This window comes from Gobio gobio (genome assembly GCF_949357685.1).
Source record: "Gobio gobio genome assembly, chromosome: 15".
In the NCBI taxonomy this organism is placed as follows: domain Eukaryota; kingdom Metazoa; phylum Chordata; class Actinopteri; order Cypriniformes; family Gobionidae; genus Gobio; species Gobio gobio.
In genome coordinates this window covers 43,386,573-43,458,661 of record NC_137108.1, presented here as the reverse complement: position 1 = coordinate 43,458,661, position 72,089 = coordinate 43,386,573, and the positions used below count along the sequence as shown (strand labels likewise).

Genomic DNA, 72,089 nt, shown 5'->3' with positions numbered 1-72,089 from the left:
ATGTAAAATATCTTATTCAGGAGAGTACTAAATCAAAAAAAGAACATGCCATTTTTATGATCCTTCTTATTTTGTTAAAATTATTAACATTTTCGCAGATTCTACAAAGGGTATGTAAAGTTTTGAGCATGTGTGTATATACACTACCAGTCAAAAGTTTGGAATCATTAAGATTTTTTTATGTTTTTAAAGAAGTCTCTTCTGCTCACCAAGGCTGCATTTATGTTATTAAAAATACAAAAAAGCTGTAATGTTGTGAAATATTATTGAAATGTAAAATAACTGTTTTCTATTTGAATAATTTTAAAAATGTAATTTATTCCTGTGATGCAAAGCTGAATTTTGAGCATCACTACTCCAGTCTTCAGTGTCACATGATCCTTCAGAAATCATTCTAATATGATGATTTGTTGCTCAAGAAACATTTATGATTATCAATAATTCAATCTGTTTTTGCTGTATTTTTGATCAAATAAATGCAGCCTTAGTGAGCAGAAGAGACTTAAAAACCATTAAACGTAATGATTCCAAACTTTTGACTGGTAGTGTGTGTGTATACATATATTATATATTTACAAACTTGTATGTTAGATGTGATTAATCACGAATAATCAATTTGGCAGCACTAAATATGTGTGTGTGTGTGTGTGTGTGTGTGTGTGTATATATTATATATTTATAAAGTTGCATGTTAGATGCGATTAATCACAAATAATCAATTTGGCAGCACTAAATATGTGTCTGTGTGTGTGTGTGTGTGTATATACACACACACACACACACACACACACACACATATGTTTTTATATATATATATATATATATATATATATATATATATATATATATATATATATAATAAATTTACAAACTTTTATGTTAGATGTGATTAATCACAATTAATCGTACAGCACTAAATAATATATTATAATACAATACAATATAACATAAGAATCATGAAATATTAATAATAATATATACCCAGATATTTTTATGTATTTATTTATGTGATGCTTGATCGTTCAAAAGTTTCCACCACAATGCAAGGTTATTGTGTGCGGTTGTCCAGGTGTTTGTATATGGTTGCTAGGGTGTTGCTGATGGTTAATGATTGTTGTTATGTGGTTGATTAATGGTGCAATCCAAATAAGCCCAACCTGTTTCTAGATATTTAACAAAATATGAATGAAAAGTGGCATATGCGATCAAATGATGTTTGACTCTTTGAATTTCAATGACTTTGAACTCATTTTAGTGGATGTATGGATATGTGCAAAATAGCTTTTTACCATATACTGCAAACCTGTTACAAAAGACAGGAAAATGCACCCTCCTTTAAAATGTGTTTCTTGTATTTTAAACATGGATATTCATAGTTAAATGCGTTTTAGTTTTAAATACATAAACATAAATGACTATTCTGTAAATATGGCTCTCTTTCATCATCCTCCAGACATAAATCATACATTTGCTCATTTAGAAAAATAAATCGCACACCTCTTCTCAACACCCTGCACGATTGGAGGTATCAGAGCGAGACAAGTTATGTGCCAAAGTTTAATATTATATATGAGCGATAGTGGTGGTGCTTACCCAAGCTAAACTAATTCACTGAATTCAACAACTAGTTAAATTCTTTTGTAAATAATTTATTGCAATGGCTGAAACTTTTTGTGCAACCAGGCACAAGCTCAGAACAAACAAAGGTCTGTGTGTGAGAAGGACTTAAGTTACATAATTACCTTCGTGTTATTCTGAGTCTAAAATGACATCTGCATTAGCTCCTGTAATCGCAGACTTATTAAATGACTCTTAATAACCCTTCTCACCTGGAGTAGCAGGACATGCTGGTACAAAAGAGCGAGTTTCCGACAGCAATGGTCACGAAATGCTGGTGAAGCCAACTGTTTACCCAGCAGTCGGGCATCACATAAGAGCCGTATGTGATGCCGCAACCTGTAAAAGAGTATGGCATTTTTAAAACATAGACACATGGATGTCAGAGTATTTCTAATGAACAAAAATACATTATTGAAGAAGATTAATGCATGCTTTTACTTGGATATGATTCTGTTTTCTGCTTTAGGAACAGAACTCTTGGTTCATTTACTTGTTGTTAACAGATTGAGATCTAAACAAAGGAACTATACATATAAAAATTCTGTGTTTGGAGACAAAATGTAAATGTTATTTTTGTTATTTAACAAAAAAAAAATCAAACAAAAGTGGCCTTTGCGATCAAATGATTAAATTTTTGCAAACTGATTTTTATGTGCATGTTGGTTTTTGGCTTGCTCAGGGACACTAAATATTCAACTATATTACTGATTAGCTCATTTCAATTATCATAAAGTCATAATTAAGAGATAAAATATGATTTTAAATGTCCTTATTATTAGATAAAAGGTCAAAAATATGATTTTAAAAGTCATAATAGCGAGATAAAAGTCGAAAATACGACATACTAAGTCATAATTATAAGATAAAATGTTGAAAATATGATTTTAAAAGTCATAATAGTGAGATGAAAAGTCGAAAATACGACATGCTAAGTCATAATTATTAGATAAAATGTTGAAAATATGATTTTAAAAGTCATAATAGTGAGATAAAAAGTTGAAAATACGACATGCTAAGTCATAATTATAAGATAAAATGTTGAAAATATTATTTAAAGAGTCCTCATTATTAGATAAAAAGTCAAAAATATGATTTTAAAAGTCATAATAGTGAGATAAAAAGTCGAACATACGACATGCTAAGTCATAATTATAAGATAAAATGTTGAAAATGTGATTTTAAAAGTCCTCATTATTAGATAAAAAGTCAAAAATATGACATGCTAAGTTGTGAGATGAACAGTTGAAATTATGACTTTAAAAATACAAAATTTGGGATTTAGAGTCAAAATTATGACTTAAAAATCTAAATTATGATTAAAAGTCCTAATTATGAGATAAAAAGCTGAAATTAGACTTTAAAAAAGTCAATATATTTTTACATGCGTTTTTACATTTTGAAATCAGTTTTTACAACCAAAATTAATCAATCAAAAACTTACTTTAGCTTTTCATCTAAAACGAAATCCATCTCCAATCATAACTGTAAAGCTGCTTTGAAGCAATCTGTGTTATGAAAATCGCTATAGAAATAAAGGTGACTTGACTTGTTGACTTGTATGGATATGTTTGAAATAGCATATAACCAAGTGCTACAATTATTTCTGAAGTACATAGTATGCATACTGTACAAAGTATGTGCATTTTTCCCATATTTACCTGGATAAATTGCCTAAACAATATTTAAAAACAACGTAAATGAACTTGTTATTTCACAAAAAAATGTGACAACAACGTAGCATCCTACTGTTTAAAATGTTTACCGTTGCACACTGCGTAATGTTTCACATACAGTTTTAAGAAAAATAGCAGGTAGTATATGGCATATACTGCACAAAAAGAATAGTCGCAGCATAAAAATACCATGTTTTATTGAATTTTTTCTTTTGTAATGCTTGGCTATTGTGCCAGATCTCTGCTGCTGAACATACACAGCTATTCTGCTTTTCTCATAGGCAATAAAAGAGGTCTTTCTGTGCCACAACTGGAAAACATGACCAGAGGTGGATTCCACAAATGAAAGAATAATATTATTATTAGACTATGGGAGTTTACAATAAAGACTCGCTGCTCTACACACAGGATATTGTGGCCGAAGTCAAATGAATGGAAATACTGCAGAAATATGTTGTTTTTTATATACTGTAAAATAGATTTCCACTTGAAAGAATAAGCCATCTTTAATCAAGAAAACGAGTCTTTAAATGTTTAAAAGGTGCATTTATAAATCACTCACTCTACGTAAGGTAAAGTGTTCCGAGCATATTAAAATAGCGCTTATATTTCGCTCTAGCTCTTCACGCTTCTTAAGTGCCTCGAACAATACGTGTAGTTCTTCAGCCTTCACTCTTTATCAATGCAGACTTTAAAGGTTTTCTCTGGTGCCAGAGCATTTGCTTTCTTTCCTTTGAAGTCATACAATAAAATGCCAGCAGTGTATTAGACGGCTCATTTCCTCCAAAGCTCATGCTTTCCATAACCTCACATCAACCCTCCAATTCATTTCTACAGCCGGCCCGTCGTGAAATTCTTCTATTTGACATCAGCTTCATATCAGAATTGCTTCTTTTTAGTGGCCCAGTGTAGGGACTTCTATATTCTGTCAAGGACAGCAGATGACAAGCAGCTATTCTGGCACATTTATCTCACAATGTCACGCATTTGCATCTATGCATTTGGCAGATGCTTTTCATCCAAAGCAACTTACTTTGCATTCAAGATATATATTTTATCAGTTCATGCATTCTCTGGAAAAAAACCCTCAATGACCTTGATGTTGCTTGCACTATGCTCTATTGCTTGAGGTACAGGAATGCAGTGTTGTTATTTTTAACTAAAACTATTAAAAATTAACTATGAAACTATTTTTCGGTAATTGAAATGAAACGTTGCCTTGACAACTAACTGAAATAATAAGCTTAAAGTTGAACTGACTAAGTGACTGAGTTCAAATGAATAAAGATTAATTAAAACGATTATATATATATTGGTCACACTTTAGATTAGAGTCCTCACTATTAACTAACCATTAACATTCGAATTACTGCTTATTAATAGTTAATTAAGGGCTGTAGAATATAGTCATGCAGAATAAGGCATTAATAAGTGCTTTATAAGTACTAATAAACAACCAATATCCAAGCAATATGTATGCTATTAAGCAACTAGTTAATAGTGAGAATTGAACCCTAGACTAAAGTGTTACCATATACACGATCAGGCATAACATATATTGTGTTGGTCCCCCTTTTGCTGCCAAAACAGCCCTGACCCATCGAGGCATGGACTCCACTAGACCCCTGAAGGTGTGCTGTGGTATCTGGCACCAAGATGTTAGCAGCAGATCCTTTAAGTCCTGTAAGTTGCGAGGTGGGGCCTCCATGGATCGGACTTGTTTGTTCAGCACATCCCACAGATGCTCGATTGGATTGAGATCTGGGGAATTTGGAGGCCAATTCAACATCTCAAAATCGTGCTCCTCAAACCATTTAGTGAAGAGATAAAGAGATGAAGTGATGAAGAGATAATCAGTGTTATTCACTTCACCTGTCATAATGTTATGCCTGATCAGTATATGTATGTATATGTACAGTATATAAAACAAAAACTAATACAACTGAAAAAGTGCATAAAAATTACTATATTAATAAATATTATAATATTTTATTATTAAAGGTCCCATGGCATGAAATTTTCATTTTATGAGGTTTTTCAACATTAATATGAGTTCCCCTAGCCTGAATATTGTCCCCAAGTGGATAGAAATGTTGATCGGTGTAAAACCGAGTTGTGGCTGTCTCTCTCTGCCTTTGAGAAAATGACAGGCCAGACTAGCCAATCCTGAAGTCTCCTGGTTTGACGTCCAAGCAGGCACGGTTTCCTCCCTTTCCTCCGCCCAGAGAATCTGGCACGCCCATGCAAACGCTCGTCGAGAGATCATTGCATCATTGCTTGTGAACGAGTGAACGCTGGCAGTTTCTCAGTGTTTGGATGTACAAATGAAAACAGAAGTCTTTTTTCAGTTCCTTCTGATCTGTGATCAGTGATTTCTGATGTGTAGCTAATTATTTATTATTCGTGCACACAATGCGGCTTCTCTCTCTCCAGACAGAACGGTGTTTTCATGTTTTATATCTTGTGAGTCAGTGTTTTTGTACGTCCTCGTCGCGTCTATCGGTTCTAAAATGTGCATACAGTCATGAGTTTCTGCTCAACATCAGCAGAGATAAACCTCACACACGCCGAAGCTCGGCCTTCAACATCCCCGACCCACAGTACTGCATCTGGCCCACAGCGGAGGCACCAAACGCGGCGTGAGATTAAGCAGAAGGGGGGTAAGCTTGAGCATATCCGGGCTAGCCAGCCTAGCCCCACAATAAACTGGATTACATCCGATTACTGCTGTTGTGTCTTGGTTTGCGCTGTGTACTCAACGCGCGTCACTGACGCTTTTATTTTATTTTAAAAATAATGCTATTATCAACACTTACTTTTAACTCGTTCATCTCGACAGCTGTAATGGTACTTTGCATGTGTTACAAAGTTGGTAGAATAATGATGAAGAGACGGACTCGGTGTGACTGTTTATTCAGAACTCTCAGATACAAACACAATAAACTCGCGCTGACTGACAGCGCTCTCATAACTCAGTAGTTACTATAAATAACTTTGTTTGCAATCGCTGAGCTCCGTCTCTGGTACATTAGTGATGTCCGGTTCGCGAACGATCTTTCTTTTGAACCAGTTCTTTTTAGTGAACCGAATCAGTTCACCAAATCGGACTGAATCGTTCTAAACGGTTCGCGTCTCCAGTCAGCGCTGATCCATAATTTACTAAAGTTACTAACTTTCTGACATGAGTGACAGTCCCTCCGACTATAAATAGACTAATAACCTAAAGTATATGCTGTAACTAAAACAGTTCAGACATGCTGAGAACTGATGTGAAGTGAACTCAGGTCCATCCGTCTCCCTGGCAGACTCGTGCCTGCTCGTGCCTCGATAAACCACGCCCCCTCCGCTCATATAAAATGCAAAGATGTCAGCCAATCACAACAGTGGGTGTTTTTACTGAAGTCTCACAGCAGACACGCCTCTTGAAGCAGGGCATTCAGCCACAGGGCAAACAGCAGTATAGAAAAAATGCCTTTTATTTCTAAATTATGACATTTTATGATGTAAAAGTCATACTAACAATATAAGTACAGCTCAGGAAACATTATAAAATAATAGAAAAATGCCATGCCATGGGACCTTTAAGGTAACACTTTATTTCGATGGTCCAATTTAGACATTCTACTATCTACATGTAACTTTGCAAGTGCATGTCAGCTTATTCTACTAACCCGAACAGTCTACTACAATCTACTACAATCTACTAATACTCTAATGAGAGTTAGTTGACATGTATTGACTAAGTTACTTATAGTTAGTAGAATATCTAAAGTGGACTATCAAAATAAAGTGTAACCATTTTTAACACTAAAATAACACAGCAGGAATGTCTGTTTTATTTATTAAGGTGTGTTGTTCCTTTATAAATAAATAACAATATTTGAATTTTCTCATGAATTTATTAAAAGCAGTACCATTGCACCACCTATTTTCAAACTGCAACTAAGTTGTGTTTACTAGTTACCCGGACGATATGATGAGTGCTTTCGATTAAGAGTTTTGTTTGTAGGCCACTTTTTTAAAATAAAATTTAAAAAGTCTTCTTTACCATTTATTTTAAGAATGTCCTAAAAAATGTCCAGCGTGAACCATAGGTAAGCTTGTTTGTCAAAAGTCTGGCTATGCAAGACTAAATGCAGCCTTATCTGCTCACCACGGATGTGTAAATAGAAGATAATTGGTAGGAAAGGCCACTGTGTAATGATAATAATGTGTTTCTCTACGGGCCAATAGAGTGAACTGTACCTGGGCCAGCACAAAACAAACAGGACAGGAGAACTGGAGCGTACCGAGACTGTACAGGCTGAGCGCTCCGTAGTCGAAGAAGTAGCAGATGTGACGAGCCTTGGCCGACATGGTGCTGAAGGTGTGGGCGCAGCTGGAGGTGAAGGGGTACAGGCAGATCAGGAGCATGTAGACCAGCAGCGGCCAGGAGTAGCTCTCCGTCAGGAAGTCCAGAGTGAAGCACAGCATGCTGAACCGCCACAGGAAGTACCTATAATAGCACAGCACAGGTCCTACAGGCGGCATTTATGATTTGTTTGAGGAAAGTAGAGCAGGTTATTAAAGGGGTCATGACATGAGAAATCAAATTTGCCTTGATCTTTTGACATATAAGAAGTCTTTGTATCATTAAAATGTCGTCCTCATTATAAACAAAACATTTGGGCCCTGTTTACACCTGGTATTAGGATGGTATTAGGATGCATTTTGGTCAATCGGATCGGAAGTACACAAGGGAGACACATAATCCATTTCTTTTGTCTGTGATTTCTGATTTCTTCAATGAGAGAGTCTATGGGCGGGTAAATGTATGGACTTTTTCAGACAGTTTGATCTAATGGACAAAATAAGCTCACACAATTCACATAAACACGACCGGAGAAAACATACAGAGAGCATCAGCTTTTTTTTCTGCTCTGATAGCTGTGAGGGCATGAAGGGTGAGAGAACATTGTGCTTGGTATGTTTTTCATCTTCAAACCAAACTTGGGTCTTCAGCCGACAAAGTTCTCGTCTGGCTAGCGCGTATCCCATAATGGTTATGTGTTAGGTCAGTAGGCGGTGAGTGGGTGGTCTTTTGTGGCTGTTCGAATGCAATCGATCACATGAGCGTTTACACTATGAAAGCAATCTGGGCGAATGTGTTTTCCACTACCTCTGGAAGTGGTTGAAAGTGGACAAGCTTAAACCATATTAAAAATAATTTAAAAAATCCATGTCATGACCCCTTTAGACCTTTTCCTTTACTATTGTCTTTAACGTACAGCTGGGCGGTATGCAATAGAGCGCATCACAGTTTATCAGTCATCCGTTCACGACTTTGAATATGGCTCATCCAATCAGAGTCTAGAGTCTGAACTGTCTATCTATACATATAGCCTACAGTAGTGGCCAAAAGTGATATCCGGACTCAGTGGTTATTTATTTTAATGACCCAACAAGTTGGATAGATGAGAAAATGAGGAAAATATCTTTCTTTTTTTAATAATTTTAAATATGAAGGAAAAGCAAAACACTAAACTTGGTCAAGGTATTTATTTATCAGACAAAAACTACAGTATTTTACTATGCAAAAAAAAAAACTTCATCATTTCTTTGCATGAAAGCCAGGCCAAAAATTGTGTTTTCACAATTTGGCTTGTTTCATTGTGTTATCACAATTGTGATTACAATTACGGATGCCACAATTATGTAATCGTTCAATAAAATGTAACCGCAATTACAAAAAAAAGTCCACATATTATTCGGTGTACTTAATGTGTTTTTTTTTTCTACAGGTTATCTTAAGTTTTTCCCCTATTGTTTTTATTTTTAGTATAACATTATAATACCATGCATATTTTTACTTTTTTTATTTAAAGAAACCAAACCAATGTATATTTGACTTTTGAGGCTTACTGCTATAGCATAACCATAATTAATAAATGCAATTACAATTTCAAGGGAATAATTGACAATTATGATTTTGGTCATAATCGTGCAGCCCTTCGTCATTTTATTTTTAATTAAATCAATTTAAAAATCTATTTAATTTTCGATTTTGAATAAGTAATCATAAATATAATAAAAATATGATATAACAATAGAGCCTTGTCTAATAACACTAATGTGATATATACAGTACCATACATAAAATTACTTGTAACCAGATTTAGGTCATATTGCCCACTCCTATATGTTGACATAACACAAATAATCCTTTTCAAGTAATGTGTTTAGTCCCTGTAATATCTGATATTGCATAAAAGTGTCTGCTTATGCTAGATCATAATTGCATTATAAAGCAGCTCAAAAAAAGCTTCAAAGCAGACAAGCTACTAGTTCTGGCACTAAAAGGAGATCACATGTTTAACTGGGCGCTTTACCAGGTGGGCAGGAAGTGGGTCCAGATATTGACCGTCTCATTGGTCATTTGAAAACTGCTGAGAATGCAGTCCAGGGCTGAGCTCCTGGGATGGCGGTACCCAGACATGATGCCATCCTCTCTAAACACCTGCAAAGATGCACACAGACGTCTAAAATACATGCAAACATCTAAAAAATCATGAAAAAGGTAATGCACATTCTTCTAAACATCATCTTTTGTGTTCCACAGAAGAGAGAAGGTCATACAAGTTTGGAATGACATTAGGGTGACAACTTTTTTTTTCTTGTCAGAAAAAGTGTGTAAAAATTGTACCTCTAGGGGTACAACAGCTTTTCACTGGGGCAGTACCCTTAAAAAGACATATTTGTACCTTTTTTACCCCATAAAAAAGGTTCATAGCAGTACCTTAAGGATATATTGCTACTCCTTTTAAGGGTATTGCTCCAGTGACAATCTGTTATAAACCTAAAGGAACTATTTTTACACACTTTTTCTGACAAGAAAAAAAAGTTGTCACCCTAATGTCATTCCAAACTTGTATGACCTTCTCTCTTAGTGTATGCTATTTTAAAGGTTCCTCATTTTGTTTTGGAGGTCTCCTACAACAGATTTATATACATCCTAAGTCCAAAAATGCTTTAATTTTCTCATAATATACATTGCAGCATCACCTCTTTTCTCAGTGTCTGAAACACTTTGATAAAGGATTCGGTCTCTCAAAACCCTTCCTCTCCGAGAGCTTACTCTGCTCTGATTGGTCAGATGGCCCAGTCTGTTGTGATTGGTCTACCGTTTACAGCGTTTGTGTGAAACGAAACGCCTATTACCATTTCTGAATTTTAGCTCCAGGGCTTCCTCAGCACTTGATACACAGTGATACGAACAGTAACAATGGTGTCGGTTTTACCGTATCAATTCAAGCCTGAGTCCTCATCCTTTGAAAGTGCCTGCAAAGTGAATTTACTTTTGCAGCTCAGAAAAATTCTTCCATGCCTCAGCTACAACTACAGTGTGGTGGGTCAAAGTAGTCATTGTTTTGGGGGGCAGCCAATGAAGTGCCTAGGATGTCATTATGCAAACTTGTTAATACGTAGGTTTGTGCAGGAAGTAAAGCTGGGCTCAGACTACAGGAGTTTCAGGCCGATTTATGCCTGATTTACCCCTCCCGACGCGCACACAGTGCATCGGTCAGTTTCGATGTTTGGCCCAGATTATCTGGTGTGAGGCGTTTACAGATCAAACCTTACATAATATTTAGGATTCTAAGTCGTGAGGATTACGACTATCAGTCAGTACTTCCACAATATAGCCTGACAAGCCAGACCCACATCAAGATGTTGGGTCTGGGAACTCACCATTGGCATTGCTCAATCCGAGGGGCTGGATAAATGGTGGTCTTTCAAATTCCCTCTGCACGCAATAGGATAGCACTACAACCAACCAGAGCAACGAAAAAGGTGAAGCGGAGCTAGTTGATAGATTAAACTTTCGCCGTATCCGGTCGGCAAACCTCCGAATACATCTTTCTTTCTTACGAATGACTTCAGTGCCGTTCTTTGTTCTTTTCTCAAAGAAAAGCTTAACCAGAGTCACGGCCAAAGCCGATGCGCAAGACCGCTGTTCGCCAGCTTCTTTGTTTACAAGTAGCATGCGGAACCGCCACAAGTCTGCCGTCATTATGTTAATGAGAGACAAGTCTACAAGGAGATGATAGCCAATGAGAGACGGAAGTGACCGAACTTTAAAAATGGTGAACACAAAACAACAAGCAGCTGTACGGTGTATTGGTGGAGGAACAGCTGGTCGAAATGTGGCAACAACATTTTTTTCTCGCAACAAAGAATATGTATTGATACAGCAAGTTGTATCAACACAGTATCCATTTGGTTTACATCCGCTTCAAATTAAATGAGCCTACAAATGCATAAATAAGCCCCTTTATTGAAAATAAAGATCCATGTATAATAAAAATGTTCACGAAACATTTTCACTTGGTTTCGTGAACATTTTTTATTAAACATGGATCTTTATTTTCAATAAAAGGGCTTATTTTGCATTTAGGAATTAGTAATTATTTAAGAGATTGTTAATTTAGTTGTATACATGTGTACATACATTTTGTTCTCATGTCACAAGTAATAATATCAAGGTTTACTGAGTTTTACACGATTCTTTTGTAGTGGTTTTTGGTGAAGTGTACTAAAATAAATATCGTCACCTGTGTACATTCTTCTACTTCTTCTCGCCGCTGTTTCCTGATGGTCTATAGAACAATTACTCCGAGTCGCCCTCTGTCATTTCAAAGAATAGTACAACGGTAAGCGCGTCAAGCATAAACGCCTCGTCTCTTTGGGGAGGAGCGCAAGTAGTCAGTGGAGGCTCACACTGCGGAGCCAGGCAAAAGTATAAACAAGGCTTAAGCCGTGTTCACACAATTTTGGTCACAATTTGTTCGCCTGAGACTAATTTTGAAAATCCTAAAAGATTTCTCTGATCCTAGGCTAAAATCTGTAGTCTTTTTTAATTTGACAACTGTTAAATTGTCTTCACTTTTCAAGACAACCCATGACCAAAATTAATGACAGCTGAGAGCCCACAGTGTGATCATGTTCTTACAGTCTGACAAGCAACAATCGTAAAGGACTATTATAAATCGTACAGTGTGCGCCCGGCTTTAAGACCAGAATTGGAAGACAGAATCGATTCTTTCTTTTGGGAGACAATAACTCAAATGTATCGTGCAGTAACTTTGCCGACCTTTTACATTTGCAAACAGCTATATTACACACTGCATGAAAGGTAATATAGAAAAAGCATAACTTCACTATTCGGAATGCAAATCATTCATCTGATGTAATCTTACTGAAACAGTGCTGTGCTGGACTCAATTACTTTAAGAAAGATTAAAGCAGAATTGAAAACAGTGGCTTGCACCACTTGGTCCCACTTATTTGGCTTGCGACTTTTAAGTATATGCAGGATTTCCCAGGGATTTCCCTTAAAGGGGAACAGAACTACAGTAATAAACTGTTTCAAACGCTCCCTTTGTACGTCAAACAGATAGTCCCGCTCTCACCTTTGGCACCTGGTGGATGTCAAAGAGCTGCGGAAGTCTGACGCTCAGCATGTCTGCGGGAAGGCGCAGGGCTCCCCTCCCTCTCTGACAGGCCTGCTTGAGTCTCTCCCTTCCTCCTCGGCACAGGACGCACCACAGCGAACACTCCAGACCCCGGGACGGGCCCCCTTCCCCAGCGTCCCACCTCACATACTGAGCCCAGCCCCAACCATGACCCTCACCAGCCCCCCGCCACACAGGAAACACTGCAGAGAGAGACACAAACCGATTATTTGACCCATATGCATTGAAAAGTAAGATGGATTACCACAGAAAACTCACTTAATAGGCTTTGAATTAATAGATATGTGTTCAAGACCCAGATTTTACCTTGTGCATTTAGAACCACTTGAAGCCCAATGTAGTGAAACATATTATTATTAACAATATGCAAAACATATGAGAGAATGAAAGAAACATAGGAAGAATCAAAAAAAGGAAACAAAAATCCAGATTTACAAAGGATAATATGCAATTTTAACATAAGTAAAGATTCACAGATTCATGTAACAATGGGTATGATCTAAATGGCATACTACTATTTTTTTAATCTACTAAAGATCAATTTTTTAATCTGTTCAAAAGTTTATAAATTAATACTATTATTAAGAAAGGATGCATTGAATTGATCAAAAGTGACAGTAAAAATGAAAAAATATGATTTCCATTAAAATATTACACAGAAATTCAGTTTCGCCATCACAGGAATAAATTACATTTTAAAATATGTTCATATAGAAAACATTTATTTTAAGTGTAATTAAAATCTTCCTGAGCCCAAATTTTATGAACAATAGTGTGTCAGTATGAACTTTCTGTATGCAAAGAATACCCAGAATGACCTAACACATTTGCAGTATGTAACTATAGTACACTGCTGGAATGCTGTATCCAAAGTCACTGGCCTCCATTGGCATTCAGTACATTAATACTCCCAAGACCCATAAAAGGCACTTAAAACGTCGTTACAAAGTCCATCTCACCACAGTGGCTCTACAATAATTTTACGATGCGACGACAATAGTTTTTGTGCGCAAAAAAAAAATCAAAATAACACCTTTATCCAGCTTGTTATTGTCTTCCGTGTGTGCCTCCACGACGCATACACGAGAATATGACGCAGATCCGGCATTCGGACACATGACCCAGAAGGGATTTGTTTACAAGCAGAGGAAGACGCGCATGTCTAAGCTGTTGAATTCTACATTGATCGTGCTTTAGGTCTCGGCGTAGTTCTCAAAATGGGGATAAAGTGTGCATTTCATGGATTCCCGAACGCTGGCGCTACGTCATATTCTCGCGCATGCGTCGTGGAGGCACACACGGAAGACAATAACAAGCTGGATAAAGGTGTTATTTTGATTTTTTTTTGCGATCAAAAACTATTGTCGTTGCATCGTAAAATTATTGTAGAGCCACTGTGGTGAGATGGACTTTGTAACGACGTTTTAAGTGCCTTTTATGGGTCTTGGGAGTATTAATGTACTGAATGCAAATGGAGGCCTATCTGAAGCCTTTCTCAGCCATCAGCTTTCAACAAAAATATCTTCATTTGTGTTCCGAATATGAACGGAGGACTTACGGGTGTCCAACGACATGAGGGTGAGTAATTAATGACAGAATTGTCAATTTTGGGTGAACTAACCCTTTAAAGGGACTTTGGCTGTATCTCACAATTGAATGCTCTTGACTTGACCTTTCATTTTCAGGGAGATAAACTTCTAACAGCTTGACTTATTTTGAAAAAAATGTGTGCACAAAATCTGATTAAAAATGTACTATAACTTTATAACCAAAACTAGATGCCGCACACTGAATTACACATGCAATGGAGTGATCATGTGACAATGAGCGTAATACAGTTTAAAATTGTGATAGTCTTCCCTATTGTGATGTATATCGGAGTGAAACGGCTTCTTGAACAGGAAACTTGATTACTTGATTTTGTCCATACGGAATTTACTGGATGGTTGTGGTTTGCCATTGGTGGATCTCATGTGAGTGACAGGTTGCCCTGCCCTCACACTAGTAAACACATCATCAGAGAAGAGAAGAGGGAGGGGAAGTTATTTTGATAAGATTACGAGGGTGACAGATAAATCTTTAATAATAAATGCTGCAATATCCCATAAATAAAACAAGAATGGTCAATTTTGACGTAATGGTGACTTTAAATGCTTATCACTGCATACTTTACTTTACTTTACTTTAGAGCTTTATTTATCCCCTTGGGGCAATTAAAGTTAGGCTCACATGGTGCTTCACAAATAACACATATACATCCAAACAAACATGCAAACCCAAAATAATAATAAAAAAAATATAGAGAAAAAATAATACTAATAATAATAATAAAAAATAAAAACATCATATTAAATCAGCCAAATTTGTTACATAAACGAAGTGCCACAGGCACAAAAGTAAATTTATAACGATTTGTGGAACATCTCATTGTTCTTAAACGCCGCCCCAAGGGCAACCACTCAATCTCCAAATGCAGCGGGTGTGTGCTGTCTCCTATTATTTTGTGCCATTCTCAGAACTTGTTGTTCATAATACGATGCCAAGCTTCGTACGGGGACTCCCATAATTTTTGAGCACATAGTATTAATACCTTGTAAACGATTCTTGTTCTTTGTAGACAGTGACGAGAACAAACAAATAAAAGAAAAGGACAAAATACTTTCAATAAATGAATTGTAAAAAGACCTAAGGATTCTTTCCTGTACATTAAAAGAATTAAGTTTCCTTAGTGCAAACAATCTCTGCTGTGCCTTTCCAATAATTGCTTGAGAGTTCTGATCAAACTTCAACTTTTTCTCAAGGATCGTTCCTAGGTACTTATATTCCTCCACTACATCCACTCGTGCATTATTAATGACCACAGGTTGAAGCGCCAGGTCTTTTTTACTAAAATTAATAATCATCTCTTTCGTTTTTGTTGCATTCAGATCTAATTTCATACTACTACACCAAGAAATAAAATCATATAAAACCCAACCATATTCCTGATCTGAATGTGAAAGTAGAGAAAGAAGCACGGTGTTATCTGCATATTTCACCAAATAACTATTATCTTGTGAACTCTGACAATCATTTGTATATAATATAAACAAAATAGGAGAGAGAACACAACCCTGAGGTGTACCTACCGAAATATTTACCGTTTCCGATAGGACCCCATTAACCTTAACCCTCTGTTGTCTTTCCGTTAAGAAACTCATTATCCATGAGACTATACCATGATTAAAATTAGTAGTTTTTGTCCTAAGATAACAGGCTGCAGAAGATTAAACGCAGACAAGAAGTCCAAAAACAAGAGGTCCCACTCTTTTCCAAATGACGACAAACAGTATTTAACAAGAATAGCTTTGCATCATCTTCACCTCTTCCAGTGTGATATGCAAATTGCAACGGATCTAGGACTGGTCCAGCAACCGTCATGAAATACTTCTTCATCTATTTTTCAAAAGCCTTCATGACCAAAGAGGTCAAGGCGATAGGACGGTAATCGTTTAAAGATTTCGGCTTAGCTTTTTTTGGTATTGGTACAATAATGGAACTTTTCCACAAGTCAGGTACCAGCCCTAAATCTAATGAAGACTGATAAAGTAAGTGGAGAACTCCACTGAGCTGTTCAGCACAGTGATTCAATGTTCTGCCACATATACTGTCCGGGCCTGGGGCCTTATCAAGCGGTGTGGACTTCAACTGTCTCAAAATATGAACTGGATTCATTTTGAAATTATTAAAAGAACTCAATGTGTCTTTAAAATCAGTTATCTCATCAACTGTAAGAGATGTATCGAAGCGTGAAAAAATTCATTAAACTCATTAGTTCGAATTACATTAGTATTGTCATTTTCTATAGATACATGCTGATTTGATGCAAGTGTACTCACTGCAGCCATATTCTCAATTCCCTTCCAAGCATTTTTAAGATTACCTTTCATAAACACACCCTCAATCTTATTTTTATCATTATTTTTAGCTGTTTTAATTGCCCTTTTTACTTCTCTATTTACTGTTTTTTTTCCCTCATTAGTTCCTGCAAAAAATACTCTTTTCTTCATATTTAATATACTCTTTAACTCTTTCGTGACCCACGGTTTGTTATTAGGATACAAGGTGATTTGTTTTGTGGGTATAACAGAATCAACACAAAAGGTTATATATTTAGAAATGGTAAGCACTTGTTCGTTCAGATCAGAACATGCATTCAAAAACAATACAGTTCCACATCTGCTTTATATACGGTGTAGTATGCAGCAAGTAGTACACGCTAATATTCCATTTTATGCAATTACAGACTGAACTTAGAGAACTGCCATGTGCTTTAAAGCTTCAACGCTCAAATCAATCGCAGATATCTTGTCTTCACACACCCCAGTATGGGCCTCCTTTTTGAGTATTTCCAACAATAACTTGGAACATGACTTGGCACATTGGTGACATTGCATGATAGTGTTACATGCAAACATTTTTGCACAACCTTTGAGCAATAAAATCATCCTCTTGGAAGCCGAAGTTTAACTCTTTAGCTCCAAGTACCAGCCTCTCTAAAGAGTCTGTGCTTCGCTTTGCATAGGGGCCAGTCTTGCACACTAGAACAGAATGTGCTTTGTGAGGGGTCAGAGAGTTGCCTGTTGACACGCGGAGCCGTATGAAAATGAGCATGCTTTCTGCACACGGACAAACGGCAGCCTAAACAAAGCAGATGGAAATGCTTGAGCAATGCCTCTACATAGGAGCCTTCCTAACTGCTTGCAGATACTCTGTGGATTTGACTAAATGGATTGTTATTAAAGATGGTTGACACAGCAAAAGAAGAAGTTCTCTCTTTAATTTTTTTCAGGCATTTACAATTCAATATATTTCTCAGTATTTATATATATGGTGATATTGATTTATATAATATTACCTATACACTGTTCATCAAAATCGTTTAATAAATGAAAAATCCATGAAAATGTCACTAAAATGAGACTAGCATGAGCATTCGTGAGTGTTGAATCAGACTTTGAATTAATTCCTTGAAATTAACAATATCGGTTTCAATGACTGACAAAATCAAACTAATATTGTTATTTAAGTGGCTTAATAGGTACAAAACAATCTAATTTAATATTTATTTATTACTATTTTTATGTATTTAATTAAAATTTAAGTTTTAGTCATTTTGTTATGCTTTAGTCATCCTTATAATTTATATATTTATCATCCTTATAATAATGCATTATACACTCACCTAAAGGATTATTAGGAACACCTGTTCAATTTCTCATTAATGCAATTATCTAATCAACCAATCATATGGCAGTCGCTTCAATGCATTTAGGGGTGTGGTCCTGGTCAAGACAATCTCCTGAACTCCAAACTGAATGTCAGAATGGGAAAGAAAGGTGATTTAAGCAATTTTGAGCGTGGCATGGTTGTTGGTGCCAGACGGGCCGGTCTGAGTATTTCACAATCTGCTCAGTTACTGGGATTTTCGCGCACAACCATTTCTAGAGTTTACAAAGAATGGTGTGAAAAGGGAAAAACATCCAGTATGCGGCAGTCCTGTGGGGGAAAATGCCTTGTTGATGCTAGAGGTCAGAGGAAAATGGGCCGACTGATTCAAGCTGATAGAAGAGCAACTTTGACTGAAATAACCACTCGTTACAACCGAGGTATGCAGCAAAGCATTTGTGAAGCCACAACACGCACAACCTTGAGGCGGATGGGCTATAACAGCAGAAGACCCCACCGGGTACCACTCATCTCCACTACAAATAGGAAAAAGAGGCTACAATTTGCACGAGCTCACCAAAATTGGACAGTTGAAGACTGGAAAAATGTTGCCTGGTCTGATGAGTCTCGATTTCTGTTGAGATTTTAAGATGGTAGAGTCAGAATTTGGCGTAAACAGAATGAGAACATGGATCCATCATGCCTTGTTACCACTGTGCAGGCTGGTGGTGGTGGTTTAATGGTGTGGGGGATGTTTTCTTGGCACACTTTAGGCCCCTTAGTGCCAATCGGGCATCGTTTAAATGCCACGGCCTACCTGAGCATTGTTTCTGACCATGTCCATCCCTTTATGACCACTATGTACCCATCCTCTGATGGCTACTTCCAGCAGGATAATGCACCATGTCACAAAGCTCAAATCATTTCAAATTGGTTTCTTGAACATGACAATGAGTTCACTGTACTAAAATGGCCCCCACAGTCACCAGATCTCAACCCAATAGAGCATCTTTGGGATGTGGTGGAACGGGAGCTTCGTGCCCTGGATGTGCATCCCACAAATCTCCATCAACTGCAAGATGCTATCCTATCAATATGGGCCTACATTTCTAAAGAATGCTTTCAGAACCTTGTTTAATCAATGCCACGTAGAATTATGGCAGTTCTGAAGGCGAAAGGGGGTCAAACACAGTATTAGTATGGTGTTCCTAATAATCCTTTAGGTGAGTGTATATGTGTGTATTTGTGTATTTGTATTTGTATTTGTGTGTATATACATATATATATATATATATATATATATATATATATATACACACACACACACACATACACCGATCAGGCATAAAATTATGGTGAAGTGAATAACACTGATTATCTCTTCATCACGGCACCTGTTAGTGGGTGGGATATATTAGGCAGCAAGTGAACATTTTGTCCTCAAAGTTGATGTGTTAGAAGCAGGAAAAATGGGCAAGTGTAAGGATTTGAGCGAGTTTGACAAGGACCAAATTGTGATGGCTAGATGACTGCAGCTCTTGTGGGGTGTTCCTGGTCTGCAGTGGTCAGTATCTATCAAAAGTGCTCCAAGGAAGGAACAGTGGTGAACCGGCGACAGGGTCATGGGCGGCCAAGGCTCATTGATGCACGTGGGGAGTAAAGGCTGGCCCGTGTGGTCCGATCAAACAGACGAGCTACTGTAGCTCAAATAGCTCAAGAAGTTAATGCTGGTTCTGATAGAAAGGTGTCAGAATACACAGTGCATCGCAGTTTGTTGCGTATGGGGCTGCATAGCCACAGACCAGTCAGGGTGCCCATGCTGACCCCTGTCCACTGCTGAAAGCGCCAACAGTGGACAAGTGAGCATCAGAACTGCTCCATGGAGCAATGGAAGAAGGTGGCCTGGTCTGATGAATCACATTTTCTTTTACATCACGTGGATGGCCAGATGTGTGTGTGTCGCTTACCTGGGGAACACATGCATTATGGGAAGAAGGCAAGCCGGCGGAGGCAGTGTGACGCTTTGGACAATGTTCTGCTGGGAAACCTAGGGTCCTGCCATCCATGTGGATGTTACTTTGACACGTACCACCTACCCAAGCATTGTTGCAGACCATGTACACCCTTTCATGGAAACCGGTATTCCCTGGTGTCTGTGGCCTCTTTCAGCAGATAATGAGCCCTGCCACAAAGCAAAAATGCTTCAGGAATGGTTTGAGGAGCATGAGTTTGAGGTGTTGACTTGGCCTCCAAATTCCCCAGATCTCAATCCAATCGAGCATCTGTGGGATGTGCTGAACAAACAATTCAGATCCATGGAGGCCCCACCTCGCAACTTACAGGACTTAAAGGACCTGCTGCTAACATCTTGGTGCCAGATACCACAGCACACCTTCAGGGGTCTAGTGGAGTCCATACCTCGATGGGTCAGGGCTGTTTTGGCAGCAAAAGGGGGACCAACACAATATAATGTTATGCCTGACCAGTGTATATATATATATATATTAGTGCTGTCAAATCATTTAATCACGATTAATTGTATCCAAAATAAAAGTTTGTGTTTACATAATATATGTGTGTGTAGTGTGTATAATTATTACGCATATATAAATACACACACACACATGTATATATTTAAGTAATATTTGCATGTATATACTGCATATATTTATATAATTTATACAAATATTTTTTCTTAAATGTATACAGGCGTGTGTGTATATTTATTTTTAGATCAACTACTCTTTGAAAGCACATAACAGAAACTGCCAGACAAACAGATTTGCATAAACTGATACAACGGATGAATTCCTCCCGGTCAGAAACGTGCAGGGCTGGACATCCATTCATGGAATATGCTGTCATTATTCCATGGGCCAAGTGTTGATCTTACGGATTAACGGATTGTGGAATGTCTCATCCATCAGCTGTTTCTATGGAAGTCAAACAAAAACATAATCTGACACTGGATATGAAGTTTTCCCCACAATGACCTCTGGGTAACGTGCTATTCGGAAACAAACAGCCCGCAAACATTTCTCATCCCAGTTGCCACTGCTCTGTTTTCAATTGGATGATTTTTTTGAGTACAACATGTCTTGCTGATAGGTGGAGATGTTTAGATTGCAGTCTGACTAACTAAATCCCATGACACACCATTTTGAGTCAAAACAAGAAGAGCAGATAAGCTCAGATGAAACTGGTTTGACTAGTGTGTGTGTGTGTGTGTGTGTGTGTGTCCACCAACTGTGACAGACGAGAGAGCTGTTTATTGTAGTAATTCATATTGATGTATTTCTAATCAAAATTAGATATTCAAAGAATGGGTGTTTTATCCATCAGGAACTAATTAGATTGTGAAAAGCAACATTACGTATAAGAATGAAGCCAGATGGTTGGAAGAGGGCTCAATGGTGTAAGCAAAAAATAAAAGTCTTTTATTCAAGGCCTTATGGTTGCAGAAGTTTTAGCGAATGCATAAATTAGCATATTATAGCGACACCTAGAGGTGAATGGATGTCACTGTACTTGCCTGAGTAGTGAGTGGAAAGCGAGACCCATAATAATCAAGACAAATTTTCCACCAAATTAACACAAGAAAGACTGATATTTAGTCATTTCCAATCATATCTACCAATATAACGTTTTAGAATGCTCAGAAAGGCTGCATATATTTGATCAAAATAAAGTAAAAACAGTGATATTGTATAAACTATTGTCTATTTTAATATATTTTAGATTGTAATTTATTCCTGTGTGGCAAAACTGAATTTTCAGCATACTTACTCCAGTCTTCAGTGTCACATGATCCTTCAGAAATCATTCTAATATGATGACTTGCTGAAAATGTCTTATTATTATCAGTGCTGAAAACAGTTGTGCTGCTTAATATTTTTTGTTGAAACCGTGATACATTCTTTCAGGATTATTTGATGAACATAAAAATAGAAAAGAACAGCATTTATTTGAAATCTTTTATAGCTGTGTAAATGTCTTTTGCTGTCACTTTTGATCAATTAAATGCGTTTTTGCTGAAACAAAATATTATTTTCTCTAAATAATGTACTCACCTAAAACTTTTGAACAGTAGTGTTTTTCACTTTGTAATGAGGAAAAACATGTACATTTTACAAACAAAAGCTTTGCAATATTTCAGCCAGAAAGTAACTGTAACTCATAACCTGAAATGGTGTATTTCCCATAAAAGATACGAGGTGGGACTTACAAAACAAGAAGTCTAAGGGTGCTTTCACACTAGCCCTTTTGGTGCACACTTGGGTTTGATTGACGTCAGAGTTCGGTTCGTTTGGATGATGTGAACGTTGTCTTCTGAACTCGGGTGCGACCCGCAAACTGTACCCCGAGTCTGCTTAGGGTGCTTTCACATCTCTAGTTCGGTTCATTTGGTCCGAACCAAGGGCAAACAATTATACATTGTAGCATTTTTCAGCTTTTTTGGTTCCTTTTCACACCACACCGATTGCTTTGGTCCGAACCAGTTGAAACGAACCAAAATGCAGTCACATGACAACATCCACATCACTCATTGGCCATGGCGTATTTCCTAAACTGCGACTGCGCGGGCTGGTTTTGTCCCTGGCCATAATCTATTACATTGTCTGTATACACTACAATATGCAAACAATACATTTCTATAATGAAGCGCGGATGCGGCTTGAAAACAACGTTCTAATGCGCTGCAAATGGCGAGCACGCATCGCTTGTCACTTCAATCGAAGATCGCGCTGTTCTTGTGAGTTTTTGAAAGTTGGGACCTAATATGGTCATCAGACCCAATTTCTATGAGGCTCTAGCCTAGAAATCTAGACGCACCCTAGCGGCAGAAAATGTATTTTGCCGCGAGTGTAGTCTAACAACTCTCGGTAGACCTGAGAGCTGGAAAAACCAAACTCTGGTCAGGCCAATCACAGCGTGTGTAGAGTCGGTGGGCGGGCTTAACATAATGACGGCACGGCCAGTGTTAATTTCGTTGACGAATAATTTTCGTCATAATTTTCGTCAACGACCTTTTTTCTCTGACGAAAACGAGACGATAACTAAATAAAAACTAGCGTTGGATGACAAAAACTATGACGAAAACGTACTGTCATTTTCGTCAACAAATAAAAATGAGACGAAAATGTTAGGGAGGGACGATTAGGGAAGAGATCCAGTCAAAACTGATATCATGTGTAACAGATGCGCACATTTGATTTGAACTGATCTAACCGCTGGAAAACACGGCGCTGTTGCACGTTCTACAGCGTTCCGGGAAGCGAACGGCTTTTGAAGCAGGTCGGGAGAACGCGCTTGTAAGTTTTGAACATATTCTTTAGTAACAATGCATATTTTATCTCCCTCATCTGAACTTAAAGCATTCTGCAACTGCAATAGTAACGCGCAGACATTTCAAAATAAGAGTCAATGTGTGTTTCGAGCTTGTTTATCATTAAAAGTCACGCATTATATATTAGTTTTTGCATACACAATAAACTATATTTAATTTTATTCCCATTTGATTCATAGTCAGGAGGAAAGACCAGTATTTGACACATATTCAATAAAGTATCAGGGTTATAATAGTTCACTAAAACCATTTAAAAAAAATCTTCATTACTTGAAATTAAATAAATGTTAACTTAAATTAAAAAATAAATAAACAAACTTATTTGAAGCTTTAGCTTAACCTGAGGCCTACTAACTAAAACAGAAATACAAAGTTATAAAAACTATATAGATGTTTAAAAAAAAAAAGTGAATTGAGCTCTCTTTCGTGTATTTTTAATGTCAAAAACAAAATGATGTCAAAATGTCAGTTCAAGTGACAGTCGGTTATTTAATGCTTAAATACTTAATGTATTACAATTTAACTATACTCATTAGATTTTAGGAGACTAAATCTACTGTAGATTTAGTCTACAAAAATCTTATGATATTTAGTCGACTAAAACAAAAAAAACAATTCAGGTGACTAAAATATGACTAAAACTAAATGGCATTTTAGTCAAAAGACTATGACTAAAACTACATCAAAATATGCTGTCAAAATGAACACTGGTCACGGAAGAGTTGCGGAGGTTCTGCATGCTACTCGTAAACAAAGAAGCGGGCGAACAGCGGTCTTTTGAATCGGCTTTGGCCGCGACTCTAGAAGACTTGGAGTTAAGCTCCAGAACGGCACTGAAGCCATTCTTAAGAAAAGAAGTGTTCGAAGTCTATCAACTAACGTTAGCTCGGCTTAACCTTCTTCTTTGCTCTGGTTGGTTGTGGCGCTCATGGCGCTATCCTATTGCGTGCAGAGGGAATTTGAAAGACCACCGTTTATCCTGCCCCTTGGATTGAGCCCTGCCAATGGTGAGTTTCCAGACCCAACATCTCGATGTGGGTCTGGCTTGTCATGCTAATGAGGCTCCGCACCTCTTCACTACTCAAGTTTGTCCGCGAGCTGCCATGCTAAAATGCAAACGGTCAACAAACACTTCCTCATCACATAATGCTCAGCGCAGCTGACTACGGCAGCTGGTTTAGTCCAAAAATGATCAGTACTTTTTGCAGTTGGGTCTGTTGGTGGTCGGATCACGTTCTCACCACAAACGAACCGCTCCAGAGTTCGTTTGAAAGCGTACCGAGACCACCTCTTCAAGGAGGTCTCGGTACGCTTGTTTGGTCTGCTTTTGGTGCGTTTAGTAAAAGTAACGGTCACGTGCTCAGTCTATTCTTTGCTATATGCATCAACCTAAAACGTACACTTTTCACAATGTTGAAATATCCATTATAGCCTATTAAACTCATTCAGATATTGCGTGCCCTTGCGATATGTACATTTGCGATATTTCAATATATTTGCGCAGCCCTAATATGAACACAGTCCGGCGGGGGCAGGGGGAGGGGGGAGCAATAGAACGTGGGCTCGGTCCAGGCAATCGAACCAAGTGTGAAAGCACCCTAAGTGACGTCAGCCAATAAGCAGTGCAAGTTATTTTAATCGAATTTTGCATTTTTACCACTTCAACAAACACTTTTTCCATTTGGAGTGACATGCACTGATGAATTATTCATAATAAGAGCAGGAATGTGCATTAAAAAGGTAAATAGAGTCCATTTTTATTTCACAATGGCTCATGAACTACTCCATAATTTGATCCAGAACATATCAGACTAAGACAAATGTTTCAAGACCTTGATTTCTGGGTCCTTGTGTGTGTTTCTCGCTCCATTTCTCACCCTCTACAGTAATTCTGACATTCTTTCTCTGGCTCGTGATTGTGTCACAAGATCTGTCTCAATGGCCGTCTTTATCACGGCGTGTTGACAATAGAGCTCCTATGCGTGCAGCCTGTATGCGCATGTTCTGTTCGGCTCACGTGTGACTGCAGTAACCGTACGGACACTATCTCAGACTCTGAGCATTCCATTGTCATCTTAATACAAGATCATGGGATGAAGCTGTCTGGCTACCACCTCTACGCACAAGACTAATAAAAATGGATATAATGGGAGAACAGGAAATGTCCACCAAGTTTGAACGAACCCTTTTCAGTGAGCAATGCAGATTAAGTTTTAAACTCTGTCGCAAATTTTAAATGGCCAATAGAAATAGATTTCATAGAAAACATTTCAGTTAGAACAACCCAAACCTGTTTTGGAAGGTAACAATTTAATTAAGCCTGAGGCGTGTTCTTGGAAACGAAAGCTTTTAATGATACCAAGCAGTGCACCGGACCCAAACTGCACCTTACATACATTACATCTGTTGTTTTCAGTAGATTTAACTAATTATTAAAGCAGTTTGCTAAGGCATTGTTCATATATAACGGTAAGGATTTGAACAAACCACAAACCCTTTTTAAGTAAGTGATTATGTGGTGGCAAAACACGCAAAAGAAAATAGAATTACTTTGAAAGCATTATGATTGAAAGCCACAAGAATGCACACTAAATAGACAACGGCTTAAACAACGTCACATGCTTTGCAGCTATATTTCAGACTTTGGAGAGAATGAAACTGAAAAGTTCCTCCCGTCCTGGAAAATGCTGACTATGCGGTTTGAATGCTAAATCATCCAGAATGCATAGGAACAGTGAGAAGAGAAGGAACATAAAAGTGAGCTTTTCATAGGTCATAAGGTTCCCAACAAGAAGCAGAATATACAGTGGCTTAAAAAATTATGTGAACCGCTTGCAGAATCTGTGAAAATGGGAATAATTTAAACTAAATAAAAGGGATCATACAAAATGCATGTTATTTTTTATTTAGTACTGTCCTGAAGATATTTGACATAAAAAATGTTAACATATAGTCCACAAGACAAAAAAATAGCTGAATTTATTAAAATAACCCTGATAAAAAGTTTATGAACCATTGATTCTCAGTGCTGTGTGTCGTTCCCTGGATGATCCACGGCTGTTTTTGTTGTTTTGTGATGGTTGTTCATGAGTCCCTTGTTTGTCCTGAGCAGTTAAACTGTCCAATGTTCTTCAGAAAAATCCTCCAGGTCCTGCACATTCTTCAGTTTTCCAGCCTCTTTTTCATATTTGAACCCTCTCCAGCAATGACTGTATGATTTTAAGATCCATCTTTTCACACTGAGGACAACTGAGGGACTCAAACACAACTATTAAAAAAGGTTGAAACATTCACTGATGCTCCAGAAGGAAACACAATGCATTAAGAGCCGGGGGGTGAAAACTTTTGAACAGGATGAAGATGTCCAAATTTTTCTTATTTTGTTTAAATATATATTTTTTTCATTTAGTACTGCCCTTCAGAAGCAACAGAAGATACTTGCATGTTTCCCGGAAGACAAATTAAGTATAATTTACCTTGATTTTCAAATTCAATAGGTTTTCACCCACGACTCTTAATGCATTGTGTTTCCTTCTGGAGCATCAGTGAACGTTTCAACCTTTTTTAGTAGTTGTGTTTGAGTCCCTCAGTTGTCCTCAGTGTGAAAAGATGGATCTTAAAATCATACAGTCATTGCTGGAGAGGGTTCAAATATGAAAAAGAGGCTGGAAAACTGAAGAATGTGCAGGACCTGGAGGATTTTTCTGAAGAATATTGGGCAGTTTAACTGCTCAGGACAAACAAGGGACTCGTGAACAACCATCACAAAACAACAAAAACAGCCGTGGATCATCCAGGGAACGGATGTACGGATGCATTTTGTATGATCCCTCTTATTTAGTAAAAATGATTCCCATTTTCACAGATTCTGCAAGCGGTTCACATACTTTTTCATGCCACTGTATGGAACGCATGTAATGTTCAGTATATTTTTTAAGAACCAAACTTGAAATGACAAGGAACTTGTGAACAGTCAAACAACCACCAAAAAGGAATTAAAGGTCCCATGGCATGGCATTTTTCTATTATTTTATGATGTTTCCTGAGGTGTACTTATATTGTTAGTATGACTTTTACATCATAAAATGTCATAATTTAGAAATAAAAGGCATTTTTTCTATACTGCTGTTTGCCCTGTGGCTGAATGCCCTGCTTCAAGAGGCGTGTCTGCTGTGAGACTTCAGTAAAAACGCCCACTGTTGTGATTGGCTGACATCTTTGCATTTTAAATGAGCGGAGGGGGCGTGGTTTAATGAGGTCTACGAGGCACGAGCAGGCACGAGCTGCTGCCAGAGAAACGGATGGACCTGAGTTCACTTCACATCAGTTCTCAGCATGTCTGAACTGTTGTAGTTACAGCATATACTTTAGGTTATTAGTCTATTTCTAGTCGGAGGGACTGTCACTCATGTCAGAAAGTTAGTAACTTTAGTAAATTATGGATCAGCGCTGACTGGAGACGCGAACCGTTTAGAACGATTCAGTCCGATTTGGTGAACTGATTCGGTTCACTAAAAAGAACTGGTTCAAAAGAAAGATCGTTCGCGAACCGGACATCACTAATGTACCAGAGACGGAGCTCAGCGATTGCTAACAAAGTTATTTATAGTAACTACTGAGTTATGAGAGCACTGTCAGTCAGCGCAAGTTTATTGTGTTTGTATCTGAGAGTTCTGAATAAACACGAGTCCCAGTCACACCGAGTCCGTCTTCATCATTATTACCAACTTTGTAACACATGCAAAGTACCATTACAGCTGTCGAGATGAACGAGTTAAAAGTAAGTGTTGATAATAGCATTATTTTTAAAATAAAATAAATGCGTCAGTGACGCGCGTTGAGTACACAGCGCAAACAAAGACACAACAGCAGTAATCGAATGTAATCCAGTTTATTGTGGGGCTAGGCTGGCTAGCCCAAATATGCTCACGCTTACCCCCCTTCTGCTTAATCTCACGCCGCGTTTGGTGCCTCCGCTGTGGGCCAGATGCAGTACTGGGGGTCGGGGATGTTGAAGGCCACCGGCCAGTGCAGCCCGAGCTTCGGCGTGTGTGAGGCCGATGTTGAGCAGAAACTCATGACTGTATGCACATTTTAGAACCGATAGACGCGACGAGGACGTACAAAAACACTGACTCACAAGATAGAAAACACCGTTCTGTCTGGAGAGAGAGAAGCCGCATTGTGTGCACGAATAATAAATAATTAGCTACACATCAGAAATCACTGATCACAGATCAGAAGGAACTGAAAAAAGACTTCTGTTTTCATTTGTACATCCAAACACTGAGAAACTGCCAGCATTCACTCGTTCACAACCCATGATCTCTCGAGCGTTTGCAAGGGCGTGCCAGATTCTCTGGGCGGAGGAAAGGGAGGTAACCGTTCCTGCTTGGACGTCAAACCAGGAGACTTCAGGATTGGCTCGTCTGGCCTGTCATTTTCTCAAAGGCAGAGAGAGACAGCCAGAACTCGGGTTTACACCGATCAACATTTCTATCCACTTGGGGACAATATTCAGGCTAGGGGAACTCATATTAATGTTGAAAAACCTCATAAAATGAAAATTTCATGCCATGGGATCTTTAAAGACCCTGTTACTCTCATGTGGGTAAAACAAGATTTTTTCTGAAGCAAATACACTGAAGATCCAAAACATTCTGTCCAATCACAGGTGAAGTGAATATTGTTGATCATCTCCTAACAAGGCCATATATTAAGGCCTGGGTAGATTAGATGGTAAGCAAATCAGTTCTCATAATCAATGTGTAGGATGCAGGACCAATGGGCAGGAATAAAGATCTGAGTGACTTTGACAAGGGGGGCGACTTGGTCAGAGTATCTCTAAAACGGCGAGGCTTGTGTGTTGCTCTCGGTCAGCAGTGGTGAATTTACCAACAGTGGTCTAAGGAGGGACAAACCATAAACCGGCGACAGGGTGTTAGGTGCCAAAGGCTCATCGATGCACGAGGACAATGAAGGCTGATCCCATCTGGTCCAAGCCAACAGAAGGTCCACTGTGACACAAGTGACAAATATTTTAATGATGGTAATGGGAGGAATGTGTCACACACAGTGCATCTCTCTCTGCTGTGTGGGGCTGCGCAGCCACAGCAGACAAAACAGAGTGCCTATGATGACCCCTGTCCACCGCCCAAAGTGCCTACAATGGGCACGCAAGCATTGGAACTGGACGGCAAGCTGGTGAAGGGAGTGAGATGCTCTAGGGCTGGGCAATGTTCTGCTGGGAAACCCTGGGTTCACGTGTATGTAAATTTGACACATTCCACCTACCTAAACATTGTTGCACACCACGTACACCCCTTCATGACAATGGTGTTTCCTGGTGGAAGTGGCTTCTTTCAGGATAATGCACCCTGTCACACCGCACACATTGTTCAGGAAGGGTTTGAGGAACACGATGAGGAGTGCAAAGTGTTGTCCTGGCCTCGAAAATTCCCCAGATCGTATTCCAATAAGCATCTGTGGGATGTGCTGAACCAACAAGTTCAATCTATAGCGGCTTCACCTCACAACCTACAGGACTTAAAGGATCTGCTGCAAACGTCTTGGTGCCAGATAACACAGGACGCATTCAGAGTAGAGTCCACGCCTTGGCAGGCCAGCTCTGTTTTGGCAGCATGCAGAGGATCAACAGCATATAGGCATTGTGTACAAGTGGTTCTTGCCTGTGCAAAAAAAGCAAGGGTGTTGTGGTTGCTATGCCATTGCTATGGCGTTCTGAGTGGTTTTAACATGCTGCCATTCTGGGTGGCTAGTAATACGTTGCTATATAGAGACAGAGCGTGTTTAGGCCACGTCCACACCACGGGGACAATCCAACACTCTCCATTGACTTTGCATTGCATGAGGCTGCCTCCTTGGTCATTTCGGACTTATAACAAAAAACAGAACAATGTCCAAAAGCTGCTATGCGACAGGGTGTACAGCAAACAAGCTAAAAAACACAGAAATAAGTTTTTATAAGCTGTCAACCCAAAAAAACAAGCAGTTAAAGAGACAAATCCTGACACTCAGTATGCCTCAATGTGTGCAGTAAACATTTTGTTACTGTTAAAGGGGCTATATGCAACTTTTTCCCCAAAATAAACGTAACAATAGCCTTTTTATTTTACCATTTATGACTCAAACATCTCCTGATGAGCATACTGACACCGTGTCCGCTCACAGTGGGTGCACCTATAAGCCTGTATCCTATTTTTCCTATTTTCTGTCGGGTCGGTTTTTCCCGCAATGTCTGCGGATGTGACGTCACCACCGCTGCGAGAGCGAGCAGAAAATAAGAGCAGTTCTATTTTTTGGTCACAGGTGTCAGTCGCGAGTTTAAATTTCAGAAAAACGCATATAGCCCCTTTAAAGGGTTCGTTCACCCAAAAATGAAAATTCTGTCATTAATTACTTACCCTCATGTCGTTCGACACCCGTAAGACCTCCGTTCATCTTCAGAACAGAAATGAAGATATTTTAGTTGAAATCTGATGGCTCTGAAAGGCCTCCATTGGCACAATGGCACTTTACACTCTCAAGACCCTTAAAAGGTACTAAAGACGTCGTTACAAAGACCATCTCACTACAGTGGTTCTACAATAACTTTATGAATCGGCGAGAATAGTTTTTGTGTGCAAAAAAACCCTAAATAACGACTTACATAGTGATGACGATTTCAAAACAAGGCATCATGAAGCTTCGAAGCATTATGAATCAGCGAGTCGATTCAGTGGTTTGAATCACCAAATTTCAGCAGTTTGGTGGTTTGACACGCGATCCGAATCATGATTCGACTCACTGATTCATAACGCTTCGAAGCTTCATGATGCCTTGTTTTGAAATCGTCATCACTATGTAAGTCGTTATTTAGGGTTTTTTTGCGCACAAAAACTATTCTCGCCGATTCATAAAGTTATTTTAGAACCACTGTAGTGAGATGGACTTTGTAACGACGTCTTTAGAACCTTTTAAGGGTCTTGAGAGTGTAAAGTGCCATTGTGCCAATGGAGGCCTTTCAGAGCCATCAGATTTCAACTAAAATATCTTCATTTCTGTTCCGAAGATGAACGGAGGTCTTACGGGTGTCGAACGACATGAGGGTAAGTAATTAATGACAGAATTTTCATTTTTGGGTGAACTAACCCTTTAAGTCAAATATCCAAATGTCAGTTTTATATATTATATTTCCTGTCGCTGATTTCGTTCCCCTCTAGTGGGTGTAGTTCTCGGTGTCACGCTCTGTCTCAATTGCCTGTATACGCTTGTTTTTTGGGTCAACAGCTTTTAAAGGATAGTTCGCCCAAAAGTGAAAATTCTGTCATCATTTACTCACCCTCAAGTTGTTCCAAACCTGTATGAGTTTCTTTGTTCTGCTGAACACAAAAGAAAATATTTTGAAGAATGTTTGTAACCAAGCAGAGAGAGCAACTATTGACTACCATAGTAGGAAAAAAAATACTATGGTAGTCAATGGTTGCTCTATATGCTTGGTTACAAACATTCTTCAAAATATCTTCTTTTGTGTTCAGCAGAACAAAGAAACTCACACAGGTTTGGAACAACTTGAGGGTGAGTAAATGATGACAGAATTTTCATTTTTGGGCGAACCATCCCTTTAAGACTTCTGGGTTTTTGGTTCTGGGTCTTTGTCACATATCAGCTTTTAGACATTGTTCTGTTTTTTGGTATAAGTCAGAAATGACAAGGAGGCCACTTCATGCAATACAAAGTCAACGGAGAGCGTTGGATTGTTTTTCGTTTTTAGAGATGTCACAGTTAACGTGTTAAGATTTTTTATATCCTAGAATATGCAAAAAAAAAAAAAAAACACTTTAAAATAAATCATAAGATTAATTTGGATTATTTTATTCTATGGATAACCAACAAAAATTGGAAAACCAAATCTGTAGTTTTCAAGTATCTCCCTTTTCTTGTGACATACATATAAAAATAGATTGCACTTGTGTTTCTTTTTGCCGTTGACGCCTTTATCTTGAGCGTTTTATGTTAATATTCTTGGTAAAACAGCTTTGGAACAGAATTTATTGTGAAAAGCACTGTAAAAAATATGAATTGAATTAAAATGCTTCTCTTTAGGCTCATACATTTAACGAACAGTGAGTAGAAAAAACACTCCCAATTTAAAGTCACAATGAAACGGACGTTGCCACAGATCTTTCCTTCCACAATGTGACATTCATCCGACTGTAACGTAACTGTAACGGCGGGGCACTCAAAAATGCAAGTGTGCCAAAGAAAAATTAAACAAACAGATGGATGAGTCATTCACAATATGATCTAGAACATGCATTAACAAAACATAGGCTGTCTTTAATACAAACTAAATATTTCCAGATAATGTTAAAGTAATTTCTTTTGTCTTTAGTACAATGAAAATGTGTCAGTTATGTATCACGCTTAAGCTTACTATTTCTAAAATAGTATAAATGCAACTGCATACATGAGAATATATAGCTGCCCTTGTATTTTAGGAAGGGGGTCCCTCACAAGGTGATCACCATATTTGGTGGTCATTGGCATTAAAAAAATGTATGCATCTAGGAATAAATACAAACCAATTGATTAAACTTAATTGGTTTATTTAGAAATGCTGCATTGTGGCCACTAATAAAGTTTTAGAAAGCTTGGCAAACTACATCTAGAATCCACACAATTGTCTAAATAGTATAACAGAAGCACATACATGTAACTTTCTTCATATCTTCTGGTGGAAATGTGGAACTCAGGAGGGCGTCCAGGCAGCACAAAAAGAGTAGACAGACTGCTGCTGTCAGTACAACAGTAATGAGGGTTTGAAAGAGGCCCTGTGTTACTTACAGAAGTCTGTTCACGTGGTCTAGTGTACTGTATAGAGTAGTCTATGTTCCATATGTGTTCGAGGAAAAGACAGGCAGTTCTGCAAAAGCAACCGTGCTCTTCCATTATATGCACGCTATATATACTCTCACCCATGGGGAGGTGATCAGTGTCAACTCAACACTTCCACAATTCACAAAATGCCAAAGTCATTTCGTCAACTTTAGAAAGCTAAACATTTGCAGTAACTTTATGATCTAGGCTACTGTTCAGAACTTGAACTTGAACATCCAAACTTCAGTCCTCCACTCTGCTCCACATTACACTTCAACTATTTTCCTCACCATCTTCGCCAAAGTGACATATTTGTGTGAGATTTCAGGTTGTTGTGAAATTCACTGCCTGAGTAAGTTCTAATATAAAGCCATGACATGCTCACAGAAAGTATTTTCTTTACATTCCTTTATCTGTCGAATAACTATTGTGTTGTTGTTGTTGTTGCAAAAAATCTGACATTATGGATTAAAATACCAACAAAACGTTCAATGAACAACAAGAGAATTTTTAAAGTGCAAACCTTTGAGCTTGATCTGGTCTATGAGATCATTTGCGCGTGCCAGTTGGAGATGTGAGGTCGCCAGTTTGGGATCCGAAGAGTTACAGTTAGTGGAAAAAGAAGCGCGAAATAACTACAGATCCATAGCTGGACTATGTTCTAAAGTTAGTGGACAGCCCCGAGAATCATTCGGGCTTTTGTGTGTCCTTCACATTCCTAGGGAAAGGAACACAAACAGCAGTAGAAATCCCACCCTCCGCGCACGAGCATTCTCTCATTGGATGGAGACATGAAAGCAGCCCAGTGTTCGGGATCAGGAGACCAGCGAGAACAAAGCACGAAACCCGTTCAACTACTTTGAGCGTTCTCGCTCTGTTTCAAATAAAGAGAAGTAAAAGTCGAATTAGTCTACAAACAAAAATAGGAGGGAATGCATATGACACTTCGAAACGCCATTCACAATATTGCAACATGGCCTTTAACTAGTGTTTCGTTGATTTTATGCAATTATTATAATACAAATATTCAATATATATATATATATAAATATATATTTTTTTATTTAATTTTTTTCTCATTAAAACAGTGTTTTTTGGGGGTCTCTCATTAAGTGGCATTCTTCCTCTAAACGTGCCTGTTTATTTATTAGGGGATAACAGGCATTTAACATAGGCCTATATTATTATATTTTCAGTCAGTCTAGTTCTATTATTATAGCATTAAGGATTATTAAAAAGATTTATACCGTGGTCTGTCTGAATACTCGATTCTGATTGGCTGGAAGGTGTGCACTAAAATCACTATGACCACCCACGGTTTGTGTATCACTGCACAGCATCCTTAGCAACCACTCTTAGCAACGTAAACATATGTTTGTTCTCAATTGATATTGTTCAATGAAGCTTACTGTATTATGTAGAGTAATGTGAGAGCGTTTGCGTGACTAATGTATAACCTGCATTCAGATTTAGCATTTTCCTTCATTTCAGTCCTAGGCTAAATAATAAAAATCAATGTTAATGTCCGCCAATATATCTTGGCCTTTTAACAGTGAAGGGGTTTTCCTGTGCCCTGACATTGACAGCTAACTTAGTCAAAGCATTTCAGTTGCGTCAGTTACGTGTTCACTACAAGTTTCAGTCCTTTCAATATACAAGTCTTCGCTTTTGAGTGATTCTCTCATAAAGATGGTGTTTGCCGCCATCTAACGGCGTAATAATTTAACTTCTGTTGCTGTTCATGGACAGGGACTAGTTTTTCCAGCGGAAGAAAGGCTTTAAGAGATTTTACTTCATGAAAGTGGCATTGATTTTTTTGCTTTAATATTTGTATTGTGTGGTAACCGTTTTATAAAAAGCAATAAGGTACTCGAGGCTAGTGCTGTATCGTGAATAAGTCTGCTTCGCTTCGTGCCGTGCCTAACAACACCCTTCAGCCATGACTAATGCTGCCTTCACATGCTCTTGGAATTGTTATAGGAGTTTCCTAGGTAAAAATTGCACATGAACGCCCTTACATTTTGAAACTTGAATGCAATGAGCTTGTAATCACGATTTCAGAAGTCGGAATTATCTTATTCACAATACAGCACAGCACAACTAGGCTCTGTGGATTATCCCGTACATAATTATTGATGTTTAATGTGTTTTTGAACGAATAAGTAAAAACAAATCAATCAACGATTTAATGAGCTAAAAAGTAACTGTTAGCGTTTCTTTTACAATTATGTAATTTACTCACTCTCAAGATGTTCCAAATTAAAATAAAAATAAATTGTGCTGAACACAAAAGAAGATATTTTGAAGAATGTCACTAACCGAACAGTTGATGGTCCCTATTGACTTCCATAGTATTTGTTTTTTCATACTAAGCAAGTCAATGGGGCCCAACTGTTTGGTTACCGATGTTCTTCAAAAATATATTATTTTGTGTTCAGCAGAAGAAATAAATCCATAAAGGTTTTGAGCAACTTGATGGTTAAATTATATCAGTTTTCATCTTTGGGTGAACTATCTCTTTAAGAAGAAAAAAAGTAGGCCTACAGATAATAAAGAAACTTAATTGATACAGAGATTAATAAAATAAAATAAATAGGCTACATACAAATATTAAACAAAATTAAGAAATACGTGAATGGGATTAAAAGACTGGGTTGAGAATTGAGATGAATAAAAATATTTTTTTGTAGGCCTATTATTTTATTCTTTATTCTTATGTGTTCTTTTAGCATATAATAATATTGACAAATATTCCGAACTTCATACATTACAGAACTTGATTCTTCAAGCTGCATTCCTACTGTTGTAAAATAAGATGATTCTGATGATTTGAACAGCACTGTTCAGTGGTATCATTTTCCCATCCTCCATTGCACTGAAACCCCAGGGTACATTTGGTCATTGGACTGGACTGCAAATAATTCTTCCCTATAAGTGGGGCAGAGCCCAGCCATTCTTTGACAGTGTGGCACTGGGTTCTTTGCCAGAGAACTGGCCATAATGCCACAATGAGATCTCGGCAGAGGGCCCAGTGCGGCCGAGGGCATGAGACGCTGGACATAACTGAATGGAGACCTACTTAGACCCAAAAGATACTGAAGGACAGACCCTGTAAGAAAGAGAAGGACCAGGTTATAGCGTGTTTGCTGCATTCCATGAATATAGAAATCCCTAGATTTTTTTGTATATGATTTTTTTTTTTTAAAGCAAATCATTTTTTTTCTATACTAAGTTTAGGACTAATTACTAATTAACTAATTCATTTTTTTAAATGTACATGCTATTTTAATGTTCACTTACTGTTTATTGCTAGAAAAGAATAAATAAAAAAAATCAATGCAAAATAAAATTTCCGTAATACACAACGACTCAAAAGTTTGGGGTCAGCCAGATATTTTTACTATTACTTTTATTCATCATATCTTTATTGCAGACTCAATGTCCAAACAGCTTGGGAAATATTAACTCCTGCACTCACACTCTAAAAAAATCCTAAAAATATGGCACAATGTACTGTAATTTTATGGGATTTTCCATTTTAATTTTTTTCCAAATATATATTTTTGCTGTGCACAAACATTCACTTGCACTATCTAGGTCTCCTTAACAGAATCCTCATTGCATCATTATATGCAACTTGAAGCCTCATAATTTGACCACAAGTGAGCAGTATAAAGTGGTGTACAATACGCTTTAAACAATTAAATCTTCACTTCAGCAGAACAAGAACCAAACTTACATACAAGTACACTATATTGCCAAAAGTATTCGGACACCCCTCCAAATCATTTAATTCAGGTGTTTCATGCAGACGCTTCTACAAACATTTGTGAAAGAATGGGTCGCTCTCAGGAGCTCAGTGAATTCAAGCGTGGTACCGTGATAGGTTGCCACCTGTGCAATAAGTCCATTTGTGAAATGTACTCACTACAGTGGTACAGTGGTGTAAAGCACGCCGCCACTGGACTCTAGAGCAGTGGAGACGTGTTCTCTGGAGTGACGAATTCCGTTTCTCTGTCTGGCAATCTGATGGACGAGTCTGGGTTTGGTGGTTGCCAGGAGAACGGTACTTGCCTGACTGCATTGTGCCAAGAGCAAAGTTTGGTGGAGGGGGGATTATGGTGTGGGGGATGTTTTTCAGGGGTTGGGCTTGGCCGCTTAGTTCCAGTGAAAGGAACTCTTAATGCTTTAGCATACCAAGACATTTTGGACAATTTCATGCTCCCAACTTTGTGGGAACAGTTTGGGGATGGCCCCTTCCTGTTCCAACACGACTGCGCACCAGTGCACAAAGCGTCGGTCCATAAAGACATGGATGAGCGAGTTTGGTGTGGAGGAACTTGACTGGCCTGCACATAGTCCTGACCTCAACCCGATAGAAACACCTTTGGGATGAATTAGAGCAGAGACTGCGAGCCAGGCCCTCGTCCAACATCAGGGCCTGACCTCACAAATGCGTTTCTAGAAGAATGAAAAAATCCCGTAAACACACTCCTAAACCTTGCGGAAAGCCTTCCCAGAAGAGTTGAAGCTGTTATAGCTGCAAAGGGTGGGCCAACTCCATATTAAACCCTACAGATTAAGAATGGGATGTCATTAAAGTTCATGTGCATGTAAAGGCAGGAGTCCCAAAACTTTTGGCAATATAGTACAGGTGAACATAATTTTCCCCAAGGGGCAATTTGTTTCACAGCCAGCAGTAATCCATAAAATCAGCAAAAACAAAGCCATACAAAGAACCTATATTTAGAAGCTGTTGGAGACCTAAAGAAATAACTTTTTACGGTTAACTCGATCAAAAGCTTAATAACTGGCACTAACAAAACAGACAACATTGAATCTGGTAACAAACCATGAATCATAAAACCAGAAAAACAGACAGCTGAAAGTGGGGCTAACCTCTTACCTCCATATTTAAAATGTTCACCAGAGATATGGTCTGTTTTTTGTCAGATAGTTTGCTTATAGCTCGGTACACCTCATGTGACGTAATCACTATTGGGTCTTCTTTACCCTCAATATTGCCCACCTTCTAGATCATCTTGGACACAATGAAAAAAGATTACAATAATACTGTCTCCATAACTCTGCAATGTTTTCTGTTCCAGAGACTCCATCTAAGGTACATGGAAGAGATATTCTGCAGTTGGTAAAAGTTCTCACTTCTTTCCAGAAATCAGTAATATTATTATTCAACTTCTGTGCTATTGAATAGCCCCTCAAAGTTTGCTCGTTTTTACATATAAACGAATAGCATACTTATAGTTTATTTAAGTGCAGGCTACCTGCCATAACCCATAATTTAGAAGCTTTCTGAGTTTCAGCATGATACTCGGCTACATGCTTATTCCAACCAGGCTTAATGTTCTTGTTCTCACTCTTATTACACGAGAGCAAAGACAGTTTTCTTGTTCAAATAAATGCATTTCTTTTAAACTTTCTATTCATTAAAGAATACTTACAAAAATATTAAGCAGCACAAAAATGTATAATAAATATTAGTCTTGAGTATGCTGGTCACATGATTTGTCTGTGATCAATTAGTCAGCCTGTCCTAAACCCAACATGGGCATCATTGGTGCAGGACATTCAGATTTTGTGATAAGTATAAATTAATCTTACTTTTTTCAGAAAAAAATGCAAAACAACTGCTAATATTAATTGTGAACATTGTCTTAAGATGTTGAAAAAGGCCCCGGTCCTGGAACGAGATCCAGGATGAAATAAGAAGTGACATGAAATTATTTTTTGCTGATTATTTTCCAGTCGTGCCTGTTTAAGGGTTAAAATTGTAATATTTGAAATTTTTTAAATAGATGATTTAAATCTGGACTCAAATTGACATGCTTTTGACAACCACGACAGGGACAGGAGAGCATTTTTAAATGAAATCTTTTTATTGTTTAATGCACTGCCTCACACATACATTTGATTCCTTTGCGTTGTGCAATATGGGACAATTACTATGAGAATGTGATGGCGAATGGCTGGGACTAGATTTGCCGAGCAGTAATCTCATGTTTAGAGTCGAGCAGAAACACTTCCACATCTGTCAGGAAAGAATCATAAGATGTTTGTAACTGAGCCGATTCTTTATGCCATAACAGAAAGAAACACCTCTACACTTAAACTCATTCCTGTGTTCAGCACAGCATACAAAGGCTATAATACGACATACAAAAATAAAATCAAATAAAAGCAACCATTTGCCAGACTTCCTGCTTATACACAGATAACACAATACATTAAATCACTAAGTTACACAGCAAAAAAAAAAAAAAAACCTGGTGGGGAAAGCCACGTTAGAAAGAACAAATCATCAAAAAGAAGTGTACACCCTATACCCTGAATCCTTCGTGACCCTAGGAACCGAGGGTAAACGCTAGACGAGGATGATTTCTGTTCTGTGCTCAACGCCGCAGTCAAAAACACACATCCACGTGGCAGTGCAACCCCCACGACTGTAGCGAAAAGACGGAAATAAAAAATTGTTCTATATATTTCAATTTATGGGTTTGTTTTTGATGTATATGCACATGAATGTTCGTTCTCTCTCAAAACATATACACTCATTTCATCGGCATATATGCCTGGTTATAGCACACCAGGGGCACGGAGTTATTTGACCCCGTAGCTTTTAACCCTCCTGTGTCGGGGTCGATGATGCGCCGTTTTTGTTAAAGCCCCTGTGCATCTGACTTCTCTTTTCTCCGAACACTTCCTGCACCCTCCTTTCCTTACAAACCTCCATCTTTTGAGTATTTTTTCCCCTGGAGACACAGATACAGACAGAGCAGTAAAGTTGGAGAGAGAGAGAGTGAGAGATTGAGAGAGGGGGAGTGAGTGTGCGATCAGCCGAATGCCAAGCCGATCCCCTGCGTCCCACGCCGTCTCTCAGCCCATCTCTTTCCACTGCCGGTAGAACTCCGTGATGTTCTTCAGCTCCATGCCTGCTGCTGCCACCGCCTGGACAGCCACCTACAGCCAGGTCAATGGACAAACAGAGTGTTAACACACGGCTCTGTGGAATACTTCATTCTGATTGGTCAATCGCGCCATCCAGTGGTATACTATCCCCTGATAACAACCGGCAAAGACTGATAACCCAGGCTCACCCAGGTAAATTAAGTCGCCGCTTTATGCCTACTTGGAATGGTTTTTCCACATGGATTTTGCATTTGGTTAACTAATAAAATATTAATACTCAAATCAATATTTTGTGTAGTTATTTAATAATCATCTGGGTATCGCAGACTCACTCACTCTCTCCTGTTTCATATAAACGCAGCTACTGCCATTTTGCAACGATTGTTTTGTACACTGTAATAGATAAACAGGTAAAATTTTAAAACAAGTTTAATCTCAAATCAATATCTCTTATCTCCATAAATATGTATGTGGTGAAATACCGTGTAATAAGTGGTATGACTGTTTGTATCCCTTTAATGTCCGTCTAGTCGGTCTAGTTTAAAGGGGTCATAGAATGACATTTTTGTGCAAGTTAATATGATTCTTTAGTGTCTAAATGAAATGTTTGTAATATACTTTAATTAAAAATTCTCATTAGTATTGTAAGAAAACACTCAATTTACCTGGTCAAAACCAGCTCAGTTTTCAGCAACTCATTTCAGTGTATGTGACTTTAAATGATAATGAGCTTTGCTCACCCCGCCCCCTCTGCTCTGTGGGGCATTCGGTTCGACCCGACACAACACCACAACACACGTGGAGTGTTGCCTTGACAACATTTGAGGGTATATTTTCGTGAAATAATGGCAACGGGAGTCTCTGAAGACACATCTGAGCAACCTTATCATTTTGAACCGGAGTCGGACCAGGAACAGAGGACGAACGTTTCTGAATGGTTGGTTAACGTCATGTCACTTTGATCTATCTTTGTACTGGCAGAGTAGTGTAGTTGCTATGTGTTTACTGATGTGTTAGTTCATTGACAGATTGATGATATGTTATAAGATTTTTTTTTTTTACATTACTTCTTAATCAGTAACAGACACCGTTATAAACCATGTACAAAAGTAAGCTTAGTGTAGTGTTACCACGTTAACTTTATCACCCGAGTACACAGTTTGTAATAAACATAACGCGTTGTTCATTATAAACGTGGGATTATGAATTATATTGAGAATGTCATAAACAGAAAGCATGCCGTAATGTAACTTACCCTGTAAACTTTAGCCTCATTCATCGTGAAGTGTGCAAGCGATTTGCAAAGATTAATATAAAGGTTAATAAAACGTTACACTCACATCTTCGATCTTCCTGAGGTGCAGCAGGAACACAATCCTTTTTTCAAGAGCAGCTTATTAGCAAAACCTGCTTTATACTGACGCTCGTTTATAAAGCAGTCTGCTGAGAAATGATTGCGCAAACATTGACGTTGATCGGGGGGAATACTCCCTTCTAAAACAAAACTCAGCAGCCTCTGGGTCTTCAGCGGTTCGGATTTAGGAACATCAAAATGACTGCTGTGTTCGTTATTACACCCAACAACACAACACCACAATCGCTTAGACGCCATTCTGCTCCAGAGCATCAACAATGGCGGACTGATGACAGCTCGCTCAGGGCGGGTCTGTGTTGAAACGCTGCTGTCTATCAACAATCGTAGGAGGGGCGTACACCATGTAACGTCACACGGTCGGACGGCTCGATTTGAGACAGGGGAAAATAAATAAGGAGATTAAAAAAAAAACACTGGATGTATTTTTATCAATATAGGATGGTTGTGTACAGGCACTGCCAACACACATTTCCGTATAATCAACTTGTGAAAGTGCATGTACCATTCTATGACCCCTTTAAAGCAGAAGCTTTGCATTTAAATATTTCAATATTTCATGTCTACTTATTAACATATGTGGCAAGTAGCCGTGTAATAAGCAGGATAATGTATACCCAGCTGGTTGTTATCGCAGAATAACCCCTTCAGGGTGATTCACCTTGGGGTCCTGAACAACAAACGTTTTGTTCAAAACTATGGCACAGATATATTTATATGTAGAGAATAATCAAATGAGATCAAGTACATTTCTGAAATATTTCATCCCAGAAAATATATCCGAAAATAGAAACTAACACAAGTCATTTAAATAATTTAATAACAATAATAATAATAATAATAATAATAATAGTAAAATAAATATTAAATGGAATTCAATTAATTATACAGACACTATATACACTGATCAGGCATAACATTATGACCGGTGAAGTGAATAACACTGATTATCTCTTCATCAAGATATCTGTTAGTGGGTGGGATATATTAGGCAGCAAGTGAACATTTTGTCCACAAAGTTGATGTGATAGAAGCAGGAAAAATGGGCAAGCGTAAGGATTTGCGCGAGTTTGACAAGGGCCAAATTGTGATGGCTAGACGACACAGAGCATCTCCTGTGGGGTGTTCCCGGTCTGCAGTGGTCAGTCTCTATCAAAAGTGGTCCAAGGAAGGAACAGTGGTGAACCGGCGACAGGATCATGGGTGGCCAAGACTCATTGATGCACGTGGGGAGTGAAGGCTGGTACAGACGAGCTATACTGTAGCTCAGATTGCTCAAAAAGTTAATACTGGTTCTGATAGAAAGGTGTCAGAATACACAGTGCATCATAGTTTGTTGCGTATGGGGCTGCATAGCCACAGACCAGTCAGGGTGCCCATGCTGACCCCTGTCCACCATATACACAGTGTGTGTGTGCATACACACACACACACTTTAAAATACATTTTAAAATATATTATACTATAAAACTGTTATTTTATTCCTGTGATGGCAAAGCTGAATTTTCAGCAGCCATTATTTTTCAGGATTCTTTGATGAATAGAAAGTTCAAAATAATTGTAATAAAAAAAGTTTTTACTGGTTTGAATGAATAATTCAATGACTCACTCAAAGACTTCACTTGTTTCATTTCTTGGTGAATCAGCGTTTTTGAATGGATCTCTTGAATGAATGATTCAATGACAAATACATTTTTTTAACAGTCGCTTGTTGCCACCTACTGGTGTAAACATGTATTTCAAGCATCAAGTTACTTCCAAAAGGTGATTTGCACTATTTTGACCGTTACCAAAAACATCAGTGTTACATCCGAACTATAAACTTTTATCCCTGTACTTCTGTGATCATTTGAATTATTGTATCTCAGAAATAATGATACTGTGTGGTTGTGAAGCCGTTTTATATCTATACATCGACAACTGCTCTCTCTGGCTCAGCGGCAGCACCAAAGCAGATTTATACGTTTCATACTTGTCAAAGGTGTAAAAGACATAGCTGAATCGTTGTTATTTAGGAATAAGATCACATTGGTGTTTGAATCAAGATTGCAATCGTTTAATGATTAATCATGCAGCATTGCTAAAATACAATCTTATAATGTTTTGGTCATACTGCCTACCAATACCACACTATTATGACTGTAAAAGCCTATTTAGAGTCTTCTAATACACAACTGACCTTCATGGAAGCTGATCTTTCAGTCAGCTCCTCCAATGAGTGTCCTGTCAAAATGGTCACCATGCCAGCAGTGTCTTCATCTCCACTGCTCTGAGATCCCGTCAACTGGCGACAGCTGTCCACCATCTTATACAGGTGCCTGCCAATGGAAACAACCAATGCAGTGATCCTGTCTGCAGAAAACCTTACAGGGCTTCACAAGAAGTGAAGATGAGGGTGCTTACCAGGCTTCTATGTCCTGTCGTTTTAATTTGTCCCTCTCAAAGCTTCTTCCCAACTCTTTTTGACAGCGGATGTACCTGTTGCATAATAAGTAAGAATAAATGCGCAAGCATGACACATTAAATGATTCATTTTGACTGTTTAATGGTGCCGTTAGAATCAGACGTCATGCTCTACAGGTCTGCAGTCTGGAACAGAACTAATCCTAGCATCTGCTGAGCTCAAGATGTACCTGTTCCCTTTCCGAAACTCTGTCTCAAGGAACCGGATGCTATCTCTCGCTCCAGAGTTCTCTTTCTTCAGCATATCCAGACCATCAATCACTGCAAGAGGACAGAAATTCATCTCAGTCAGGCAATTTGTACAAACATTTATTGATTGATCATTCCTGGCGGTTAGCACCTTCTGTGCAAAATGCCCATTTAGATTACTTTTCATTACATATGAGGTGCCAAACTGGAGAAGTTTCGATCTTAAATCATTCAAAGTGTAGTCATTTAAAAAGAACTGGTGTAAAAACTGTTAGCCAATTAAAAATATTGGCACATAAAAACAGAAGGCTGCCATTTAGATGTCAAGTATCTATGCCAAGTCTCCCACTCTTTTTCACAGATAAATTTCCTTTTCAATGTAATTTCCAGTGTCTAGGCTGAATAAGTCAGAGTGACATGCTAAGGAATCATTCAGAAATGATTCATAAAATGCTTTGAATGACTCAAAAAAAGAAGGTTTGCCCATAATATCAGGCTTCGCTGCGGTTTACAGGCCGGTTGCGGTTTATTGTCTTTAGGTTTGTCCAGTGGTATTTTAATAATGTTTATATAATGTTACAGAATTGTTATTATTAAATATGAATTTGCTTTATTTTTTTTATTCTCATTTAAAATATTTTGCACTTTTTAATATTTCTATATAGCTTAATTTATTTTATATTTAGTATTTGTATTTTTAATACTTAAAACTTACTTTAGTTAGTTCTAAAAGCAACACAGTTTCATAATGTTTCTAATTAGCAAATAATTTCTAGGTTTTCATCAAATATTTAAAATATCCCCCTTTTTCCTAAATAAACGATGAGCGCTGGCCCATGATGGATTCTAACTTCTGTTTGTATGCGGTTCTGTTCTGGTCTCCATAGGAACCCATTGTTAAAGCTACACTGTGTAACTTTTTTTGTCTATTCTTAGCTAAAAACACTTAGTTCTTTCAAAAATATATGTGCTCATTAATGTATATTTACTTCTTTCAAGTAATAAAGTATTCTCGTAAGTTTATAATATGCCATTGAAAATACATAAGGTAATGGGATCTAACGGTGGTCGCCATGTTGCCCCTCCATCTTGAAAGTACATTAGCCAAAGAGGGACATACCCGTGAATTCAAGCTTCGCTTTTCGCGTTTTAACCGGTTTTAATACTCGATGGCACTGTACAAAATTCCCTGCCTCGCGCATGTGCGCGTCAACTTGTTCAGACTTGTCTGGTGCATGCGCAGAGAGTTTTCATCTCAGCAGCGTCCAGTAACAGAGTTATACAGAGTTTTCCTGGCTTGTTTATTCCTCAAAAGTCTGTTTTTCCTTGTGTGGTATTTCTGTGCGTTAATAACTCCGTAAGTAAAAATAGTTATTGTCATGGTAGATGTGTTTCAGAGTGTGTCATCGCGTAATTCAGTTGATGTCACCTCAGAAGTATTTTTGTGTCAACATACAATAGCGTAATGCTCACCTATTTGAATAATCATTCAGTTATTTTGTTATCAACAATGTTTATTCGTTTATAGAAAATATTTTCTTGTAATGTATGTTGATGGAAATATGTATCAGGTCTGATCGGCATATTAACAATTGTTATACAGAGCGCACTGCAGTGCTAACGTTAAAGCTGCGCACACACTTTTGTAATGCGACACCGCTTGTTAGCAGCGGCAGCTCCGCTCCTTTTAATGCAGCTGCATTTAGCGCCTATATAGGGTACAATAAGCTCTGGTTTACGGTTACATTATACAAATGTAACTTATAAGTATAGTTATACAGTTCTTAACTGTGTATGTATATTTACCATCCTTATTTGTTCTCTCACAGAAACCACATTTATGTACATATCCACGCAAACCTGTTTATGCCTTGCAATTGGATGACTGAATAAACATTACTATCATCAAAGTTCACTCTGGATTAGCTGCAGTTCTTTCTAGCCGAATAATTAGGCCAGTTGAGTTCCAACCATCCCACTGCGCACAGAATATCCCACAGGCACCGTGTCGAATGTGGACGAGGACGAACTGGAAGCCATGTTAATCTTGGACTAAATCGGCCACCGTATGAGTTGAAACGAAATCGGAATTGAGAGGAACAGAAACTAAAATTCACTGGATGGTCATATACCTTTTCACCACTAGATGGGGGAAAATACCACACAGTGTAGCTTTAAAATGGTAAAAAGAGCGACTGAATTAATTAAACAGAAACTTTTTGAACATAACTAAAAATTTAAATGAGTGCAGGGTTAAGCTGTGCTGTTGTTGGTTGCCACAACAACATCAATAAACTGAAGAGATTCCTGGAAAGTTTTAAGTACTAGCAAATCTGATAAGAATGTCCATATAAAGAACATATGCCTTGGATAAGTTGCATTTAGGGTGTGTTCACACTTGTTCTGGACCAAAAAACAAACAAAAAAAACATTAGTCCTGGTCCGCTTAGCATTCAGATTGGCATTTTTAACACTGAACCTAAAGATACAGAACCTAAAGGCATAGGGATACGTTCACAAGCTGATTGGTCGGTTTTTATGACGAAATGCCTATTTCGTGACAGAACTTACTAAATATCCAAAACAAAGTTGTGTGTTGATCTAAATGCGATTCTTGTATGTACCTACATATTATTAGACTGACGTCGTCATACTCAATTCTAGTCAGAATATGAGTCTGATACTGCTCCGTTGGGCTGTGATTATGGGGCGTGTTTCAACCGAACCAGGAAAGACCTCAATTGGATAGACCTACAACCAATCAGAGCAACGGAGCGACGCACAACGTTAGTTGTCAAATGTCAACAGAACTCAACTGCACTGTGTTGCCATGTCCGCGGGTTGAAGCGACCCTAATTATGTGATATACAGACCCAGCAATGCGATTTTTAGCTGCCAGCCTTGCCAAAATAACACATATTTTACCCCCCAAATGCCTTTTTTTCCCGGAGAACACCCCAGGAAAGCTATTGGGCTTGTTTTTGGCTAGTTTTGAGGAACGTTAGCAATTGGGCGGTTTTGTTGTAAAAACTTGGCAACCCTGTCTGCACGCACGCTGGAATAAGTTACGTTAGAAGAAAAAGATTGAAAAAGAGTGTAAACGATCTTTGCCGGTGTTGTAAAAAAAGAATTTAAGGATACACAGAGTACTTACCAACACGATCATCATTTCTGAGAGAAATAGTAAAGGTGAATACAACAAGTTCTCCGTTTAGGATTAGAACAAATTGAACCCAAGCGCTCTTTGGTGAGGTGGATGATTACGTTACTGTTGATCATCTGTCCATCATCGTCTAAAGCCCGCCCAGACAATTTCATTGGTCCGAACAGTTTCTGTTCGGGCATAATTACTTCTCTACGGAGAAAGTCCAGACCGAACTGCCCGAGTAAAAATGTTGTGGGCGGGGCTAAGTTCGGCTGGCATCCAGGCTAACATATGATGGTATTTTGACCAGATGAGAATTTGCAAAGAGCTGATAAAATGTGTAAAGGAGTCAAAACAGCGGCAGAAATCCCTCCGTCACACACACAAACAAAGATCTGCTGCGAGGAGACTGATGCCTGCCGGTTCTGATGCCTGTACTGAACTGTAATGGACTTTGTTCCGGAGAGTTAGCTTTGGCAAGCGGTTTCATTTTGGCTTGATTTTGTTCGGAATGACATCACAACAGTTCGTTCTTCGATTTCGCTTAAAGTATATCAGGGCCTTTATCATTCTGATGACGACACCCAAACCCCCCACCCCCATCTTCACCCGATTGAGCACCCGTCTTTAAATGTAGCTAACTTCAGGCAGCTTCACGTCATCTACACACTTATTACACTTTGAAGGGTGAGGCACTGACAAAAGACGGTCACTGCGACTTTGTAAAGTGATGGCATTATGGAGCCATGTGCTTTTTGAAACCATTTTCATAGGTGTAACGTTACATTATCAACTCTGAAAATACGCTAATTTGACTAGAAACCCAAGAAAAGTAAAGGATAAGACTTCAGTGTTCAGGAAAAAGATGGACAAATATTTTATTTTAGCTTTCGATTTTTAGAAATCGATTTGTAATAGTTTAGTATTCCGTATAGAAATATTTAAGTAATTGAATTTAATTCATTTCCAGGGCTCCAGGCTCTTCTGAAATGTCCAGATTTCCTACGTCTGTGGAAACCCTCATTCAGAGATCGGAGGAGACTCGTGGACTGACCTGTGCGAGGGATGATGATGATGAAGCAGCCGCTGGCAGCCAGCTGTCTGAGCAGCCCCAGGTGCTGGCAGAGAACAGCGGTATCTGGCACCAGATAAGGAGACATGGAGGACTGGGCTTTGGGCTGCTGTAGACTGCCCTCCAGCTGAGAGACCTCCAACTGCAGAGAGAGAGAGAGAGAGAGAGAGAGAGAGAGAGAGAGAGAGAGAGAGAGAGAGAGAGAGAGAGAGAGAGAGAGAGAGAGAGAGAGAGAGAGAGAGAGAGAGAGAGAGAGAGAGAGAGAGAGAGAGAGAGAGAGAGAGAGAGAGAGAGAGACAAGGAAATGGTTCATTACTGCTCCAATTAATTGAGTACATTTGGATAAATGTTGTGAAGAAGACATGCATTAATGAAAGCTAAAAATAAACCCAACAGCTGGTCTGACCTGTAGGCGCAGCTGGGCCATATCTCTCATGAGCCGGTTTCTGCGAGCTTCCTCCTCTGCCTGAGGACAAGATGAACCAAGTTCAGTATAACCTCTGTGTAAACTCAAAACATTACTCAGATTTTACCCTTAGTAAACACCCATAGTGTGAATAAGCTGCAAAATATATTTTTGCCCTTAAAGAGGAAGAGAAAAAACATGCAAGAGCAGCATACTGTAAATAGACAGACACACACAAACAGTGCGGTGATTTGTGCATCTTTTTTTTATTTTAAAGAATTTTAAAGAAGTGCACTTAAAGAGATTAATGATTAAACCACAGATAAATTTAACCTTACAATTATGGGAAGTAAACTACAAAAAGGGCACCTTACCGTTCAACACATTTAAACACTAAGGTAATATTATAGGAGTGAGGAAAAATAAGTATAGACAGAGAGATAAGTATTAAATATTAAATACAAGCGTTTAATCTTTTGTACATTTTAAGACCGCTTTGGAGGCTACATTTATTTGTATACCGTGCCCTAATTGTGCCACTGAAATGTAGTCATGCTCCTGCTTCAGATTCAATTATACCATGCATATTTCTTGTTTTCTAACTAGTTCTCAGTTTCTTGTGTACACTACCATTCAAACGTTTGGAATCAGTCATTTTTTTAAAGAAATAATTTTTTATTCAGCAAGGACATATTAAATTGATCAAAAGTGACAGTAAAGACTCTAATGCTTTTTTACACTGTTAAAGAGTTCTCATGCTAAACATGGACAACGTTTCAAAAAATGAGTTTGACGTATGGCAGTATTTCTGTGCCAAACACACTCCTTCCTGGCTCATTTTGAGCAAAACTGTGATAATAGTGATAATACTGATAATTTGGGTCACTATAATCGTGATATGAAATTTTCATACTGTTCCATCCCTAGTCCACAGTGTATATAGAAAGTGAGCACATGGTTGCCAAATTGCAAAGATAAAGTAAAACACTCGGCAGAAAATGTATCCTTTTAATAGAGAATGGTTCTGATTGGAACATTTAAGCTTGTGACATCTGGCAAACGCAAGCAGGGGCAGATCTAGAAATTTTTTTATGGGGTGGCATGAGAACTATGAGGGGTGGCAACACTGAAGCAAGCATCCTTGCATGGTTCTTGTGGATTCAAGTAATAATATACATATTCAGTGTATATACACAGGGGCACACATATTTTTAATGGTCTATATGATTGAATACTGTTGATAGATTTTGTAATATATATTGCCTGGACCTGATAGCTGGACTGGAAACTTAAAGTGGATACAAGTTTATATCAATATTAATTTACAAAGCATGACAAACAATACAGATTATATATGGATATAAGCCTCAATGCATCAAGTACTGGTTTTTTAGTCACCAACACATAGCAAATACATATAAACCACAAGTTGTAGTGCATCTAGATTAAGATGTGGTGCATTCAATCACCAACAAATATTTTAAAAAATGCATTAAAAAAAATTCACAGGTTTTAGTGCAACAAGAGCAACAAAATGCCCATCTAAAGTCATCAAATATCTTGTCTCACCAGTATCTAATAACAAAAGCACTGATTGTAACCATATAGGTAAACATATATTGACATATGGTCCTTTAAATCAGGTTATAAAAGATAAATAGGTTTTGACTATTTTATGTTAATGTGAAAAATATTTGAAAACACTGAACACAACACCATGGGCACCTGACAGACAGGGTGCTGATGTTTCAAGTTCTCTCGCTCTCTTCCCTTTCAATGTCTGAGCTCTTTTCCTCCCTTAGCCCTCTCTCCTTCACCTCTTTACTCACTTCATGCTCTATCTAGCTCTTTGTCATACATTTCTATATTTCTTTCTTCCACCACTCCATCTTCTCCTCTGCTGCCTTCCACAACGTAATTTGTCCGTATAATTTTTCTGTCTTATCTGCACCTTCCACTCCCACATTATCTGACTCTGATTTTCCTTTTCTTTTTGATTTAAAAAAACTCTGGATGTCAGCCTTTCTTTACATAGTATCCCTCAAGATGTAACAACAAGTACAAAGTTTAGACTTTCATTTTACATTAAAACTACAATAGACAAAAAATCTTTTCTTTGCTTTCATTTTTAAATCTTTTTACAAGAAATCTAGCAGGTCCTAAGAACCTCCAAGAAAGGACGAGTGCTCTCCATTATGTCTCCTTGTTTACCTTAAGGTGACGTTGAAAGTTTAAGTTACATGCATCTGTGGTGAAATTACTAGATTTTCACATCAATACAGGTTTATTTTAATGCAAACAATGCTCTGTCACTTTAATTCAGCGCGTGCAGCACAGCAAAAAATAGATCGCCACACTGCTGCAGACGCGCCGCTCCTGGAACGCACTGCCGGATGGCATTCGCATGCAATGTGAAAGCTCTGACCGGTTAACATGGGACCGGGAAAAAATATGCACTGCATACACACTGCAAACGGAGTTTGATCTATTCGTGATCGCGCTGGTTGCGTTGCGGATCACTAAGCAGTTCAAAGAGTCATTTGTTTGGACTACTACACAATAATAGAAAGCGTGTTTTCTTGCTATTATCTCATCACATTGAAGCGCCGCTGATGTAAATCGGTAGAGGAAACTATTTATATTTTATACATTGGGAATCGGGGATACACTGCTGGGGTGGAAGATGGGGACGGTGGTTGCCACCCCGGTAGATCCGCCCCTGACCGCAAGCATCGTAGTAGAGGCTTGTACAGCAGTATGTAATATTTTGTCTCTTTTTTTTGGACAAAATAATTTTTTTAACTACATTTTAGTCTTGTCTTTATTTTGTCTACGATATTGCATGTTAAAGGTCCTGTTCTTCGTGATCCCATTTTTCAAACTTTAGTTAGTGTGTAATGTTGCTGTTAGAGCATAAATAATACCTGTAAAATTATAAAGCTCAAAGTTCAATGCCAAGCGAGATATTTTATTTAACAGAAGTTCCCTTTCAAAGCCTACAGCGAACGGCCGGTCTGGACTACATCCTGGTACATCCTGCTTTAATTACGTCAGTAGAGCAGTTTGTCGACTAACCTCCGCCCACAAGAATAGGCGAAAAAGGGGGCGTGGTCTTGTTGCTCCCTCGTGGAGAAGAGGAAGTGTTGCGTTCGGTTCGGTTGCGTTTGTCACCATGTCGTTCAGACGCTGTTATTTTCATTCCGGAGTCAAATCACCTTTGTTTGGCCTTCAGGGGCTGTAGTTTGAGCGCGTTCATCTCCCCGTTATGGTAAGAGGCGTGACCTTTCCGGGCAACGTGCACTAAGCTGCTGTCGAATCACAACACGGGAACCGCTGGCACAATCAGAACTCGTTACGTATTTCTGAAGGAGGGACTTCATAGAACGAGGAAATTCTCAGGCCGTTTTGAGGACAGTGAAAACAGCAGTATACAGATAAGTAAATTGTGTGAAAAATACTGTGTTTTTTTACACATGAAACATGAACACATGTTATATTGCACACTGTAAACACAATCAAAGCTTAAAAAAAACACGAAAAACGGGACCTTTAATATAGTCACAGTTATCATTTAATGACCTTGGTCATAGAAAAAAAGGATGATGAAAAACATTTGTCGGCATACTTTCCGTTAACGAAACTAACACTACTGACACGTGACAATGATGAAAAATTCTGAAGTGTTCGTGTTTAGATGTAGGTCAGATATCAGATCCATATATCCAATTGGAAAATAACAGATCTGATATGACTGTAGGAACGAATAAATACAACTGGAATTGGATTAAAGCGAACAAACTAAAACCAACAGGTGCGAATTATGCAGGACTCTCAAACTCTGAGCTGGGTTAACAGCAGGGACAGAAAGTTCACGTTGATTGCAGTGGTCATGATTTGGTGCAGTCTTATGAGAGACCTGCGCTGTTGACTACAGCCTTATTCCATGAATGCCTGGCAGTCTATGACATGCTTTTCATTCGCAGGCCCTGAAGGTTTTAATGAAATTGTACCAGAAAGGGCCGCCTCTTCACCAACACAGCAAGGTGGCACTTCAAGCTTCATTTGTTCTACTCGTAAGGGCTGCATGGTTGCTTGGCAACATAAGGCTCTCAAGCAAAAGCTCACAAATGTGGTGAGGTTTTATGAAAAAGCCTTGTTTTCTTTATCACATACGTGTCTGTAGACCCTATCATTTAGAGGCATTTTCCATTACTATTTTGGCATGTATTTAAATGCTACACATACTGAAATCACCAAATGAGCCAATGCATCTGAATACACAAAAGAAATCAGCTGATTTACTGTTTCAAGACAAAATAGTTTCTAGTGCATATTGAAGCAACGCTGTTATTGCTCCACTAATACTTTGGTTAATTATTTCTTTCATTATAATTAAATATTATGTTTTTTACCATGCGGAACTGGGCCTTGGCCTGCTGAATCAGATTCTCCTGCTCTGATTGGCTGATGCTGGTGAAGATGCCCGCCTCTGGGTTGAAGTGCAACACGTTGCCTTGGAGATTTGTGAGGAAGTGACCAAAGCTGCGAATGCAGCACACGCGCACCACACACTGGACAGCAGAGAAAACAAGACATAAAGGAGGAACATGAGAAAAAGTTAAACACAATTGATGTTAATTGCACTTATGTAATTTAATAAAATATTCTGCATACTAATTAGCTGGAATCAACTACTTGATTTTCCCTGAACAATACATTACTCTGCATTATGACACTCATATAAATATATTTTTATATGTTTTGTACACTTCCTTTCAAAATTTGGGGTCAGTAAGATTTGCTCACCATGGCTGTATTTATTTATTTTTTATCTAATGTTAATGCATTTTAAAATATTTTAATGTATTACTCCAGTCTTCAGTGTCACATGATCCTTCAGAATTCATTCTAATATGCTGATTTGCTGCTCAAGAAACATTTTGTATTATTATCAAAGCTGAAAACCGTTGTTGTGCTATCCAATTGTGATAGCTAGTGTGTAAATGCCCTCCGCTTTCAAGAGTTGAATTTAAATCCGATCACTCAAACTACTTCAGGAGGTGGTTTGAGATGCATTTCAAACGAAACTGAACAAGTGTAAATGCATCTGATTGATGGAGCCACACATGTATATTTTTATCTCCCAAAATGGTAAAAAAAAAAAACAATATGTGAGGGCGTATTATAGGCTACTGGCAGTCAGATATGGCTGCGCTACTGCAACATGCATTGCCACAGATATGGCCCGCTGCAGAGGAGTAGCTGAGAATCTCTTCAGCAAACTGACGTGCGAAATGCCGGAAATGAAACTGAATGTATGGCGTTAAATCCTGAACATTGACCCTCTCCTTTGATCTTGAAATTAGATGATGATAAATTAAATGCAGTTCATATCTGTTGCTTTCGCTGATGTGAACTTAAATGTAACATTAAATTTGCACATAGGAGGTGAATATCGGATTTATATTCATTTTGCGAAGACACATTTATGTGGCCAAGTGTAAATAGAATCGTTTTAACAAATTGGATATCTATCAGATCAGTAAAAACGCATGAAGTGACCAGGTGTAAACAGGCCTTTACTGACCCCCAAACTTTTGAATGGTAGTTTAGTGTATATAAAAAAAAATTTGGTAAAAAAAAAAGTTAAGTACCATTCATAAAGCTTCTTTATGATTTAAATGTTATAATGCAAGTTAAATATAGTAAAAATCTTTTTTTTTTTTTTTTTTTAAACCCACTGTTTTCCACAGTTTTCCCTAAACACAAGGAAGAATTTTAATCCTATATGAAATATATGGTTTGAATACATGAAGAATGCCAAAATTTTTATTGATGACACAAATAAATTCTTAAATCAATTGTAGAATTGTTAGAAACAGCCGAAAGTGTCATTCACATGACACAAAGGGGTAAGTGTGATGTTACCTCATCCAGAGGGGTAAGTGGGGGCCTCTGGCTAGTGAAGTCCAGGCGTCGATGGGCTACGCTGAGGGCAGGAAGGTGGCGGAGGGCCAGATCCTCGGGCAACAGCAGTGTCTGGACCAAACCAGGCTGCTCACACTCATTCAGGAGTTCAGTTACATCCTTATTCAGACCTAAATCTGCAACAGAACGAGATAAAAAAAAAATGTTACGAGGGAAATTAAAGGATATTTTTACTTTAATAAAGAAAAAGTAATAATAATGATTTCTCTAACCTGTTTCTAATATCTTGCTGCCCTCAGGAAGTAGATTAAGCAGCACTGAGAGTCTGTTCCACAAGCTCTGAGAACTCTGTTTGAGACCAAAGACAAACATGTATACAAAAGTGTAGCAAAGCAAAGCCGTTTACTCAAGAAAAATGTAGAATTTCAGATTCACATGTACCTGAGCGCACATGAGGATGATATCAGTGTTCGTCCTCAGCCAATCCAAAAAGACCTTCACCACCTGGATGAGACCCTGATTGGTCAGAATCTCTAGTCGTTCAGAAAGGGTTTTTTCACTGGGAAATGAGTGGTTGCTGTGCTCGCTGCCCTCAGAATCAGAGTCAGGATCTGTGAACAGCAAATCAAATAATCTTAGTTAGTTATAATTATGGACAAAATCTGCACTCCCATAAGGAAATAATAGTGCTTGAAATACAGCGTAACATTATAGCGTTAAATGGGCTGTTTGTACGAATTGTCATGCATTAATACCTTTTTTTATTGCCAATGTGTGAACAGCTTGTAATGAAACTTAAAAAAATTAGACCTACCCTGACTTCCTAGGTTGTCTATGAAAGCCCGTGGACGGATTTTTATGTTTTATAAGTTTTTAGGCTTTGGTTATATGTAAATGAAGCGTTACATTAGAGTTTCAAGCTTCAAATTTCTTAAAAACTATACACTGCTATTCAAAAGTTTGGGGTCAGTAAGATTTAAAGTAAATGGTTTCATAAGGATTTTCACATGTTTCATACGGATTACATAATCTAATAATATTTGTTTTCCATTTGAATTGGTTGACAGTCACTTGACATTTAAAGAATTTATAGATATATTTCTCATGTCTGTAGGCAAGTATACATTAAGTTTAGTTTTTTATTTCTGACACGCTTAAGTTTACTGAGACCGAGACAGCAGAAAGCGCATCCTGTTTGTTTATATTACAAAAGCACAATGTTTTGTTGCTATTGTGAGTTTACAGAAATAAAAGTAGACCCTTTATAGTTTGCCTTACTCTTATTTGTTTGACCAAAAATGACGTGTATTTTAAGTTATCGCACCGGCGCATGCATGTTATTCAGTAAGCTCGCAATCTCCACACAAACACTTGGATATGCGCCTAATAATAGTGCACATTTATCTAAGTTAACAGAACGAGCGGACTTATAAAGTAGGTACTATTTACATGTTTCAAGTGATAAGCCATATATGAGGTGGATGAATTATAGGTGAATTTTTGGATTTCCGGCCTTTAACATTCTGTCCATTATAGCCTGCCTGATTTTGCCACTTCCTGTGGAGAGTTTTTTATTCTGGGACTAACCGACCAATACAATTTTGGTCATCCAAATCTCTTCTAGTCGACTAACGGTTAGTCAACTATTAGGGGGCAGCCCTAATAATATTAATCGTAATAATAAAAAAAATCTTAAGCACCAAATTAGCATATTAGAATGATTTCTGAAGGATCATATGACACTTAAAACAAATGCAGTTTTGGTGATTATACCAAGACTTTGTACAAAGCACAAAAGTTTAAAGTATATAAAAAAGCATGTATAGACTAATCTTAATTGATTGCAGAAAACGCTAAATGACTTCTCTGTATGCAATGTACCTTTGTCGTTGGTTCCATTAGCAATCTCTGGACTTGTGTGACTCTGCGTTTCTCCAGTAGGAGGTGTGGCTTCTTGTATTGGGGTGGGGTTTGAGTCTGGCGTGGGGTTAGTGGCTGCTGCGGGGCGGAGCAGTACATTACTAAAGGTGGGGGCGAGCCGGAAGCAGCGTTTTGCCTGGAAGAGCTGAGAGGACATGGCCTGCAGATTACTGCTGATGCTGGCATCATTAGACACTAAAGGGCCGTTGGATACTGGAGGGGTCGAGTTTTCCTCTCTAGGTGGTTGCGGCTGCTCATTTTCCTCTTGTTGCTGCTGTTGTGGCGCATTCTCGGCATCCTCCATATCTTCCAGGTCCGAACGAGATTCCTGACTGTTCATGTCAGAATCCGTCTCGACGTCAAAAGCAGTGCCGGCCTCGTCCTCCTCTGAACCACTTTCCCAGCTGCCATCCCCTGCCAGTGGTCCTTTCCGCCCTTCCCTTGCTAAAGAGTTCATCTGGACCCTAGCGGCTCCCAGACCGTCGACCGGACCGCCGCCTTCCTCGTCCTCTTCTTCATCACTCTCAAATCCCTCGCTTAGGTCGCTCTCGTCCTCCTTGTGAGCGCAGCGCCTGCGGCGGAGCATAGAGAGCCGTGAGAACTTCCGCTTCTGTTTTTGCTTCTCCTCAGCTGATCGCTTCTTCTCCAGGCTTTTCTTAATCCCCACTGTACTTCCGTTCCCCTTAGTCGCGTCTTCGTCATTCTCCTTGACCTCCTCTTCTTCATCCTCCTCTTCCAGGGAGCCATTCTGAAGGGTCCTCTCCTCTGAGAGAGCAGCGCCACTGTGATCCTTGGCATCAGCATCATCTACGAACAAATGCATCACACTGGGAAGGTTAGCTTTAAGTGAACAATCACATAACGGCAAAACAGAGACAAAAACTTTTCCAAATCCTAGTGAGCTGCCTAACTAGACAGCATTTAAAGGCATCATAGGTTTTTTTTTAATAAAAAATAAGATATCTTCTTTTCACTAAAATCTAAGGCACTACTGCATATGTTCTTCGCAGACACGGCAACTTCTCTGGCAGATTATGATAGTGCCCAAAAGTACCTTAAAATTAGAAAGACGAAAGGACATAGAAGCAAAGAAGTACCGTACCAGTGTTATCAGTGCGCAGGGGTGGGACATCACTCTCTCCCTCCTCCAGTTCAGCTTGCAGTCGAATGTTGACATGATTGACCAAATGGGAGAACAGAGCCAATGTGAAAGCGATGGAGGCGCTGTACTGCTTTGAAGCTAGAATTGAAATTACAATTGACAGATGAGTTTGTACTTCATTTGCGAGAAAATGTTAATAACAACTGTGGTTTGAATGCTTCCAACGGCACCCTAAGTGGCCATTAAATCAACAGATATTTTATATATATTCACAGATCGGGCATAACATTATGACCTTATGACATTAAGATCACACTGATTATCTCTTCATCACGGCACCTGTTAGTGGGTGGGATATATTAGGGAGCAAGTGAACATTTTGTCCTCAAGTCAAACAAGTTGATGTGTTAGAAGCAGGAAAAATGGGCAAGCGTAAGGATTTGAGCGAGTTTGACAAGGGCCAAATTGTTATGGCTGGACGACTGGGTCAGAACATCTCCAAAACTGCAGCTCTTGTGGGGTGTTCCCGGTCTGCAGTGGTCAGTATCTATCAAAAGTGGCCCAAGGAAGTGGTGAACCGCTGACAGGGTCATGGGCGGCCAAGGCTCATTGATGCACGTGGGGAGTGAAGGCTGGCCTGTGTGGTCTGATCAAACAGACGAGCTACTGTAGCTCAAATTGCTCAAGAAGTTACTGCTGTTTCTGATAGAAAGGTGTCAGAACACACAGTGCAAAGCGTTTGTAGCGTATGGGGCTGCATAGCCGCAGACCAGTCAGGGTGCCCATGCTGACCCCTGTCCACCGCCGAAAGCGCCAACAGTGGGCACGTGAGCATCAGAACTGGTCTGATGAATCACATTTTCTTTTACATCACGTGGATTGCCGGGTGTGTCGCTTACCTGGGGAACACATGGCACCAGGATGCACTATGGAAAGAAAGGCAAGCCGGTGGGGACAGTGTGAAGCTTTGGGCAATGTTCTGCTGGGAAACCTTGGGTCCTGCCATCCATGTGGATGTTACTTTACCACCTACCTAAGCATTGTTGCAGACCATGTACACCCTTTCATGGAAACGGTATTCCCTGTGTGGCTGTGGCCTCTTTCAGCAGATAATGTGCCCTGCCACAAAGCAAAAATGGTTCAGGAATGGTCTGAGGAGCACAACAGCGAGTTTGAGTTTGAGGTGTTAATTCGACCTCCAAATTCCCCAGATCTCAATCCAATCGTGCATCTGTGGGATGTGCTGAACAAACAAGTCCATGATCCATGGAGGCCCCACCTCGCAACTTACAGGACTTACAGCGGTATTCAGGGGTCTAGTGGAGTCCATGCCTCGACGGGTCAGGGCTGTTTTGGCAGCAAAAGCGGCACCAACATTATAATCATAATGTTATGCCTGAACGGTGTATGTATTTTAATATCCTGACTTTTCAATGGATGGAAATCACAATTTTACAGTTCCCTGAAAAAATATAAATAACACCGATGTAAAAATATAAATAAACAGTACATGACAACAGGAAAAAAAAATCTCCTGGTATGTGGTGACTGGTTCAGACAAAAACTAAAGATAGCATTTATCGATTTATTTATATTTACAATGTTGTATCTGGTAAGGATGCAGTAATTCCAGGAAATTGTGCTTTTTGCATCAAAATAGGCCTGAAACAACACACATCTGCCATTTCACTGAATACAAATAAATTCTTTCAAGCCAGCACTATTTTTAGGTTGGTAAAGCAGTATCTGTCTGCTTATTGACTGCAATGCGACATAATTAATGGCAAAATGACATGGCGTAAAATGAGCAGCAGATGTTGAACATCATGATCAATCCTTTCAGTCCCTACTTACCCCCTCTCTTCAGGCTGTGCACCACCATAAGGCAAGTCACCACCATCTTGAATATGAGGCTGTCAGGAAGCACAGAACAGACCGAGTCGTGCTCTTCCTCCTCCTCGCTGGCTGACTGATTGCCGTGAGCAGGAAGGGGCAGGTAGAAAAGCACCAGGTTAAAGTCTTCCAGCACGGACTGGCACAGTGACGTCAACTCCGTCTCCATCAGACTAAAGAGAAGACCGGTTATTAGTAACGTTGATTTGATTCTCAAATTATATCTTGTACCTTTCAGGGGAGGTGATATTTTTTATATCATTAAACGGGTTGATGCCCTCACCTGTTCTTGGGCTGCAACAGGCTCTGCAAATACATGAAGCTCACCAGCAGTCTTTTAATGTCTTTTGACCTTAAGCAAAAATAAGGAAAATTAATGAAGTTCATTGTGAAAGAAAAATTCCCCTTCAATAAGTTATATTATATATTATAATATATTTTATATTATATGTGAGAGAAAGGCCAAACTCCGCCCCCTTGAGTGGTACGTAACATACGCAGCGCAGTCAGATGTGGCCTTGCAGAATCGGCAGTTTAGTTACAAATCAGACAGTCCATGTTTATTCAACTTTGTATTATGTTTTTTCCAGTGCGTAAATGATTACGGGTGAGTTTTCATATATAATTTGCATTATTGTCCTGAATGTCGAGATTTTCCTGTAAAATGAACGCATTTTAATCTGCGTCACAAAGTGAGACTAAAACGTTTTCGTATCAGACTTTGAGCTCGAAAATAATTGTATTTCTATTAGAATATAAATATTCTATTCACTTACTAGTTACAATCACCCGGTTTGTGCATGATTGTTTGAAAAGGTCGAGTTTGATGACATTGCATGTTCTTGCTTGTAATATTGAGCAGTGATTGTGCAATATGCATGTCATTGTTTACATCATTTATTAATATAATCAGCACGCAGCTAACCCATGTATGTTCATTTCTATATTACTTAATAACTGAATGTTTGTGTCATCTACTTATATACTTACAACTGTTTAACATATAAAAAAACCTCTTTTGATTAAACAAGTTAAACTCGTGTAGTGTTGTCAAAAGACCACGCGATACCAAGTCGGTACTGAAATGTTAAAAATGTGACACTTTGAGCGCTGTTGAGCTGGAATCATAAACACCTCTGACTGGCCATTGTGCTCATGCGCTCATCGGTGTGTTTCTGTGATTGGCTACAATGACCAACGCTCGGAAGTGTTTAAAAGTGTTTTGAAAGCGACCAGTGGACCGGTAAGCTGATAGGCGCCTGCATTCAAATGATCCTGTGTGTATCTGTGCAAGCGCTCTGTGAAAAGTGTCATTGATGTATATTTACAACATGTTTTTGAAGCGCTGGTCATTGTAGCCAATCACAGACATATTTGATGAGTGTATGAGCACAATGGCCAGTCAGAGGTGTTTACGATTCCGCTCAACAAAGCGTCACATTTTTAAAATTTCAGTACCGACTTGGTATCGCGGTCGGTACTTTTGACAACACTACTCTCGTGTTTCTCTTACTGGAAACACACACATCCATCTTTGTTGCACTATAGCGGAACTCACTGAGCGTCCCATACTCTCGTATAATATGCTTTATAATTACTAATAATTCATATAGTCAAATAAACTGCATTTAAAACTATATTATACAAGCTTTAATATATAAATCTTTAAAATAATGCTTAATTAATATTTAAATTCAGATGATTCCCTTGCACAGCTATTTTCTTTCAGCTGCTTTCTCATATTTTTTTCTGCAGCAGTGCTTATTCTTGTTTTGTAAATGCGTTTAAATTAATGACATTTCTCATAATCTCAATCAAAGCAGAGAAGTGAATTGCGCGTCTCTCGCGAGAAGTTAATCAAACTGACGTTCCCCATAACACTTTCAGGTTAATCACAAAACGGAGTTGACAGAGAACATTTATACCGAACATTACAGACTTTGTTTTGTACACTATTTCAGTCTAAAACATGCTATTTTTTAATACTTTACACACCATTCTCTGTAAGACCCTTAATAAACTTTAAATTAATTTAAATTAATTTTCGCCCTCAACAACTTTTGTTTTATTAAAAAAACACTCAATCAAAAAAATTTATTGTAGCCACATGGGGATCTCTCTTGAGACTTTTGGAAGTTTAACAATGATTTATTCTATAAACCTCCACTTCAAATTTTTTTTCTCTATTTTATTCTTCTCCAGTGGTGAATTACATGATTTATAAAACAATTGTGAATATTGTCATTTATCTTTATATTTTCAATTATTTTGTATTTTTGCTGACTCTCGTTGTGTGTAAATGTGTGTCTTTTGTTGTCCTACGTTGGTTATGCGTTTGTGATTAATATAACTTCAAACTTTAAATAAAATATACATAAAAAAATTATAATTGCAGTCATTTATTTACTATATTGACACTCCCAGTTTCTGGGAGTATTATAGCCTATATGAGGGGCCTTTGAATGTTGAACAATGGGACGCAAGTCACAAAGTTTGAGAACCTCTGATTTATATTACAGGAACACATTGAACACAATGGACGTTTTCAGAAACATTCCTTCATCCTGTCTTTTATATGTATATAAAAGAGAGGGAACACACCTCTGGCGTGATGGTGAAAGCTTCTTCATCTCTTGTTTCTTCACCTGGTGGTACATCTTGGCTGCCTTGTCAAACAGACGCTTTAAATTCCCATATGCCCCGTCGAAGGGTGTCTCTGACTGAATACTGTTCAACGGGAAAAAACAGTTTGTCATGTTCATGCAGGGTTATCAGATTCTTGGAACGTTAATCATATTAAATTACAATTTAAAAAAAAAGAGAATGGGATGTAACAGTCCATTACGTCCCTCTTTATAATTACTGTACTGTATCCATTTATTGCCTGTTTTACTTCATATGTATAAACATGATTCTGTTCTCAGATGCCTTACCAGCGCAAGTAGTAGTAAGTAGCCTCCACATTATAAAATTTACTTCCAGCAAGCGTACCCAACTGATTAAACGGCATGCCTGTAAAAGACAACAATTGCATTTCCCCAATGCAATAATGTGAAGTTCAAATAAAATGAAATAATAACAATGAATACCATTAAAGGAGAATTAAAATGCACTGTTTAACAGAGAAAATCATAAAAACATGCTCTCTTGTGCCAGGAAAATGTGTTGTTGGGAGGATGAGAGAAGCAAGGACTCGCTCACCGGCGTGAGGTGCGACAGACAGGGCCTGGTGATAAAAGCGTTCCGCCAGCTGCTCTGCCTCCACTCCCGCCAGTTCGTTTTGGTACCGCGCTTCATAAACATTAAACGGTTTAATTTCTGATTGTATGAGCACGCAATTACATTGCAAGACAGAGCTTTCCAAGGCTGATTTTATTAAATATCAAGTGAGAACACACTTACCGAGATCTCCCAAGTACACCAGGCATCTGTGACATGCCATCTGGGCCCACTCCATCTCTTTAGGGGTGGCTGAGACTGGTTTCTTACGACCTGCATTGACCACAGAAAGGTTTATTCAACAAACGCTAACACTGAGTAGTATGACAGTCTATATTGTATAGATTTTCATCTCTGACACATCAGTTTGATACCGCAAATGTGGTTTGATGTGGCACAATCACCAAACAGCAAAGCACAGTCTGATTTATAAAATGTACAATCGCTAAAATTTTTATTATTTTCCCTGACTTTTCCAGGCCTGAAAATCACATTTAGACTTCCCTTATATTTCCAAGTTCTCCATAAATGGGGCAAATCTTGATATACCGTTGATATTGTGTTAGACATATTTACAACATGAGGACTAATACATGATCACTTTGGGGTTCCCAAAACTTTTGACGAGTTAAATTCCACAACTTTTTTTGTCATTAATTCATAAAGAGTACACTAACATAGAGCAATTAATAGCCAATTAAATACAATTAACATTTACAAAGTTAAGAGAGAGATATTCACATTTACTACAGAAATTGTATTTTATATATATTTTAAAATATCACTAATAAAGTAATCCATATCCGTATTGATATATATACAGTCAAACCAACACCTTCAACATTTTCTCACATTATCACAGTTTATTCCCAATAATTTAGAAAAAGGTAATACAATATGATAGTTAAACTGTCCCAGAGCAAATTAATCTTGATAATGTCAGATAACTTTGATAGAAAGGTATGTAATGGATTACAATCAACCAATCACCTGTCAGCTGTTAAATTTAATACACAATTAGTACCAATTTAGGTCCACCAATGACCAAGTAATGCTTCATTTTGTTCAGTCTGTGGTGTAAAAAGTCGCATTAGCAATTAAAGAAAAAACAATGAAGCAAAACATGGTCAGGTCAAAGTGTCTGAATAATTTTGTTCACAATTTTTTTTATCAATTTTACTGGTGGTTTTTATAAATTTGTATTCATTTTAAAGGGGTCATGAATTGAGAAAACAACTTTCCCTTGAGCTTTTGATATATAAAAGGATATCCTGTAAGTTTCAGAGCTGAAACCTTCCTTGATAGTCAAAGAAAAGCTTTTATTGACGCCAGGCCCAGCAAACGCTCGATCTCAGAATATGCCACACCTTGACGTCATCGTGTGGTGAAGCACCGCCTCGACAGAAAAAGATCAACGCCTGATTCTGTAGCCCTGCCCACCGTCTCGTGCCACTAACATGACATCGAATTTCTAAGCAGTAAACATACCACATAAGCTTCATTCGGATTCCAATATTATGAATGCATGGATGAACTTTATTTTTAATGAATATCCAGCTCACGTGGGGAAGACATTGCGCGTCTGTTCCTTCATTTAACCACAGATTCATTTGTAAACAAGAGACTGGATTTGCAGACAGGATGAGATTACATGAATGAATGAAGCAACACACTAATGTGAGTAAAACATGTTTTTTATATGTGATAGTATTGATTATGTGTACATGTCTAACTGAACATACCTTAGCATGCTGTCAAAGGCTGATGAATCCTTTATTCGTGGCGGTGTTTGTTTCATTGCGATTCACGACCAGACTCAAAGCCCAACGTCCCAGGGCTATATGTTTTTCAGACGGGCTACCAAAACGTAAGCCCGGCCTGCTGACGGGCTATCTTAAATAGTGAAATAACATTCCTTTCTTGATGTGCGTTGTTCACTCTCTTGACTTGATATTTGAAGGGGGCGCGTGCAGGCGGTTATATTCACCGATCGGGCGGGCCAAGTAACTTTAATAAAAAATTAACATTCCAATCAATCGCGAGTGGATGAGAGATGAATCATTTTGTTTGTTTGATAAAGACATTTTGCGAGCCCTGTGGGCGATTCATTCCGGTTCCCGTTTCCCCACCGGGGAGCTGAAGCTCATTAAATATGCAACGCTTATCCAATCCTAGCCATGGGCGTTTACTTCCAAGTCTTCAGTGCGAAACACCCATAAAAACTGAGCGTTTCTTGAGAGAGCCTCAAAATAGTCTATTACCTATTCATTATGATGTTTTTGTATGTAAAAACCATGCAAACGTCATAAGTTGACCTCAGACAACAGTATAAAAAAATTTAAAAAGCCAGTTCATGACCCCTTTCAATGTAAAATATGTCTAATATATATATATATATATATATATATATATATATATATATATATATATATATATATATATATATATATATATATATATATATATATATATATTCCAGTTCCAGTTTTCCATGACTGTGAGAACACTGCCTTTAATATGCTTATGGAAACATATCTCACCGATGAGTGGGTCGGTGACGTGTGTCCAGTCGATGCAGTCCTGTAACTCCAGCTGATAGTGTGACTGGATATAGAGCAGCAGGTGTTGAAAGAAGCCCACCCCAGCGATCAGATGGGTCCTGTAGGCACACTCCAGAGCACTGCGGCTGTGAATATGCTGCAAAGACAGTCAGGATTTCAGCCTGATGGCCAATACAACAGCAAATAATACTACTTTTAAATTATGGGACGTGTGCACTGCTACGTGACAGTACCTTCTTATTGGTCTTGATGACCTGAATGACCTCATAGTAGACCTTCCTCCAAAGCAGCTCTTCTGCCTTGCGTCCATAGTCCACAGGATGCAGGAACATCAGCTTTACACATAGTTCCCGCAATCTGGTAAAAAAAATGAAAAAGCGATTGCTGTTCAAAGCTATTGTAACCGCATCCTAAGCAGGTGTGGCAAGCAATAAAAGCTCTCTCTTCAACGTTAATGCAACATAATCTGACCGATTATACCGCACTGTGCCTGGTTGGGTTGCAGAGAGAGTAATCGTATGCTTACTTGTTCCTCAAGCTGATATTCTCAGGTTTGAAGACCTCCCTATACGACGACTTGCCGCTGATTATAATATCCAACTTATGCACCGTTTCCACAACAGCCCTTCATGAAAACAGACAAGAAATGATGAACACTTTGTTATATATGCCACAAACTCACAATATAATAAATCCCATTCAACATCAAAAATCACAATTATTGACTTATGATAGAGTTAAATTCAAGGGCTTGAAATTCAATCAAATCAGTAATGTTTTGCAGGCATCGTTTTCCACACGTGTTTTCACAAAAATGCATTATAGCTAATTAAAACCCTTATTTGTTTACTTAGTAAAGATAAAAATGTAGGCTCTCTCGTGTTTATTTTTATTAAAACACCTGATCCAAAACATATAATCTAAGTCCAGTTTTCTTCTACTAATCATATTGTGAATGATTCACCTAACATCAGAGTTAGGTTTTTGATGTATTTTTCTATGGTTAAGGTGTAAACACAGACATTTGATTTAGAGATTAAAAATTAATTGATTTAGAGATTACAAATGAATTTCAGCTGCTCCTTAACCATAGAAAGTCTACATCATATATATTTTACATTTCTAAAGTCTCGAAATTATCAACATGATCATAACTTTGCAGTTGTACACAAAGTACTACGTCTTCTGTCGTCTGATACATTTTTTTGGTAAGAAAAACACCTTTTAGCCTAATTGTAAAAATGTCCATGTGACTTTTTGCTGTGAAATCTTAAATGAATTTTATAATGCGCATATGTTTTATATTGTTAGTAATATTTAAAGATGAACATTTACTGAACTGAAGCAAATTTGGTTTACTTGATTATACATACAGCATTTTTAAAGTAAAGTTTTAGAAAAAGATCTGTTAACATGTAAGTATCAAATATGAAACATCAGGCTTTTGAGGATGTTTATTTGTGCACCTCTCATCACTGTATAGCATTGCATTATATGTTTTATCCCCACAATCAATACTGAGGTATGATCATAAAACTAAGCATTTAAATAGTATCTTTTCTTGGGAGACATAGAGTGACAAGACATACATTTTACGTGCATTTACATATTTAAATACTCTACCTTCGATTCTTATAATTCTTTCTGACCTCTCATTTTAACTACCCATATCTGTCCTTTTGTGGGAACTAACAAGAGTATCCATGGACATAATTCATAAAGAAAATTTAGATTGAATAGCTATAATTTAATGCCACACATGCCAAATAATATAAGATTCCCAGATGAGACATTATGGACTCACAGAGACTATACGGCCTCTGTATTCAAGTGTCAAGTGTGTCATTTAACATTTTAGCTATATGAATACATTTTCAAACACTTCTGACGTAGAAAACATAACATATATAAAGAATTACTGAGATTTCCTGACAGTGCCGGCCTGCTGTCAGCGCTCTTACCTGTACAGTCGTTTAATGTGAAGCACTTTGGCCTCTGGCTCGCTGTCCTGACCCGGTCCGCTCATCCTAGCAGTGATAGTGCGGCTGCTGTGGTCTGTTTTCGTATATCTTGTTCTGGTTCGTTCAGTTCTAGTTTAGCGCGCGGCTAACGTTAGCAGGCTTGCTAACTCACCTATTTCCCTCAAATTACAACTTAAACACAAACGCTGTCGTTCCTGACCTCCCCCGTCACCGGCCGCGATATCCATCCGTTCGGAAGCCGGTGTGTGTTCTGGTGTCGGTTCGGGTCAGCTGTCACATTTTGAGAGGGTTGTGTTTGTGTTGTTGTTGCTCATCATTCCGAGTGTCGCTTCGCGAGCGGCCATTTTTTCCCCTCCCACCGCACACAGTTCAGCGGCCGCTGCAAGTATCGCGAGAGTTGCAAGTAACGCTCGGGTGCAGACGAGATGATCGAGATACCGGGCTGCAGCGATACTTGGAGATGATCAGCCACTGGTGTAGCCTACGGTTCTTACAAAAATAGCCATTAGTACTAACGTACTCAGAAATGTATTATGATAGCCTGAATTCCTGCCAAACTACAGTTATTGTTTATAGCCTAATGTAAAATTATAATAACAGGTATTCTCTTCTAACTGTAAGAAGCTAGCATACACTTTTTAAAAAAAATGTTATGTGGTTTAAAACCAGCTTACCACCGTTTGTTTTTAGCAATTATAGTAATACACTGGTATTTTGTTATTTTGCATGTTTTCTCACTGTCTCCAGTAAATCAATTGATCATCCAGAGATAAATCACCATATTTCATATAGTAGCTAAATAATGGATTTCTCTGAAGGCACACTGTAAATATGATTTTTATGAATAGAGAGTGAAGTCGGATTCCCTCTAGAAAATCATACTGAAAGCGTTTAGTTTTAATTCATCCCGTTTTTCCAAGTGCTTGCACTTCGAGTTTTGGCTATAAATATGTGAAATGTAAAGTGAATTTAGTTGGGTCATTCTCACAAATTATCTCAAAATTTCCAGAGTCATAGTTTCATAGCTAATGAAAAATAATCTCATATTCATTACAGTTATAAGAAATATATTTATTTAAATGGCAAAGTTACATCATAGGAATTTGTCTGTAGCCTACTGCCTAGTACTTTCATGCCACACATTCTCGTCAACCCCTCATCTCTGGACACGATTACAGGCAAACCATCTGGCATCACCTGGCAACTGCATTTGTGAATCATCAACAGGGGGTTTAAACACGACACACAGCAATACTGAAATCACAGGCTTCCATCTTGTTTCCTCCTTTATATCTTCTTTGACTGAAGGCATTCGTAAAGATGGATTTTACCCAGTCGAGTTAAGAAGAAGCTGTGAATGGCATCAGTCAGTTGATAGACAGACAGGCAGACAGATAGATAGATAGATAGATAGATAGATAGATAGATAGATAGATAGATAGATAGATAGATAGATAGATAGATAGATAGATAGATAGATAGATAGATAGATAGATAGATAGATAGATAGATAGATAGATAGATAGATAGATAGATAGATAGACAGACAGACAGATAGATAGATAGATAGATAGATAGATAGATAGATAGATAGATAGATAGATAGATAGATAGATAGATAGATAGATAGATAGATAGATAGATAGATAGGTAGATAGACTGTCAGACAGGCAGACAGACAGACAGACAGACAGCTAGCTAGCTAGCTAGCTAGCTAGATAGATAGATAGATAGATAGATAGATAGATAGATAGATAGATAGATAGATAGATAGATAGACAGACAGACTGTCAGAAAGAGAGATAGATAGATAGATAGAGAGACAGACTGTCAGATAGATAGATAGATAGATAGATAGATAGATAGATAGATAGATAGATAGATAGATAGATAGATAGATAGATAGATAGATAGATAGATAGATAGATAGATAGATAGATAGATAGATAGATAGATAGATAGATAGATAGACTGTCAGACAGATAGATAGACAGGCCGACAGACAGATAGATAGATAGATAGATAGATAGATAGATAGATAGATAGATAGATAGATAGATAGATAGATAGATAGATAGATAGATAGATAGATAGATAGATAGATAGATAGATAGATAGATAGATAGATAGATAGACAGACTGTCAGAAAGAGAGATAGATAGACAGAGAGACAGACTGTCAGACAGATAGATAGACAGGCCGATAGATAGATAGATAGATAGATAGATAGATAGATAGATAGATAGATAGATAGATAGATAGATAGATAGATAGATAGATAGATAGATAGATAGATAGACAGACTGTCAGAAAGAGAGATAGATAGACAGAGAGACAGACTGTCAGACAGATAGATAGACAGGCCGACAGACAGACAGATAGATAGATAGATAGATAGATAGATAGATAGATAGATAGATAGATAGATAGATAGATAGATAGATAGATAGGTAGATAGACTGTCAGACAGGCAGACAGACAGACAGACAGACAGATAGATAGATAGATAGATAGATAGATAGATAGATAGATAGATAGATAGATAGACAGATAGATAGATAGATAGATAGATAGATAGATAGATGATAGATAGATGATAGATAGATAGATAGATAGATAGATAGATAGATAGATAGATAGATAGATAGATAGACAGGCAGACATATAGACAGGCAGACAGATAGATAGACTGTCAGACAGACAGATAGACAGACAGATAAGATAGATAGATAGTAGAAAGAAAGAAATACAAAGACAGATAGACAGATAGACAGATACTGTCAGACAGACAGATAGATAGATAGATAGACTGTCAGATAGACAGATAGATAGACAGACAGATAGATATATCGTAGAAAGAAAGAAATACAAAGACAGATAGATAGATAGATAGATAGATAGATAGATAGATAGATAGATAGATAGATAGATAGATAGATAGATAGATAGATAGATAGATAGATAGATAGATAGATAGACAGGCAGACAGATAGATAGACTGTCAGACAGACAGATAGACAGACAGATAAGATAGATAGATAGTAGAAAGAAAGAAATACAAAGACAGATAGACAGACAGATAGATAGATAAAACACCATTCTCAATACCATAAATGAATTCAATAAGAATGTATTTCTTTATTCATTTGTTTAATTGATTTCATTTCTATAATTAGCCCACCCGAAAAATATAAATTCCGATTTATTCAAAAAGAAATGAAAGTCTTCAACAGCTTTGAATAAACTAAAGAATGATGAAATGATAACAGCAGTCATTATATTATTACAATAATAATCATAATTCAATAACCAGAATATCAACATTCATAACAAATCCAAAAACATTGGCAATACACTCTGACATACCACTCTTTCTATTAATATAATATATACAAAAAGAAATAAAATTCCCAAGTGTCTGCCCTTTTCAAAAATGGAAATTTAGGGGCGGGGCTTATGGCTTGTCAAGAAAGATGACTGTGATTGGCTTATGGCTGACAAAGATCAACTGAAGTTTATTAGAAAGAGGCACATCATGGGAACTCCATTCATTTACAGGGGACGAAGAAGCGATTACTTGCATGGAAGAGTTGCTAGGCAAGTAATGAGGGAATAAAGCATCAAGCCATATAAAAGGTCAGTATAGTAAAATGGGAACGTCTTCTCACAAGAGCGACTTTCTTACAGCGATCCCAACAAAAAAAAAAAACCTCATCTGATGCACGGCACCGCATTGAAATTGAAAGCAAGAGGAGATGCAAAAGCTGCAAAGATTAGCAGGGGACTGGAAAAGTTGATATACGCATACATACGGTAGGTATTAAGCCTATATATTTATGTACAAGCATTGCTTGGTCACCCAGAACCTGTTACAAAACACCCCAGTCAGAGAGAAAACGAGTGCAAGCTTTAGACTGGCAAACCACGCGGCCGACTCACGGCGGTGCATCGTAGGTTTCAGACTGCGTACAATCAGCCTGAGCAAAAAGTGCTTCGAAGACATCCGCCGACGAGTCGCCAACATGAGTTGTAATTCCCACAAAGTTCTGCTATGCTTTTTCTTGTCCACATATTGAGAAAAAGGGAAATCGGTGTAAAAGAACACATTCTGTACACTGCATATACAAACATACCTTATGTACAAATACACATATATATATATATTTATATTTATATTGTATAACCATACATCCAGTTTATATACACAAAGACTGTACACACACACTGTATATACACACAGTCACCCACAACATTATTCGACCTGCATGATCTCTCAACATTTATATTTTTGTCTAGTGGTGTAAAAAGGAAGCAGAGAAAAAAAATGTCTGTGTTGCCCCGGCAATGGCATCCGAGGAAGGAAATAAAGTTAAATTTAAAACAGCAACTTGGCTTCGCGTCGCAAAACTACCCACAATCCTACATACGTTCGCCCGCCAAATTTCCAAACAGCGTCGTCCATAAAATCGACGACTCCACAGCAAAACGAAAGAGAGTTAAAAAGTAAAAGAATCCCTCTTTCTTTCACACACAAATGAGTTGCCGAGGATCCGGGACGTAGCAAAATGCAGAGAGGGGGAGCAGGTAAAATAACAGGTTGTCGATATTTCTTCGCAAGGAGATTGTCACAGATCTAAAAAGGTTCTTGTCTCACATTACCAGCATGTAAATATG

General features: G+C 38.2%; 2 protein-coding genes across 2 annotated transcripts in view; both read right to left on the bottom strand.

Annotated features, from left to right (window-relative positions):
- paqr6 (progestin and adipoQ receptor family member VI) overlaps nt 1-33,968 on the bottom strand; it is a 36,168-nt gene extending 2,200 nt beyond the window's left edge. The window contains exons 1-5 of the mRNA XM_079836059.1: nt 33,760-33,968; nt 12,740-12,984; nt 9,662-9,789; nt 7,583-7,788; nt 1,830-1,956 (exon numbers count right to left, since the gene is read on the bottom strand). Coding sequence (XP_079692185.1) covers nt 1,830-1,956; nt 7,583-7,788; nt 9,662-9,789; nt 12,740-12,790 — 512 coding nt within the window. The 5' untranslated portion in view covers nt 12,791-12,984; nt 33,760-33,968. The remainder of the gene's footprint in view (nt 1-1,829; nt 1,957-7,582; nt 7,789-9,661; nt 9,790-12,739; nt 12,985-33,759) is intronic.
- Nucleotides 33,969-39,111: 5,143 nt separating this feature from the next.
- Nucleotides 39,112-67,786, bottom strand: smg5 (SMG5 nonsense mediated mRNA decay factor). The gene is made up of 22 exons (XM_079836541.1): nt 67,395-67,786; nt 65,960-66,058; nt 65,667-65,790; nt 65,413-65,569; nt 63,056-63,145; nt 62,855-62,944; nt 62,587-62,665; nt 62,255-62,380; nt 59,937-60,005; nt 59,615-59,826; nt 57,761-57,898; nt 56,620-57,465; nt 55,180-55,349; nt 55,011-55,086; nt 54,739-54,914; nt 53,223-53,381; nt 48,811-48,870; nt 48,387-48,546; nt 44,169-44,259; nt 43,939-44,013; nt 43,715-43,853; nt 39,112-40,214 (listed from the first exon to the last, which is right to left on the bottom strand). Exons 1-22 carry the CDS (start codon nt 67,457-67,459, stop codon nt 40,131-40,133), a joined length of 3,285 nt encoding a protein of 1,094 aa, XP_079692667.1. The 5' UTR covers nt 67,460-67,786; the 3' UTR covers nt 39,112-40,130.
- Nucleotides 67,787-72,089: the final 4,303 nt, after the last annotated feature.

Bases quoted from the DNA above. Each gene is read 5' to 3' on its own strand.
- smg5 (XM_079836541.1), bottom strand. From the start codon at position 67,459: ATGAGCGGACCGGGTCAGGACAGCGAGCCAGAGGCCAAAGTGCTTCAC. The intron at 62,945-63,055 runs GTAAGTGTGTTC...ATGTTTATGAAG, and splicing joins GGTGTACTTGGGAGATCTCG to CGCGGTACCAAAACGAACTG. The intron at 54,915-55,010 runs GTTAGAGAAATC...GTTCTGTTGCAG, and splicing joins CAGCAAGATATTAGAAACAG to ATTTAGGTCTGAATAAGGAT.